The sequence below is a fragment of the Anopheles merus genome, unplaced genomic scaffold (genome assembly GCF_017562075.2).
Source record: "Anopheles merus strain MAF unplaced genomic scaffold, AmerM5.1 LNR4000182, whole genome shotgun sequence".
Classification (NCBI taxonomy): Eukaryota; Metazoa; Arthropoda; class Insecta; order Diptera; family Culicidae; genus Anopheles; species Anopheles merus.
Genome location: NW_024427762.1, coordinates 1 through 67,019, shown reverse-complemented (window position 1 = coordinate 67,019; position 67,019 = coordinate 1). Strand labels below are relative to the sequence as shown.

Sequence of the window (67,019 nt, the reverse complement as noted above, 5' to 3'; positions counted from 1 at the left end):
CCCGAGTATTTTCCTTAAGACATTCTGAGTTAATTGGAAAGATTAACACATTCATTACGCTTTAAAATTAACAACGTTTCATTAAACGAATACACTAATGGACTGTTTTTAGACGTGATAGTTCAATTACCATGCACGAAACGTAAAGCACTTCAATTTAACCGTCAATTAAAATATCATTTTCATGGGTCATTACTCTTCGCTGCGCTGGGGAGTGTTTCACTAAATTTGATAGAACGATGGGTTCCATTCCACATTCACAGCTGCTTAGCTTAGCGCCTGGAAGGCATTTCAAATGGTAATGATTTACTCATCTCGAATGAAAACAGAAGCATGCGGGTTTCGAAAGCGACGGCTTTTTATTCCATTTCTGAGCTTCGCTTGATAAATGCAACCAGTAAAGAATTATTCATTACTTTTTGGTGGTTTCCACAAGCCACCTGCTCCCACTGCCATCCTCGCTACTACCACAAGCTGCACGCTCCTCTCTTGCCCTGAATCGTGTAATCGTTCCGAGGATCCGATGAAATGGATTGGTGCTTTCTGAGCAACACAACTTTGCTCGATAGTGCTTCTCCATTACGAATGCTAACGAACCCGGCCAATACACGGGTATAAATACAACCAGTGATCGCTCTAAAGCCACGTGTTCCATGGAGTGAAAAGTAAAGCTCCAATTCTGTGCCAGTGACGAAGAGTTTACTGTTAAATTAATTGCACGGTGGAGAAAATACCTTCTGCCAGGCATCAACGCAGATAAACGAAGATTGCAGCATAGCCTGAGTGAGTCAAATGCGGCTGCTCCAAGCTGCTAACGAGCGCTGCTAATTACGATCAAAGTTTTAATTTAGTTTTAGCAAGGAATTTATTACGTTTCGTGTCATGTTTGGAACAGTCACATTCGAATTAATCTCATACCGCTCCAAGCGTTCCTCAGGATTCCTCTTCCCAGTGCAGTCGTTAGTGCAATTTACAGCACTTGATGTTCCGGATGGTTTAACCAAATGAAATATACTACCAACGTTGGATGATGAACACCCTTGTGGAAAGCAAGAACATGAACAAGTAAACTGTACAGAAGCGAAGAGAAAACAATTACATAGAGAGCGTTTTCGGCACTGCCGTGAAGTATAGAGTTTTCGTTGTTTTTGCTTAGCTTTTTTGCGCCAATATGTACTCGGCGCTTCAAAATTAAAAGAAATGGAACAGCGCAAACCATAAAGGAAGTTGTACGAAGATAATTGAATTGTAAATTACGTTACATTTTGCTGTGCGAGGCGTTCATGTTTCGTAACACTGATCATTGACTGCAGGCAGCCAGTATAACCAGAATTGTATTAATTTCGGAAAATGCTACAGTTTTGCTCATGACATCCGGTACACCGCAGTTTGACAGCGGTGTTTACGAGGCATATCCTGTTTCCAACAGCGGCGTGTAATAACTCATCTAACAACACTTGCGCCGTTCGCTGCTCTGCTGGTGTTAATGGTTTTTGCTACAAATTACGTTGTCTCTCAGCGGGAGTTTGAACAAATGTTGCTAAAAGTCTTATTTTAAAAATAACAAACAAATTGTTAAATTGTAAAAACTTCATTTTTTCGAACTCAAGCAAAACATATTGTACGATGGTGTCATTTGCATTATGTAGATTAGTTATAAATCAGGTGTAAGATTAAAATTAACCAGATAATGCTTAATCCCCGAAATGATAAGTATGTTTTAAATATATAAATCAATATATGTTTTCCTAAATCAGAAATTCACTTGAAATGCCATTGATAAGACAATTAGTCTAATCCATAAACAAAACCACACAAATGGAAGCGAAAAGTTTTCGTTATTTGCTCTCATGAAGTTTTGAACGTTCCCACAAATTACCAAGTATAGACAATTTACCTAACAACAATCGATGTTTGATTGGGAGGACTGTGGGCAAAAGTTTGGGATGTTAATCAAACCATTCTTATCCTGCAGCTGCTTTGCAAGCTTTTCAAGCTCTATTTCCTTTCCTAAATTATCCACATTGCTACGATAAGGTGAACTGAGCCTCGAAGATCGGTTTCTTCTAGCCCATCCGTCCCAAAATCGCTGTCTCCGGTGCGACCAATGCCAGTGAGCAAACGAAAGAACATCACACGAATTTCTATTGAAATTATTGAAATGACTTCATCACGTTCCCTAAGTGCATAACCACCGAACGTCGCTCTGGCAAAGTGCGAAGAAAACTTTCTGCTTAACGCCAACAACCAGACACGACACGAATTCTTCTGTGCACGATGCGACCGAGATTCATTCGATGGTTTCAAGGAGATCAAATCAGAATGCAAACGAAATACCATTCCACATTGCTTCTCTCCCTTTTGCGAGAACAGCCCCTAGACCGCAAGCAGGGAAAGTTTTGAGGGCAAAATATTTTCACATCTACCGATAAACGTTGGGACTTTTGGAGAACGATGACCGTGCCTCGCTGGGAAAAGCAAATTAGAAATTCATTCACACATTCCTTCAAACCTGATTCCTTCCAGCATTTAAAATTTACGCCGGGCAACCGTTTTAACAAGCAGTGTAGAAGAACAAACGAACAGTTCCAACGGCACGTAACTCATACACTTAGCCCCGTAGTTCGTATTGTCACAATCGATACCAAATAAGCTTTAAAAACCACATTTAGTGTGCAGCATGATAGAGATTTTATAAAAACTTGATTCGATTCTTATTTGGACCGACAGCCCTCGTCCTGCTCTAGCAAGGACTAACTATAACCCAATAGGATCTTTCAATACCGGCCAAGAAGACAAATATGGTCAAACTTACTTTACCGTTAATATATTATAAACAAACGAAAAAATACAATAACACAATTCATTAAAAGTTTCCGTAAACTGTTATGTTACGGAAAAGAAAATACCAAGGCTCACCTGTACTAAGAATTACTTTGGGTAGTTAAAAATTGCATTGATTTCTGTTGATCCTAATAATCTTCACATAACGTCACCGGAGAGTGAATTATTATCTTCAGAAAGCTACTAATTTGACACATCTGCGTGTTTCCGCCCTCAGGCATATTCGCATCGTCAAAATGAAAGTACCCAAATGGTCATAAACAACTTTTCACACACACAAGCAGCAAAGCATCGCGCCAAGTAAGCAAAGCGCTATAATGTTTACGGGCTCAATGAAAGAATGAGCCGACAGTGCTGTATATATTCATAATTTTCCATTTTACATCAAGCGCGTCTTGAGATGAAAGTTTGAGCCATAATTTTTTATCCATCTTTTTCTTTGCGCTCTCAGTATCGAACAAATTTGCCTGCAAAGCCCCAAGGTGACACTTTGCCTATCTCGGTTAGGCTCACCTTTAATATCACCAATGTCAACAGATAACGAAACAAGCTAAATTCGTACAGCTATACCGGCACATACACTCTACACTCTCTTAAAGAATTTTATCGACGTGCTCCATAAATTCATGCTAATGGTTAAAACTTTTCGTAGAGCCTAATAAATGTCTCATCGAAATGTGTTGCGAGCCAAGGCCTGCGTTAGGTTGAATTGCCCATTCCCTTTAGCCATCTGATGCTGCACACTAGATAGATTAATCTACTGGGGCAATTTTGTACCCTCCGTCCCCCCTGCTACCGATTTAGAATATTATCCAAACAGCACGATAAGCCGCGGCAATTAAATACTCATTCGCACAAAACATCAACCTTGCCCTCTGTATCTAATCTAGATTTAGCAAAATCAACATTTCCACCAGATTGAAAGAAGAAAGCTAAAACATGGCAAAAAAACAACTCCGGCACCATTTTCCTACATCTGAAACGAGGAGATTGTAGTTAACCACATAATATCGACCACATTTTACTGCTAATGCTCGTAAACATCGATTATCGTGTCCATCGAAAATCCGACCACGGACCGTGAAGAAGGAAACGGCTGACAAACGCGTGTCTTTCGATGGAATCATCATCTTGAGCACAATTCAGACAAGAACCTGGGACTAAAGCTAAAAGCAGAACAGGAGAATGAAAATGAGCACACGATACACACACACATACACACACTCACAGATAACAACAACTACAACCTCGACGAGATTGGGGAAGGATATGATGAAGCAGATTAGGTTTCGGAGTGGACCATTCTTTCTATTTGCCGTCATTTTCGTTGAATCGTCTTATCAAAATGAGGTCAACTATCGAGAGTGTAAGTAGATGGTCAAGAAGGCTGGTTGGGCGGTAACGAGGGGAACTACAGTGGCTTGGAATGAGTGACAGCCTTACGGCGATTGCCTGATTCAGGACAACATTGCGAAAAAGCTTCCGACCGTGAGAGTGAAAGATCTTCAACATAAGTATCCAATTATGGGTACATTATGTATAGTTTCATGAAACTAGCGATATTGAAGTTAATCATGCTTGGAGGGTTAAATGAATATCGTTTCGAGCGTTACGTGGCCATTGGTTAAGAAATTTCTGCGTAAAATCAGCAGATGCAGAAATGATGCGATGAAAAAAGCAATGTATCTGCCCTTTCTATTTGTGTAGAAAAAGATTGTTATGGTGTTGTTAACAGGAATTTCGCATTTTTAAATTTATTGTTATTTGTGTGGTAAATATCTATTGAAGCATTAATGCAGTGTGCCCATTTCTTCCATCGCACGTTGCTTACAGCTCACGTTATTAATACAAAAATATCGTTTGAAGTTTGTTTGTTTTTTAATTTACTATTTTTGTAATTTTTAATAAATTTATAAATACATTGTTCGTGCTTATATTCATGCACTGCTATTTATATCTACTAAAAACTTTATATTTTTTGTACATATTTAATAAAATGAATTACATATTCCGTATTCCGAACACATCCGATGCACCTAAAACGAATAGTTGCTTAACATAATAAACCGCGTTAAGTGGGCTATGTCTGCACTTTTGTTTTTTTTAGTTTTGCATAGAATGAGGATACTATTATCAGTTATCCAAAAATGCCTCCGTCCAGCAAAGTGTTTCTAGAATATCAGTCATGCTCGTATCAAAAAGACTTCAAATTGCCATCTAGAATGATATAACATTATATTTTCAAGGCTTTCAATGCATACAAAAAATGTTTGTCTTTTCTGCTGGCTCGAGTTTACTTTTTCACAAAATCTTTAACAACATACATCATCTTCATGAAATAATAAAATCTATTATGAAGAGGACATACATATGGAGTATGTATATGTTTTACAAAACTGCTTCATAATTGAATTCAAACTTTTCCTGATTTTTCATTGAATTTTTAGTTCAGATCTGGCAGAGGTTAGTGGTAAAATAAGGAACGATTTTATTTTTTCAGCAAATCCATCACGGCTGCTAAATTCACACTATTGACGCATCATCTCCGGTTTTGTAGGCTTTTGGTGAAAATACGGCGCTATCCATCGTTGGAAGTGGCATCATAAAATTTTGCACCGTGCTCGCAGGGATTTTATCTCAACAAACAATGACGCTCCAGCCTAGTCAATAGAGAGGCACTCGAATCTTTTCCAGCAAAACCGCAAAACCTCTGTGTCCGTTTGAAATGGAAGGAAAATATTTGATAATAATAACAACAACAAAGCCACCGAACCAAATTCGAAACGAATGCCTGACAATGACAATGGCGAAAAGAAAAGTTTAAAAAGAAACCGAAACGGCTTTCCACACCCAGGATATTCACCGTGAAACAATGGAAATTCGAAACAGAAACTGTTTTCTCCTGCCAACAAATAACTCCCACAATGCAGCCGTTTGTGGATGGTATTTTTCTCACATTCAACACACAAAAGCTGCGAAGAAAAATGGTTTCCTTTCCGTGCTGTGCCTTGGTGGTGATGGTGGTTTGCTCCCGCCACAGTCTCGTTCGTCTCCGCGAGCTCTCAAAGAAAACTATAGCGGCTAGCTATTGTGCGAGATAGCATAATGATGTTTCAGAAAAAGTGAAAGAGCAAAACAGCATCAGCAGTATGATATTCAAAAGTTCAAACAAAAGTTCTCCCACCCGTGCAGTGCGGGACCACTGTCGAATGAGTTCGGTGTTCTGCAAACTTAATGCACTGAAATAGTTATGCCACTGCAAGCCGGGAATTGCCATGCAGGGAATAAGTGAGCTGAGCATTCTTGCTGACGCTGAAACACACAAAACACCTCTTGAACGGGAAGCTCATAAACGGAAACAATTCTTGCGTGGTATTCCTGTTCATCAAAGAAAACTTGTGAGTTTTTGTATCCCTGGTGTGGTGCCTGCTGCATTGCCAATGACGAGATGAAAAAGGTGGGTGGCGCAATGCAATACATAACAAAAATCCCTACCTCTGAGCTGATATAATTCCCTAACAATAATAAAACACTGTGCGTTTCCATCGCGACCCGTGAGAACTGTTTTCAAAACCTTTCTTTGTACGTTTGGAAATGCGACCACACGATGTCGCCCATTTACTTTGATCGTCCTGCAACGAGTCGTGTTTCTTGAGAGGCTAGTTCGTTCCTATTCCTGTCAAGTGGACCCATTGACAAGATCTGTAGCGTCTCGTTTAGCCCGTGCCAATCTAATACGGTAACGGCGTAGCATTTGAAGAAGTTAATAATATTGCACTTGTTGCCAGCCAACGAATCCCACCCCAGTTGATAATACATTTCCCGGAAGACTCTTCAAATCTTCACGGCGGCATCAAAGACTTCCCTATCAACCGGTTTCCCAGAAGAGCCATGATTTGGCTTTCGTCTCCACCATTTCAGAGTGCTGTTTGGGAGCCAAGCTCCGGTGGTTTATTTCCACACAGCAACCAACGCAACGCAGACCCTTTTCGCGCGGTTGACAGATTTTTAGACCATATCTAGGGCCCAATTAATCACCTTTAGGTATCCATTGCCTGCCACCGCAAAACGTATTGCATGTATTGACCGTTTCCTTCAAACTGCCTCGAGCTAATTAGAAAGCGCTGGAGTGGAACCACTTTCAATCGAAAGCGAGCTATCGCCCAGCTACCATTCCGTCTACGAAAACTTCCGTCTTTTGAGTTTTGTGTGCTCAACCCATCCCTGGCTTCTTCACTTGCTGCTCGCAACGCATATTTCGTTTGCGTGTAGTCAGCGGATCGAATATGCTCACAATTTACCGAGCTGTTCAAGCTGGTGGCGAACGTTTGCGCAGCCAATATATCAGCGTCCGGTTAGGTGCGAGTGTTTGAAGGCTGAAAAGATAAAAACATCCCTAGCGTCTCTCAAACCATCAGATACCCGATGTTGACTCGCGTGCCAGCCCTTCGGTTCACTCGGTCGCACTCCAAATCTTTCGCCAAACATCCAGCTGACCTTGCAAGGACTATTGGCTTTTTTGAGGGCGAACGAACTAAAACTGTCAAAGCCCAAGACATGCGCATTTTCCAACATGGAACCATGTCAATGAGGAGCGGTAAGGCGTTCGGTTGGACTTTGTAAACATTTTACGCTGTCTGCTCACACCATCTCTGCTTGCCGCTGACCCCGCTGCCATATCTTTTTCTTCGTTGTTGACCTGAAATTTCTTTACAGATATATTTTACCCCACTGCCCTGTGCACTCCCCCTTTTGAAGGATACCACTCTCATACCTTACGTTAGCGTTTATGCTCCCAGGGGAGGCTCAGTGATTTTTTTCTTAGAACGTGACGTTATTCACCAATTTGCCCGACCCGTCAATAAACACTGGTCCCTTTTATCCTCTCTCGTCTTTCTATGTTAGGATGGCGCTTTCTATCTGCAGTTAGTAGAAAAAAGAAAGCTACACGACATACTATTTAAGAGCATTACATAAAAAGAACATTATGCTTTCTTTTCTACCTATGCATTTCGAACCATTGAAACCATCACAAGAGCATTGTGACGAACTGGTTCGAGTCCAGTAGTAGCGAACATGAGCGGATGCAATTGTTTGAAGGTATCCATGAATGCTCTCCCTTACAGCATTCGATTCTATAGAACTGAGCAATGGTTGCCTTCAAGTAGAACTGGGTTCATGTTACGTATAAAAACTGGAAGCTGGATGCAAAACGTTCATTTGTTGGAAAGCTTTTATATGAAGCTTCCAATGAGCAATCGCAAAGGCGTGTTGGACTGTGGTGGGGAGAAATGAATTATGATGAATTTCATCAGCTGATAGAATAGTAGTCCTTTTGGAAGCTTCATTCATTTCATGAACAAATTACAATTGAAAATTGGAAATTGGAATACACAGTGGACTATCTTGCAATGAGTTTAATTCATTCCAGGTTTCTAAAACTCACTAGTTATTCGAAAAATAGTTACATGGGAATGTGTCTTTCCATACAATTTGTACCAAAAATCTATTAGTTGGTTCGATGGCTCAAATGATATCCCACAAGTCACCCCATTTATAATTTATCAAATATTCGAATTTAATCGTTTTTGTAATAAGTTTTAAAAACTGTTTAGCAATTTATTACCAGAATAGAACTGTAACCAAATAAAAAAAATACAATTAAAGAAACTGTTCAAGGAACGCTAGTGGTTATGTAATAGTTTGTTCATTAACAGAGTGTGTGGAAACACTGGCAGGCACGCTTTATTAAAAACAATATTGCAAAGATAAGATAAGCCCAATGAGAAAAAAGGATTCCTTTAAGTTTTTTATCTAGTATTTTTTATCAGTATATTTTAACTCGAAAATGATATTGATGTACTTTTTTGAAAATAATCAAGCTATAACCATATCAAGTCTGTTCAATAATATAAATACATCTTTTTGAAAATATCAAACATACCGTTATGATTCAAATTACGGATAGTTTCAAACTCCGGAAACTCATCATGTTTTTTTTTTAATTTCTTCATCAGTACCTTCAGTATCTGGCCTTATCGTTTTTTTTTTATTTTAAATAATTGCCATGATGTACTAAAACCAATTAAAAATGTGGCTGACCTCTAGTAGGCTCTGATGACACGGTATATAAATATTTTCTGTCGGCCAGTTCACCGCCGGAGGCATTCTTTGCAATTTTGCTAAAAACCGACGGCAGTGTAATTTCTTGTGTAATTCCTGTTAATCTCGTTCACATGCATTGAAGTACACCTGAATCCTTTGTAGAGTCAGGTATCCACATGATAACAACTGTGCTTTAACATAATGTGCTCTCAATTTCATTCAAACACGTATTTAAAATACTGTCCGGAATTAAACGTATGACTTTATTTTATTTATCTTATTTATTTTATTGTATCTTGTTTTTAATTCCGGACAGCCCAAGTAAATTGCGATTATTTTCATAAACATACGTTTTTACACAGTGATAATAACAAGAATTAAGATTCAGTAATAATAATAAAACAACGAGATTTGAAGATAGATGTTCCGAATGCCTTGATGGCAATACGGTGAATATTGTCGAGTCGCGCAGCAGTAATTCGGTTCAATGCAGCTACGATTGCAAGTGCAAAAACAGCATCCAAACCCCGTTATCAATTAGACCGTCATCCTGTCAGTCCTGGAGGACAATGACCAACATTGGTTGTCCGGACTAGTGATGCACTCTCTGGAGCGCACCCACGACTCCGATCCGTAGTCGTCCGGAGTCGTCCGGAATCCTCCGGAGTCGTCCAGTGTTGTCCAGAGTTGCCAGGAGTCGGAGTCGTTCAAAGCCAATCGGAGACGACCGGAATCGCTGTCTACCGGGGTCAACATGAGCCGTCCGGTGCAATGTGCTTGTTATCAGCCATTTTCCTTTTTTTTGGTTTTTTATCCTTTACTTTACGCGTGCACTTAGTATACAGCCCTTGTTTCGAAAGCCGACTCTGGCTGATTCCGGCTGACCCAGGACGACTCCAAACGTCTCCGGACGACTTTGGAGAATTTTGGACGACTTAAACTTTGAGTGACTCTGGACAACTCCGGACGACTCCGGGCGACTCTGATTCCAGTCGACTCCAGACAATTCCGGAAGACTCCTGACGATTTCGGACAATTCCAGACGACACAGTACGACTCCAGACGATTCCGGACGTCTCCGACTCCGGGCGACTACTCCGAATAATGCTGGATCTACCTTCTGGAGTTGGTTCCGAAATTACCGGCGACGGATCAAAGTCACCTGCAAATTTTGGTCAACTTTACCCATTACTAGTCCGGACCATAAAATAAGTTAAAAACAAAAATGTATGTGTGAAAGTGAAGATTATTGACGAAATCCCGTGGCTGTCCAGGATATGAATCAGAAAGTCCGTAATTTGAAACATGAGATCAAAACTGTCCAGAATATGGATCAAAATATCGTTGCAGTTTCAAGGATTTTTGCAATGTTTCGAATAGAATTATATGAAATCTATATTTTTATTCTAAAATTTGGAAAGTTAGTTTCACTCAAGTGAGTTTTGCTGAAGTATGACCTATTAAATTTCAATCATTAAGAAATTATTAAATGCCAAAAAATGCCAAAGTATCCGTAAATCGAAGCAAAATGGCACTATAAAAATGCTTCGACCGAGGCAAGATTGACAGTAATCTATAGGGCAAAATAGACAGTTTCTTGTATCAAATCGTACTTTTTGAGACATTGATGTTCCATTCAGTAAAAAAATAGCGCACAGCTATAAAATATCTCATTTGATGTCGATATTGTCGATTGAAACACATAATAGCCGCGTGGCAAAATAGTACAAACCTAGAAGCAACTAAAAATATATTGTGTTTATTAATAGTCGACTAAATAAAGAGAAATAGATCTGTCTGATAATGGGTGGTCATCTTTTCAAAACAATTGAATAATTCATCAGAAGGGTCGCTACACACGGAGGACGATATACACGATGCAAAAAATTTGTTTCTAAGCTAGAGTAAAGCTAGAAATTTAGTTTAAAACAACCTTGGCATTTCTTGTAGCTGATTAGATTTTTTTGTTTATTTTAGTTACATTCAGCTTAACATTTTATCAAATTTGGTTTGTGTATGTTTTTTTTATATTCAGCACTTAAGTATATTTTAAATTCGCAGACAGATACTTGTTTAAAATTGGCCACACGAATCCATTTAATAGACGTGCTGGTTCTTACAAGCCCGTATAGGTTCGATACCTCATTGGCGTCATCTCCAATGAAGGGGGAAACTATATTTGATGGTATATTATATTATATAAATGTTGTTTTAGTTAGAAAATAGAATATTTTTCGTTTCCAGTGTACTTTTGGAGTCTATTTCTCTGCATTATTTGTTATTTATTTATTAAAATGCAACGATCTACTAGTGGCCCTCTCGAAGCGAATTCTCTTACATTCATTACATAAAGTTACGTGTCAGTCATCGATTTGTCACGTTTAGTCTTAGGTTAAAATAACTAACACGTAGAAGGTCGCACGGCACGAATACAATTTAACAACGCAGCGCGCGACATGTCTGCTTGATGACGATCAGAAATGACATTAAACTCACGGAACATAAGAATAAATGGATCAAAGGAGCCAAAGCGAGTGCGGCGTTCCTACTTGTCAAGTAGCGATCTAGCTCGGAGCGATCGCGGCGGGACATACATGTTGAGCCTCGAAGGAAGTGCCGGCGAGTCGATCCGTCGATTGTCAAAAAGTCGGGCGACAATTTCTTAAGATATTGTTATTTATGCGTTATATTTTTTAAACAACATAAATAATAGATTTAGGATCACTAAACCTATAATCTTGGAAATTAACTATTTAAGCCATAACATAAATCCTAACCAAACTATGTCAGTAAAGCGAACGATCTGATAATCGGTACAAAATACACCTGTTCTCACTTTCCTCTGAATCTTTATCCGGTTGCTATGGATCGCAATCCATGAGAATGGATTACAATTTACTACGTCTGAATCATTTTCAGCTACGTTTGGATTGCTTTCAGCTACATTTGGATTTTACGGAAATTTGCGCGAGCTACTGCAAAATCCAAACTTAGTTGAGAGCGATCCAAACGTTGCTGAAAGCGATCCAAACGTAGCTGAAAACGATTCAGACGTAGTTGATTGCAATCCATTCTCATGGATTGCGATCCATAGCAACCGGATAACGATTCAGAGGAAAGTGAGAACAGGTGTATCAAAATTAAGTTATATCAGTATTAAAGTTTATTCGAATAGTATTAATTTTTGTATTAATTTAAATAGTATTAATTAGGCATTGTGTTACGAGAAATCAAGCCTAGAATGGACCGTCCCCCGTAGCAAGGATTTTCTATCCGGCTGCGTGGTAACGAATTAAGTCTCGAAAGCCTGTATAGGCCGGCATGTCCACGTAGGTCGTTAGGCTGAATAGAAGAAGTTACGAGAAATAGAGTACATAACTCTACAAGAATGACAAACAAAACAAATCAATTGATTAAGTGCAATCTACTTTAAGCAACAAAAAAGCATCGTGTGAAAATTATCATCATTTTCAACTTTTCAAAAAAAACTATTCTGTTCAAAGCAGTAAAACAGTAAAGTAGTCCAGCATTGCCTGGTAACTATTTATCAGCAATTAACAGCCTCGGTATGAATGGAAGAAAAACAAACCACCGATCATAAATCGTACTGTTTTCTCCGAAAATATATTTCACTTTTTTACCCAGCGTTTCATACGCATTTCCCTTCTCCGCTCGCTTCTCGTTACTAAATGGCACCAACACGACGCCGAGACTCAAATCAACAAACAAGGACACACAATTTATGCCTTCTATTAGCATTAATATATCCGTGAAAGTAGTTCATTTGGACGGTAATTAAATTCACCTTCAACCGCGACTCACAACGCCCCTCGATGGCGTTTTTGCACGAAGCTACTCGCATACGCATCGAACCAAAGATACCCGTGTTGGGGTTGGTACGTTTTCAGTCCTCAAACCACGGGCTGTCTTCCCTCGTTCCTGCACACTACTGGTGGGCTGAGTTGGCCGAGCTTGCAGCACTTAGTCAACTGTCAACGAGTCGTACCGAACCCTCGTGAAGAAGCGTCCACTCGCATGCTGCAATCTATGGTCGCAGCAAAAACCTGTCCAAGTGGTGGCTGCTGGCTGTTTGCTTCACGGCCCGTTTCAAGCGTCAGTGGCAATAAATTATCTCCCTAGTACGATTCGAAACTCAACGATCGCCGTGGTATGTTTCTTGTCGTAGCTTCCGCTCAGCTTTATCCCTTGAGCCCTGCTGGAAAGGACACATTTTCCTATGGTCCGGTGGCGTTTCAGACGTCCCCGGGTTTTACCCAGCTCACCACTCGCCGAAAAGATCATCATCAGCGGAATTGAATTTACAGTTGTAGCAAGTTTTCTGTCTCCACCTCTTAGACGGCCCTTCAGCGGACCATTCGCCATACAACTGAGACTACCCGTTGCCCATCGTATTCAGTTCCAAGAGTTCCTGCAGTCTCTTAAGATTTGTGGTTTTTGTGCGCTGCAATCTTTCTCAAGAAAACCCCACACCGTTTCGCTAAAGCGCCCGTCAACCGTTAAAACACAAGCCGAAAAGAAAATGGCACTAGCAGGGAAAGCAACATTTTGGGACTGCCAAATCAACGGACAACGGGTAACGGGTGGAAAGCACGAGAAGGAAAAATTTGCGACAAGGGACATTTGCACCTCCCTGGCTATCCTTCTTCTCGTGACAATTGCCATACCGTACGCCTTACGGAGCTGCTTGCGATGATATCGGGGACATTAGCAGCAAAAGACGAAGTTCTTAAAGGATTGGGTCGGTGTTTGCTTGAAAATTCCTCCGAATGGTGTTTTTCGTGTGGAAAGAGTGGTGTCTGCGCTCTACGCCAAACTTGTCGTTGAAACGGACGACGAGAGTTACAGTTTAAATCAGTGTCATCAATTCCAGTCAAACAGAGGCTAACCCATTCGCGTTGTACCGAATGTTGGCAGTAATTTTGGCCTAAGGATTTTCCACAGCGAGTGTAGAATAATGGTAATATCACTAATTAGTGGTCGCGTTTGTTGTATCATGTATCTAAGGACTATACAAATGTAACTGGTTAATAACACCAAGGAGTCAAAAATGTTTAACAATATTTAGACGAATTTAGAAGAACACAAGTCAGAAGTAAATCAAATATGGTTAACAAAGATATTGACGTGAGGTCTAATTGAGACAACATATAGTCGTCAATAAGTTATTTATTTGTTATTTATTAATTAAAATTCAACGGACCGCGAGTGGCCCACTTGAAGCGAATTCGTTTACAATCATTATATCATGGTCCCGTTTCGGTCATCCATTTGTCACGCTCAGTCTTAAGTAAAATAATTAACACGTAAAAGGCCGCACGATGCGAATACTATTTAGCAATGCGGTGCGCGACATGTCAGGTTGATGACGATCACAAATGACATTAAACTCACGGCACATACGAATAAACGGATCAGAGGAGCTAAAGCGAGTGCGACGTTCCTGCACACCAAGTAGCGATCTAGCTCGGAGCGATCTCGGCGGGACATACATGTTGAGCTTCGAAAGAAGCGCGGGTGAATCGATCCGATTGTCAAGAAGTCCCGCGACAAACAGCTTCTGAGCGTTGCAGTTCCGTTGCTTCAAAGTCTCGATGCCAAGCAACGCACAGCGTCCCTCATAGTCCAGTTGGACACTCCAGGAGCGCAAAGCGAACCGCGTAAATTTGCGCTGGATCGACTCTAAACGAGCTAGGGGCGAGCAGCTGTAGGGCACCATACTACCGAAGCGTATTCTAGCACTCGCCGCACCAAAGCGCAGTATAGCGTCTTGATGCAGACTGGGTCAGTGATGTCTCGTGCTATTTGTTTTAGTAAGCCGATCAATTGGTTACCCTTAGTGACAACGTGCTCTAGTTGGTCGTGGAAGCTCAAATTTTCGTCAAGGAACACTCCTAGATCCGTGACACAGCTTTTGCGCCCAATGGTAGATCCATTTAACGCATAGTCATACACTAAGGGGCACCGCTTTCTCGCAAACGTAACGACAACACACTTCTCGACGCACAATTCAAGAACATTCAAAGAGCACCATGACTGGAAGGCACTTAGAGTGACTTGAAGGCGGAGTTGGTCTGACCGGTCACGGATACGCAGGAACAGCTTCGCGTCGTCTGCATACAGTAGGTGGCTGTCAGGAGGGAGCAACCGTGTTACGTCATTCAGGAAAATGACAAACAGCAGCGGTCCAAGGTTACTCCCCTGCGGCACCCCCGAAGAAACATCGATACGGCGCGACGTATGGGGTCCCATCTTCACGCAGTATGTGTGACCAGCAAGATAGGAACGCATCCAGGCCAGCAGCTGCACAGGCAGGCCAAGCGTTTCGAGCTTTGCGAGCAGCAAGGCGTGCGGAACGCTATCGAAGGCAGCCTTGATGTCCGTGTAAACTGCGTCGATCTGCGAGCCGACATCGATGGTCCTGTGGCAGAGGCTAACGAACTCAACCAGATTGATGGTGGTTGAACGCGGAGGGACAAATCCATGTTGAGCTGCGCTAATGTAGTTCGAGGCAGCTGCGAGAAGAGGTTAGTACACCAGGAGCTCGAAGACCTTAGCGCAGGCACAAAGCAATGTAATGCCACGGTAATTACATGCATTTGATTTGTCCCCCTTCTTGTGCACTGGAACAAGCCACGAAGTTTTCCAGCAGGCAGGATAGATGCCCGAATGCAGCGAGTCGCAAAAAATCGAGGCCAGGATGGGTGCGATGGTGGTGCCACAACGCTTAAGAGTGGAAGCCGGGATCCCGTAAGACCCTGGAGCAAACGAAGGTTCCTGTCAATCGCCTTCGAGACTGAATGCTCATCGATGATCGGCAAGCTTGGGGCCATAGCATCCACCGGTACGTTTGATAATGCGTTGGCTATCTGCCTCTCATCAGTTACCGCTGGAAGTATAAATAATTAGAACAAATCCATGGGTTTAAGTCCCTGGACTAAATCTCCTATACTTAGTACTGAAATAATAAGAACATAAGAGACAACATTTAGCATTATCGACTGCAATACTATGTTTAGAGCAAGACAATTAGGTTCACAATCAGTTTTTATCCCCTGTTCAATAAAATTCAAACAGAATTGAATGTATCATTGTTTTCGTTTTGTTGTAACGTAATAATTATATCGGCAATTAAATAATGGATTTTATTATTACACAATTAGCATCTTTAGTTCGATCGATGTTCGATGTTCGGATTACTAATTCAAACAAGAATAATCAATACTTGATACAACTGCACATGGATTGACTTTTCAATCACATTTCAAAAAGAGGTCTTGTAAACCTGTACGCACACCCATAAAATATAGCTACTATATTCCAAGATATATTATTTGTAGAATCACGAACAATTAAAATTATACTTTTGACATCCTTCACCCTTGTTTACAAAATATCATAAAAATTTAACCTAATAACTTAAAGGTACAAATGTACTATCAAAATCGGCATTCTCGATATTCTAAAGCACCACTCATATTGATCATCCAAATACATGAGTAAAATAACAGTAATGGAACACAGAAATTATCTATCACATTGGTTTTAAACCGAGGGGCCTGGGAGTTTCCTCCCTAGGGGAAATTTTGACTTTGTTTACATGGAAAACCACTGCTCTAATATCTTAAACATAATTTATAGACTTACTGTCAATTACTATGCTAATTTGTAAAGTATATAAATATATATCAATCCCTATATTAATTAAGTCAACCGTGCGCTCCCTCATACTTCATTCGATTGCACTATACAACATAACACATTACGCAAAAGCACGATTGAAAATAGCATCCCACATTGTTGCAAACCTGTTTGCAAAACTATTCCATCATTGAAAAACAAAACAAACCTGGTTAGAAGCCCTTATTTGGGTGATTGGTGTGATCTGCTACCAACTGTGATAACAAGGGTCATGGTGTCCTTCTGGGAGACAACATCTGCCAGCATTGCCAGCGTATGTATTGACCAATATCGCATGGAGTCGATTCCTAGATTCCTGTTGTTGCGTTCAATAATAAATTGGGTTTTCTGCCATGCGGCTGCGATTGTGCTTCTTGAATGTGGCTCGGCCAAATAAAACGCTCCCAAACAAAGCGCCACGCGTATAGCAGATGCTTTAACATGCCCCACGGTAACATGTCAGCCCGGGTCGATCACGTGTTTGGAACCATTTGTTACCGGTCATTGCTGCCTACAGATTATCGGTGATTTCCGTCTCGGAAGAACATGTTTTCGAATGTGCTACGTTTTTTTTCTTCCCTCTGCGTCGCTGTCACAGAACTAAACGACTATGCTTAATTGTCCTCAAAGTGCTTCGAAAACTATTAATCATTCCAAAACGGTCAAATATAAAGCTATTATGTCTTTGGTTTACCACCATTCTTGCTAATGGTCGAGGGAATATTGTTCTAAAACGACCCTAAAACTGGTCAGCCTTTCCAGGACAAGTCGCAAGAAACAGCCCTAAAAACTGTTTTAGCAAACAAATTGAGATTAACAGGTAAACAATATACGGTGTTTTGATGAGAGAAAGTCTTTCTATTTAAAACATATCTCTTTAAAACAGATTGATCAGCAAAGTTGATTTGTGTAGTCGTTATAATGCAGCTTGTATTGGAATTTTGCTTCAAAAATTAGTTATTTAATCGAATTCATTAATCCGAAAATGTAAGAGTTTCCTGAAATTGAAATCAAATGATATTGTTTTAGGCTTGAAAAAAAAAATGTTCACTATATAAATATGTTCTCTGTACATTTTAAGTTGCGGACAAGCATCCGTGCTGGTTCGTTACCTTCCCTTACATTTGCTCCTTCCTCTACTGTACACTTTCGCAGCAAACAAATCACGTTTCATGCAGTCCCAGTACCAGTCTTTCCCGAATGTCAAACATTAATCAACGCGGCGCAAAACTAAATTTGGGTATTTCTTTACCATTCGCAATTATGCTTCAAAGATTTGCGAGCACGCATTACCCCCGAGGGTTTAGGATTGGTTGGTCAATATTTGTTCGTTACATACATTTACCAATTCTCTTCCCTCACATTTAGCAGCGGTCAGTAGGGGAAGAATTAAATTCGCAAGAACCCAAGCATTGCCGAGGACCTGCGAGAACGATAAGTTTCGACCATGCTCTATTGCCCCGTCGAAAACGTCGGAAAATGAGAAATGGATCCATGCTTTCAAATAAATGGAACCACGGGTAAAAACATTGCAGAGATATCCGAAACCCCTAACCGCAGCTTGGGACCGGGCGGAGAAGACGCAGCACGGGGAGCATATTTATGCCATCGTAACACAAAAATTCAGATGAGAATACGACGACGATCCAAGCATAATCCAAGCAAGACGAAAGCGTGAAAACGACCCTTGCACGAAGTGGGGGAAGAAAAAATGACGCCAAATTCCCTCCGGGTCAATCTGGAATCTTGGGCCAACGGTTTAGCTTTCAGCTGTCCATTTTATGAATATCGCTCGTAAAAATGAACCAAACGCCGTAAAGAACCTTAGTAAAATAAAGCTTCCGCATCCGCCCGCAGCGAGGAGCCACACACCCGGGCCATTACAGCCCAAAAGCGAAAAAAGCTCGGCAATATCCTGTCCGAGTGTACTGTTTCCACATGGCGCCAGTATTTGGCCACGCCATGGAGCGGCAGAACTAAAGATAACGTTGATAGGTTTAATGAGGTTACATAAATTTTATCAGATTGAAGGATCGATAAACGTGACTTCCTTCGTTAGCACCTCCATTGAGTGTGGTTCTGGGGCAAGAGGGTTCACCTGGGACCCGAATCGTAATCCTTATGCGGTATCAGTAAAAGAGCGCGGACGGCCGAGATTTTTGCACACTGTAGCCAACTGTTATGCCTTGAATTAAGAAATCCCTTTTTTTACTTTGATGTCACCTCCAAAGCCTCTGAAACATAAAAGCTCTAAAATGTTTATTGTAAGGTTGTTAGATAATTCACAAAGAGCTGCTATCCATTGTTCTACTAGTATTGAGTACAAGGAGGAAATGCCTTACAAATAGGAAGGAATTAAACATTAAGATAAGGCTTGGAGCAGTATAACGGGATGAAAAAAATGCGTTTTGCTCCAGGTTCCTACAAAATATTATAAACAATGTTCTTTGACAACTTTGAATAATAGTTTTAAATATGCTACAAAGTAAATTTTTATCTCTACTTTAACCAATATCATTACACATTCACATTATGGCTTCAAAAAACTCAAGGTCAATATTTCTCGCTGTTCTTAAAAGCTTACTTACAGACGCCCAACACCATTTCCGATTAGCTACGGGTAAATTTCCTTTTTTGTTAGCTCTACCCACTGTTGTAGAATTATCACATAAAACATCGCTTTCAATTTCCCATTGCACCTACCCCCGATGGCACCGATGGCCGAAACCTCAAATCGAAGCTGAAAATAATTTCCTTCATCGGAAATAAAATAGAAAGTATGTGTCGCCTGTTGCAAATACCGTCCCGGTTGGTCCCGGCAGCCGGAAAGACATCTACCGCATCCGCATTCCCATAATGTCCCACCGCGACCGCAATATTACGAACATTTATTACAGGCAATGCGCATATCCGGAGCGAAGAGCGGAAGCAAACCTGTTCCACTTTGCTTACTTCCACGGGTAACCAATTTCATGGCTGCGGCCAGATCGGGTACCCATCATGACCAGTATGAACTGAAGCTGCAATCGAATGTGGCAATAGCATTTTATTTCCATTTTCTAATAAAGCATTCCATCCGGTGCCAGGCAAGCGCCTTTGTGCAGGCTGCAATGTTTTTCCGCTTTTAAAATGTAATATAAGGGGGGGGGGGGAGGGGTTGAACACCGGGTGTTGTATGTAAATTTTTGAGAAAAAAGAAAGTATAATATAATAGCGTTGAGCTTTCCAAGAATTTAGGTGCTTTTTCCATGTTTATTGAAAACATGCAGCTTTGCACTAATAATATAGTTGTTTTCCATCGTTCGAACAAATAGAATTTTTGATATATTATTGTATTTCATCATTCAAATAAACACAATATGCGCCTATAATCGACAAGTTCGGGTAATTGCGTAATGCACGTACAACTCGCGAATACTTACACATACACTAACATGTAAAACTTGTGTATAAATTAAGCTTTATTTACCATATGTTTTGCTTACATTGTTATTTTACACATCTTTATTATCCAACATATTTTTATCATTAAAAGTTATGGTCGCATGGCGTTGCACAAGTTGTTATGGTTTAGTAAATTGTTTTACATTAAACATTGCTTCACTTTCGCTATTTGCTACACAAATTGCTAAACTACAATCTTTTCAGCTCAATTCAAACATATAGTTAATGGAACTATACGTAGATACACTTCTTTTCATAGTGCTGCCAATAAAACTACTCAGTGTTGCCTCTAAAACATGTTTGGGCATGGACGTTCATAGAAAGCTTAGTTCGTAAAAGGTTTGCAGCTATAACGAGCATTTCGACTTAATTATTGTATCATTAATTATTGTAATGTCGCTTTCATCTTTCGGCCAATCTGACGTATTTGAACCACTTATATTAATAGACATGGACTATATGATCAATAAAGGTACAAAATTTAGAAAAAGAGAAATATTTTAAAGCACATTATGATGTGTTTTCTTTGATATTTTTTATATTTAATTAAAATAGCAATGTGACCGTTAGGGATTGTGTTTTCATGGGATGGAGTGAGCATGGTATTGACGACAATTTACGACTGATACCTATAATAACAATTTACGACTGATACCTATAATAACAATTTACGACTGATACCTATAATAAAATCCATGACGATAATGGAACTGACTTCACTTTTAAGTGTTCGGAATGCGTTCAACAATAACAATATATAAATGTTCTGTTCGTTATCTAATGTGTATTGTAAACAAATTTTGACTCGAGAGGGCTTCATAGTCCATCGATTAATAAACTAAACTAAACTAAACTAAATAAAACTAAACTGTGTGAACTCCTTGATATATCTATTCAAAATGCGGGATTTGAAAATACAGGGAAAAAGGGACCGTAAACAGCCCCGTATCTCGAATTTCTGCGTAAGTCGAATTTTACGAGCCGCGAGTTTCCAGCCAAAATATGACTAATTTTCGTGTAGTTTTGCAACACGTGATAGGTTTTAGCCAAAAAATTATTTATTTGATATTTGATATTTCTGACCGTTTATTTAAATTTTAAGCCTTCTAAAAAGAATCATAAAATTTGATCAAAAGGGAATATATTTCACATTTCACAATTGATGTGTCAAATCAGTACAATTTGCTCAAAGAACTTTTAAATTTATAAAACCGTGTATCTTTGAATCTGCGTGTAAGAGCTACCGTGTATCTCGGGGACAACCATTAATTCATGTTGCAACAGGATAATAACTCGAAATTGTTTTCGACTCGTGTCGAACGAACGAATTGCAATTGATCATCAGTTCAAGTTTTGCTACTAAGCGTTTTAATTTCTTTACGTCTTACAAATCCTCGCTGGAGTTCTACCAATAATGTCGATATCATCTTAGAAGCCAATAAACTGGCGAGACCGGTGGCAGTGTGCGCATTGATTAGCGTTGATCCTCGAATCGGACCATCGAACGATTCCGTCTGCATACTTGATGGTCGCAGTTGTCTCTGAAAGCTTATGGTAATCTTCCATTAAGAGGACTTCCATAAACTCGTATAATATTAATAATATAAGCCGTATAATATACATTTAGTGGAAGATAGGTACAGATGGACACCTTAAGGAAAATATTGAAAATTGGGACAAGATGGACACTTGTAGAAAATGTTGAAAATTGAAGAGGTTTATAGTATTTTAACATATCCTTTTGCTTTCCACGTGTGGTATGTATTGAGATAGTCACGGTCGCCATGTGGAATGTTCGATTTTGGGGCGGTTGCCATGTAATAACTTTGAACTCGCGTTGGCCAAGGTGGATTTTAAACATCGTTAAGGTATGCTGAGGTATACTGTTTCAAAGCGGACTTTCAACACTTGATCGTCCATGCGATCATAGAAACCCCGAAGGGGTTTCTCTTATTGGAAACGTTGAAGTTTAGTAGCCTTACCTTGGGAAGGGGAACATAACTAAACTCTTTAAACGAGAAGTCTATAGATTTTAGATGGACATAGTCCAACTCCTGACAGCCGGAACGAATCTGACCTGCCGTTATTGGAGTTAGTTTTATTTATACTCAAAAGAAGTTAAGGGTTTCGCACAATTGGTTTCCGGGTTGTATGTTGGAAAGATATTGTTTTTACTAAAACACAATGGTTCTTGTCATTAAGTTCCTGTTTTGGGATTAATGCTTATACTGTTCCTGCTTTGGATTATAATGCATAAACTCTTCCTGCTTATATTGTACGTTTCGGTTGGTTCTGATAAGTATGTCACAATTGTTTTTATGCGTTGTTAAGGTATGATCTGATTTTCTGAGTGTGTGAATCAATAATGAATGTATTGATAGTGATAGTGTATATTATAATAAGTTCTGTAAAGCGTATCAAGCTCGCTCCGGTGGGCTGGCCATGTTGTACGCATGGAAACGGACGACCCGACCCGTAAAGTCTTTTTAGGCCGTCCACAAGGACAGAGGAGGCGTGGTAGGCCCAAATTTAGGTGGCAAGATGGCGTGGAGGCGTCCGCCATTAAGGCCGGGATAACGGACTGACAGACGAAGGCGCGAGACCGTAAGCGGTTTAGGATACTCCTGAGGCAGACCAAGACCGCAAAGCGGTTGTAGCGCCAGATAAGTAAGTAAGTAAATATGTATTGCAGATATGCTACACACATCCTGATACGTACACAACCAACTCTTGGCCAATTGCTACGACGGCTCATTCAGCCGTGAATTTAGGAATTGTAAGCGCCGCTTCTAACACATCACAGAATACAGAATTTAAAGCATTATCACGAGACCATATCGATCCTGGAATCGATCATGAACCCATACCGATCCTGGAACTGATCATAAACCCATATCGGTCCTGGAACCTATCATGAACCTATGAACCTAGGAACTGATGCTGAATAATTGATGCTGACCGGTATGAGGTCCTGAAATCCCCATTTTATCCTGGCTAAATTTTGCAGTTCGTATCGCCTTTCTTAGATTTGCATGAGAGCTTTTCCTATGCAATTTTCATTTACATTTTAGCAACTTCCTACAGTTCTAGGATGAATAATCGTTTGCTTTTCCAGACAATACAAGTTTAATAATGACATTTTAAATAATCTTTGTTTTTCATACGCTAATAATTAGACAGTTTTTAATTTACGATAAAAAAAAATCTTTTCAGGGAGACTTTTAAATTCAATAGCAATCACTTAAAACCCTTATAATCGATCAACGGACTGCTCCCGGCTCGTCTTAGTCCTTAGATGTGTATGCGGAGTAGATGTGTACGCTCTAATTTATGAATAAATTTAGAGCTTTTTGTGCTTGTTTTGGTTTTATGAGCCTATTATAATTATAGTACTGGTGGGTAGAGGCTGTAAGAGCTCGCCAACAATTACACCGTTCATTCAATAATGCAATCATACACTCGTGTTCTGCTAAACCATTGTTTAATTATTCATGCATTCACCTTCCCCGTAGTACATGGTTCATAAAGAAGAGTTTTTTTCTCTGAAAGTATACAGTAATAATGTGATCCGTCATGAAACCTACACCGCACAGTACCGTTTCTTAGCCGCACGCGAGTACATTGCAATCATGAACATTTCACCTGCGCCGGGAATATTTCAACCCAAGCCGGTTCGTGTTTCCCAGCTACCGCGCTATCGAAACCGCCAACAAAACAGAACAACCTTCGGCAAAGCCAAGGGAATTGGTAAACTCGTGTGGGATGCTGTACGCGATACGTTCTACGACTTTGCGTCCATGTCCAAAATCCATGGCATGTACTATCTGCAGCGACAGGTTACAACCGGATTCGTGCGACTGCTTTGGATCGCCATCATAGTAGCCTTCTTCGTCTTCGGCATCGTACTGATCTACCTGCTGTGGCAGAAGTTTGTCGATTCGCCGACGCGTATGACGATTGCGTCCGAGATGAAGATTGTACAAGTTCCCTTTCCCGGCATAACCCTGTGCCATCCACAGAGTGTGGTCGACTATAAGGCGGAACGATTCGTAGAAAAGATGTGAGGAGGAGTGAAGCTGCTCGGAAAATGTGACACAGGAGGGCTAATTCTATACTTGCTGACTTAATGTTTCTCCGCACATCTAGCAAACTGCCTCTCGGTGCGACGAAAGAATCCGTGATCAAAAATTTACCTTCGCTGGGCTATTTCACCGAGCATCAGTGGACCTTTCCCAGGCCGCAAGACTTGCGGATGATTGACAACGTGCTGCAGCTGAACAACTACACCATCGAGCAGGCCATCGATGAGCTGGGCATGATTTGTGAGGATTTCATACTGGTGTGCTACTGGGCGGGCAAGCAGTTCCCCTGCTTTGCCAAACACGCATTCCTCGGGTGGATAGGTTCCACGAGCCATTACGGTGCGTGCTGCTCCTTCAACTATCACCCAAACGTGCGCGGAAACAAGGACCCGTTCGTCGTCAATACGTACGGCATGCACGGGGGCCTGAGCGTCATCGGCACCGGCTACCCGCAGGCATCGGACGGCAAATCAGGGGCACTCTACTCGGAAGGCTTTATGGTGAGCGTCACGATTGCTGCCCGTGATTCAATTACTCTAATCTAATCAACTAAATACCAACAAAAACTAGCTCATGATACACCATCCACACGATTTCGCCGTCGAGGCGTCTCCACTTACCTTGATACGCTTGGGTAAGGAGACGTTCGTTAATGTTCTACCGACGGACTCGCGCTGCTCGGAGCAGGTCCTAGCACTACCCCAAAGCCAGCGAGATTGTATCGTCGGGAGCGACTTCAGTCCGCCGATCGAAAGGTACCGCCAGCCAGCATGCACGCTCGAATGCTTGCGGAACGAGGTGCACCGAAAGTGCGGATGCCATCCGTTCCATCTGCCCCGACCGATGGTCGGTCGTAATGGACAGGGCATTAGAAACTGCACTGTCTACGATTCAATGTGTTTTGTAGAAAATTACTGTAAGTTTATGCGAACAACAAACCACCAAAATCAACTTTAAACAGCTAGGTAATACTGTTTTTCCTTTTTACTCACGACAAGATATGTTTAAAAGATTGCAATGCAATTGCTTACCGTCGTGCAGTGATGTAACGTACAAAACGGCCTCGATTGTTTCCAACTTTTCTGCCTACAACTTTTCGATTAATCCGTTTTAGTGAGTACTTGGCCGTGAAATATGCGATGCAGCGCCGCATCATTGAACGTTTGTGGTTTTTCTTTCTCTCAATTCTAGTAAAGAAACGAATCTCACTGATTTTGAGTTCATTTTCCACATCTTTATGAGCAATCAGGTCGTGGCAGCCAACAGAAGAATTGTCGTTGTGTCGTGGATTTCGCTTCTGTGTAAGTATTAAGCATTGGCAACGATTTTGGAATCCATTTCGAGCACCTTCAGACCCACACGGATGGCAAAACATCTTACAAACTAAAACAACAACAGCAGTAAAATTGAGCGTCCGAATATGGGGTCTGTATGGCTACTACGATCGGATGCAACACTCGCTGCCGTTATCTGAAGTATACCATCCCAGGTTGAGAAGCATGTTGACTGTATTTGTGTGTATTTTTTTTTTTCTTTCTGCAGCCAATCTTGGTGGAGCATTCAGCTTGTGTCTTGGCATTAGCGTTCTCTCATTGTTTGAAGTGTTGTTTTTCTCTATTTTTCGTTTGAGAAAAATGTATCACAAACTAAAGCAGCGCCAGGAGCAGCAGATCAAGCTTGTTGCTCCCTTCGCACGGTTGCAGAAATTTTGAACGCAGGGTTTTTTGTAACGGTCTTAATACAATGTATTGTTTGTTTGTTTGTTATTTTGCAAATAATGATTCAACAGTTTTTATTTATATTTAGATTGTACTGGTATTAACGTTTATTTTGTGTTGTTACAATTTTCGTTTTGGTAAGAAACTTTACCAGCAAAATTCTTGCATCGCATCAATGCCACTAATTTCACACTACACACTTTATATGATGAGGTAGAGTATTTATCATTGCATATCGATTAACAATTCTTCTTGCTTGGAAAGAAACACAAACGAACATGATTTGTAGTGATTGTTGTGTGGTGTTGTAATTTTTATTGTTGAATAATTTGTTTTACGTCTGTCAAATAACTACATGCTTTCACGTCACTAACAAACTAGTTTAAAAAAAATATAATCTTAAACTAAACGATCGATTTCCGGTACGGAAGTTTAAGCTGTGAAAATCAAAACAAGGGCCAGTGATGTGTACAACGGCTAGCTAGAATATCTTCGGCAGTTGCAAGCTCTCTGACCTTTTCCATGGACATCAGCTATCAAACACATCCCCCTAAGGGTTTTTTTTTTTAATTTGTGCTGCAAGGTGCACCAACATGTTTTTATTATCGTCCATTTGGTTCAGTTTCGATTTCCAATGTGTAGGGGTTTATTTTTTTGCAAATAATTCTTTTTTTTTTCATGCACATCGCATACTAAATCTAATGAAGTACACCAATTAAGATTTCGGTTTTAGTTTTTTTGTTTTGCTTTTGGTTTCTGGTTGCCTACAGTAATGAATAGTGTTTGGATTTAAATAAATTATCCAACTCAGGATACGCTTTTCTCACTAATACGGCTCGTTATTTTTTTCATTTCTTCGCGTACAAAACTTCTCCTAACTTATCGTTGCCGTCTTAAATCGTCGTTGCAATTATTCTCTCAAATCGCTCACTGGTATCTTCATACGATCAAGACATTATTAGAACAATGGAACAATTGCCAGCAAAACACAAAATTGTGTGCAAAATTGATCCATTATTCATGCCACTGGCAGTGGGGCGAGGATTGACACTTGATGGTAGGTATGTCGTCTACAGCAGCATTGCTTCAAAACCCTTTTCACACATTACCCTTACTGTGTTTGTTGTAAGGTGCCCGTTTTTTAGCTTTCTTCACGCAGTTTTTTTCTTCACTCTTACGTAAAATGTCGACATTCAAGATGCAATAAATAGTGATGGGGTGTGATCGGATCCGTATGCTGTTACTGAAAGAAAGATGAAAAAAAATAAAAACAAACCGTGATTAGTGCAGTGCATTGAGATCACGAACAGGCGCCTGCATCCGTTATCAGCGGGCTGATTGTCTGCCTCATTAACTTCACTCACAATCCAAAACTAAGTTGCTGTCTCGTTATTCAAGGTCAAGGTCATTCAGAGACAATCACATGGTGTTGGGTTATATACGCTTGATACTCACATAATACTTTCAATAGCCAAGCTGCTAGCAACGCGCACGCTTCTTGCCGATAGAAGGAAAACGTGCGAAAGCGTGAGATGGTGTAGGCAGATTTTCTTTGCATCCTCGTTGTAGCGATATACCCCCCTCCCGAAATAGATCACACGACAGCAAACATCTTTCGGTTGTTGTTTTGTTGTTTGTTTAATAAGACCGAATGGCTGGCGGCACGGTAGCACATTCCTCGCTGAGCGTTTCGTCAATGACCGGACGGTAGTCGATGGTGACGTTACCGGTGGCTGGATCGATCCACGTCAGCGTATGTTTACGCCAGTGCTCTTCCACCGGCTTCTTCTGCTGTCCCTCGAGCGGCTTGCTAAAGTCCTGTTGTGGCGGAAACACGAGTGAAAAAGGAACAAAGTGTAAGAAAACATTACGTCGCAGATAAAAAAAAACGCGTAAAAACAAAACAAACATCATGCGTCGGTAACACCCAATTTCTACCGGTGGTGAAATTCGTGTGTTGTGACGACATCATGTCTCATTTTCACCGATAACAAAGACCAGTAGGGAAGGTGTAATCACGTTCCAAATGAAATGCGTCTTAACGTATTAAAATATTTTAACCTTTGTGTACATACATGGATTTTACATGGTTAATAATTAATTTAAATATTTGATTATGACTTTCGGTTGACTTTTACACTTTTCGATAAGCACCATCGTTACGTTTCAATTAACCGAATATTTGCATTGTTTGGGTCTGTTTACTTACGTATTCGTCGACACGCTGTTTGTAGTCCTCACGAGCATGAGCACCGCGCGATTCCTTACGGTTTTCAGCAGCGACGATGGTCATGTTTGCGTTCAGCAACAAATTCTGCAGCTCAAGCGTTTCCACCAGATCCGAGTTCCACACCAGCGACCTGTCCGACACTTTCACGTCCTTGATGGTCTTGTAGATGTCGCCCATCTTGCGCACGCCCTCCTGGAGCGTTTTCTCCTCGCGGAAAACGGCAGCATGCGTCTGCATAGTCTTCTGCATATTCAAACGCAACGTCGATGTCGGCACCTGTCCGTCGGCGTTACGCACCCAGTCCAAGTTGGCAACCGATGCTTCGCCCGCATTCGGCTTCAGATCCTGCACCTTCTCTCCAGGACGATTCTCCTCAGCGATCGTTTTGGCGCAAGCACGACCGAACACCACGAGATCGAGCAGCGAATTGGCACCGAGACGATTGGCACCGTGCACCGAGGAACAAGCGGCCTCACCGCACGCGTACAATCCGGCACAACACGATCGGCACCATTTTCCGTGGTCAGCACCTGGCCCTTGTAGTTCGTCGGTACGCCACCCATATTGTAATGCACAGTCGGCAGTACGGGAATGGGTTCGCGGGTTACATCAACGCCGGCGAAAATCATTGCCGTCTCCGAAATGCCCGGCAGACGCTGGGCCAGCTGCTCTGGGGGCAGATGGTGCAGCTGCAGGTAGACATGATCCTTCTCCGGGCCGCAACCGCGTCCCTCGCGGATTTCGATTGTCATCGAGCGGGACACAACGTCACGCGAGGCCAAATCCTTCGCCACCGGCGCGTAGCGCTCCATGAACCGTTCACCCTGCGAGTTGATCAGATAGCCACCCTCACCGCGGCAGCCCTCCGTGATCAGGCAACCGGCACCGTAGATGCCAGTCGGGTGGAACTGCACAAACTCCAAATCTTCCGAGGGCAATCCAGCGCGCGCCACCATGGCCGTACCGTCGCCGGTGCAGGTATGCGCCGAGGTGCAGGAGAAGTACGCACGGCCGTACCCACCAGTGGCCAGCACCGTGTTCTTCGCACGGAAGCGATGAATGCTACCATCCTCCAGGTTCATCGCAATCACACCGACACACTCGCCGTTCTGCATCAACAAGTCCATGGCGAAGTATTCGATGAAGTAGTTGCAGTCGTAGCTGAGCGACTGGCCGTACAGCGTGTGCAGCAGCGAGTGGCCGGTACGATCCGCAACGCAACAGCAGCGATGCGCCTGTCCACCCTTACCGTACTTCAAGCTCTGTCCTCCGAAGGCACGCTGGTAAATCTTGCCGTCGGGCGTGCGGGAGAAGGGCATACCGTAGTTTTCCAGCTCAATGACCGCTTTCGGTGCCTCGCGCGTCATGTAGTGGATGGCATCCTGGTCTCCCAACCAGTCGGAGCCCTTCACCGTATCGTACATGTGCCACTTCCAGTCGTCCTCCTCCATATTACCCAGTGCGGCATTGATGCCACCCTGGGCGGCGACGGTGTGGGAACGGGTAGGGAACAGCTTCGTAATAACGGCAGTCTTGAATCCTTCCGCAACCAGCCCAAAAGCGGCACGCAGTCCTGCACCGCCGGCCCCAACAACGACCGCATCGTAAGTATGGTCAACGACGGGATACTCTCGCGAAATGGCATCCGGGTTCGATTTAGCATTATTCTGTCCAACGGTGAAATGCAGGTTGCGCTGTGACGTACCAGCAGTCAAGCCTCGAACCTACGCGTAAAATGATATCGAAACATAAGCACGAAATTAATAAAAATAAGCACACCAGTGTACTTGGATTATCAAAACAGCCAGCACCAGAGCAAAGATAACAAAACTCACATAACCTACAAACGAATCGAGAAACGGAATGATCTGGATTGTTTTAGTTGGCTTTGCTACCTTGGGTACAGGGGTACGGGTACACCAACTGGAGGATGCAAATTTATTTTAACAACCCCACAATAGGTACGCGTCGAGCACGTTTTCCTTCAGATTCGAATAGATCGCTAATTATTTATCTAAACTTATTACATAACGGCGGGCGCCGACCGCACAAGTTTGTAACCACCGTTATTCTCTGTTGCGAAATTTGCACAACGTTGTGTAATCCATCTCGTGCACAAGAGTAAATCGCACTTGGAACCGTCTCGCGCACGGAAAACGGCCCACATTTCCACTGTGCCCGGTGGTGTAGTTGGTAAACTTTTCACTCCATTCAAACTACTTTCACTTACCGCTGAAAGCGCGTTCTTGGCAAGCACCGTTGGAAGTCGAATCATTCCACTCATCTTGCACCAACTCACAGATGATTGAGAAGTAAATTCACACTGCCAGCGAAAGGAAAACTGCTAATTTTATCTTCCCACTCCGACGCACGACTTCGTGTGCGATTTTTTTGACACCGGGAAGGCAAAGTGGAATCGGAAAAATACGACAGAAGAACCTGTCACACTAAGGCTGCCCCGCACGGTCATATCGGAAGACAGCTGCCAATAACCAAATGAAACCAATCCTTGCAGATGAAGTAAAGTAAAATTTATTAAATGGTTTTATTTTTATTGAAAAGCTTTCCAATCATAAAAATTTCAGCAAATTTTTAAAAAAAATATTAAATTAAAAATCTTGATGTCTCTCTAGTGACACCACGATCGAACAAACCAGCTTGACAGCAAGGAAGCGTTTCCGATTGCCGTCACACGAGCGTTTGAAGCGTTTCGCCGAAAGACGATTCGACTGTTTGTTATTTTGTTTATCTTCACAGATGTTTTCTTTCTTTTAGCGCACTGAAATACCATTGAGCAGCAAAATGTTCTGTTCGAAAAATGTCAGATTCCATTCAAACAATCAAGCGCCAGCACATAATAACAATATTCGTACTTTTCTTGTAAGTTGCGAAAAGGAAAACATCAGTACAAGCGGCAGTCCCGTTCCTCAGAACCCGCCGACCAGTATTCTTCTTCCAATCTGATCGTCCTTTACTCATCGGACTTAGTGACGAAGCTCGTCACTTCGCTGTTCGTTGCGTAGTGGATCGGACTAACCTCGCAGGCGCGCCCACTCGTAGTAGTTCATTCATAAGTGTCGTTGCGGTGCATCAAGTCCGCTGTTGTTTGTGGCTGATCGAGCAGCATCCAGTCTCGTATCGGGGAGAAAAACAGTAAAAGCCTCCACTATGGCTAACGAACCTAAAGTGAATCTTGAAAAGCTGTTTGAGCTGGATCCGTACCTTAAATCGCACGAGCAAGAAATTCGGCGCAGGTAAGCTTAACCGGTTCCATTCATCTCGAGCAGCAAATGCGTACGCGCCGGTAATACAACACCCGGTGGCTCAGGAAAAGTGTAGTGTGTCGGCTAAACCGGACGCGACTGTGTAATTTGAAACTGAGCTCAGCTTTTGGCTTCAAATCCGTCATCGCCAAAGGTTGTGTTGTCCAAGAAAGCGAGAGATTTTTCTTCCTGAGCCATCATCTAATGAATGTCACGCCAAGGTCATTGCCGTTCAGGACGGGCAGAGGCAGCAGCGTCGGGCCGGCAAGTGCCTATGCGGATGCGATCTTAGAATGCGTGCATTCACGTAGATAAGGACAGCATGATACGAAGAAGTTCAACTGACGGTCATCGTCTATCAGTTGTTAAGAAGATTAGTAGCTTTGTTCAAAACAGAGCACAGAACGAGGGACGAAACACAGCCATTTGTGTGAACTTGTTTAATTAAACATCGACTGCACTTAATCAAATGACATTCTTTATCTCTTTTGGCTGCTTACTTAAGAAATACCGAATTCCGTGGATGGATCAAGCGTTTGAACGACCTAGAAGGTGGTCTGAATGAGTTCACCCAGGGCTACAAATATTTTGGTTTGCACATCGCCCAGGACAATAGTGTTGTAGCTCGCGAATGGGCTCCCGGTGCTAAGGAGGTGTATCTAACTGGAGATTTCAGTGAGTAAAATGAACTTTTTTTCGTTGAATGTTTTTCGCTTCAAAATGTAAAATATGACACTTGTAGAATTCTCCCCCTATTGTCGACCTCTACCCGGGCATTGGTTCTCGTTTAGCATTTCCCAAGATGTCTCCTCTAATCGATTCTGATCTGATAAACATGACCTGACACTATCACAGGTTATACTACATCATGTCATTTAGTCATTAGTACACAATAGTGAAACCCATTAAGTAATCTAAAAGCAAAACAAATATTATTGCATGCATGCTATTATCATTTTACCGTTAAGAATCTATGCAGAACCGTTTTGCGAATGCATTTTCCCTCAACCTTCATTTGATCTTGTGTAATATTTGTGCTTCTTATCCCACTGATGGAAAGAATATTTGGCGCATTGCTCAACAATAAAACGCATTTCATTTGCTTGAGTAATGCTAGCACTAAATATGTGCTCACTTCTACTTTCTTCTCCGCAGATAACTGGCAATGGTTGGCCACGCCGTACGAAAAACTGGCCTTCGGAAAATGGGAGCTGAAGATCCCACCGAACCCGGACGGTTCCTGCGCTATCAAACATTTGTCCGAGATCAAAGTGATCATTCGCAAGCAGGACGGTGCGCTGGTCGATCGCCTATCGCCATGGGCTAAGTATGTAGTGCCACCTCCGAAAGAGCTGGGGGTTAATTTTCAGCAACGTGTTTGGCACCCGCCGGCGCATGAAAAATATATGTTCCGCCACCGGAAGCCTAGCCGGCCTCGGGCGCTGCGTATCTACGAGTGTCACGTAGGCATCGCAACGGAGGAGTACGGCGTGGGAACGTATCGCAACTTTGCCGACAACATCATTCCGCGCATCGCCAAGCTGGGCTACAACACCATACAGTTGATGGCCATCATGGAGCACGCGTACTACGCTAGCTTTGGATATCAGGTTACGAGCTTCTTTGCTGCCTCAAGCCGGTACGGTACCCCGGACGAGTTGAAGTATATGGTGGATAAGGCACACGAGCACGGCATATTTGTGCTGCTCGACGTGGTTCATTCGCATGCGAGCAAAAATACGCAGGACGGGCTGAATCAATTCGATGGTACGAATGCTTGCTACTTCCACGACGGATCTCGCGGTGAGCATCCGACGTGGGGTAGCCGGCTTTTCAATTATTCGGAGTAAGTAGCGGTGTTTGGTGTGGCTCCTTCTTTTTCCCCTCTTTCTAATGTTACCTCAATTTCTCCGTCCGCAGATACGAAGTGCTTCGGTTCCTGCTTTCGAACCTTCGCTGGTGGCGCGATGAGTACAACTTTGATGGATATCGTTTTGACGGTGTCACCTCTATGCTGTATCACTCGCGAGGTGGAGAAGGGTTCTCCGGTGATTACAACGAATACTTTGGGCTTAACGTCGATACGGAAGCCCTCATTTATCTGGCAATCGCCAACTATTTCCTGCACGAGATGGATCCGAACGTTATTACGATTGCCGAGGACGTGAGCGGCATGCCGACCCTCTGTCGCCCAACTGAGGAGGGCGGCATTGGGTTTGACTACCGTCTCGCCATGGCCATTCCGGACAAATGGATCCAGTTGCTGAAGACGAAAAGCGACGAAGAGTGGAACATTGGCAACATTGTGCACACGCTCACGAATCGCCGATGGAAGGAAAGCACGGTAGCGTACGCGGAATCACACGATCAGGCACTGGTTGGCGATAAAACGATCGCTTTCTGGCTGATGGACAAAGAGATGTACACGCACATGTCGATCGTGTCCGATCCAAGCCTTATCATTGACCGTGGCATTGCGCTGCACAAAATGATTCGGCTCATCACGCACAGCCTGGGCGGGGAGGCTTATCTGAACTTTATGGGCAACGAGTTCGGCCATCCCGAGTGGTTAGATTTTCCGCGCGTTGGCAACAACGATTCGTATCACTATGCGCGACGGCAGTGGCATTTGGTGGACGATCAATTGCTGAAATACCGTTTCCTGAACGAATTCGACCGCGCGATGCATCACGCTGAGGAGAAGTACCACTGGCTCGACTGCCTGCCGGCGTACGTTAGCTGGAAGCACGAGGATGATAAGGTGATCGCGTTCGAGCGCAACAATCTGCTGTTTTTGTTCAACTTTCACTCCACCAAAAGCTTCACGGATTATCGCATCGGCGTGGAGCTGGCCGGTAAGTATCGCGTTGTGCTTAGCTCCGACGACGCCGAGTTTGGTGGGTTCAATCGTATCGATAAGAATGTCGAGCATCATACATTCCCAGAGGGTTGGGCCGGGCGCCGGAATCATATCCAACTGTATATGCCCTGCAGAACCGCCTGCATTCTTGCCCCACAGTAGATTGCACCGCGCGCTTAAATTGAAGAGCACTATGGGAAACGTTCATCTGGACAGTAGAAAGCGTTATCTATCTGCCGTTTGGCAGTATAGACTGATGGATTTTAGTTAGCTTTCGAGCCCTTGGTTGTTCATATCACTGATACAGTGGCTATACTATAGTCTAAAAATAGAATCAAAAGAGAGCAAAATAAAATAGGCATGCATTGAAAGTGAACATTTTTTATTCTTTCGTCAAACCGTTCCCCGCACAGATCAAAATGAAAGTGTTGGTGTTTTAAGTTTCCCGTTTTTATTCCAGTGTCTACGAAAATCTCATACATAACTTATCCTCTGTTTAAGCTTATCCTTTAAAGCACTGTTTAAGTATTGACTTTATCTTGCAAAGCGTTTTTACTTATTTTACTCTGTGTTGTTTTTGATAATCCATTACCAAAAACAAAAGGTTCGCACAGTGGGCATACCCGCGTAGAAGTATGCATCGCACAAAGCACGTTGTGTACACATTTTGGCAAACTGAAACAAACATACCGTGATCCCGTGACGTTTGCACAACAATGCTGTCCCTCAGCATAGGAAGTTGAAATCACGGTTTAAAACAGATGTACCGCATGCAAAAGATATTGGGGGGTATAATGATCAGCTTATGTCGAGACGATAAAAAAGCAAAAGAACAGATAGTCGATTTCGTCTCACGATGTTCGTTATTAAATAACTTCAAGCATTTGCTTCTGAAGCTTAAGGCCCTATCATTCGATTGAACCAGAGAGTTCACGTGTTTCATGCAACTGTACACACATGCTTTGCTCTGTGTGTGTTTTTTTTTCTTTTCATTTCGGAATATGCCATATTTGCGGGTTATTTTCGGGTTACGCTTTTGTTTAATAATACTAGCATTACTTGGCGTCCTTTCCAGTGTTGTCTAGCCCGCTGTGTTTACCGCACACTTCCATCTAATTCTAGATTCGCATGAACACGACCCTCCTGATCTCTTAAAAATCTAAAGCAAATGTCTACATACTATCAAAGATACTGGTGGTGCTGGTTGTTTTGCATGTTTTGTACATTCGCATACAAAGTCATCAGGGGATTATGTTAACAAAACTTACTTTAATTTGCAAACTTATTGTTGACTATTAGACTATAAGCTGTTACGAATGACATGCTGTCAAAATAGTGGTAAAAGCTAGATAGTTTGACGGAAAGCATCGGAAAATATACATTGACATACGCGCTTAAAACAGAAATCGTGAACATGTTTCAACATAACCATACACAAAAGGTTCAACCTTCTCCATACAATGCTGGATGAATGTGTCTAACGAAAATTAACTAAAATATAGATGCGGCATTATTTGTTTCTTACAGCAATGGCGCCTTCTGGCTAGTATTCTGGCTGCGCTAGTTTTTTGTCATAGTAGTTTGATCACAAGCCAGGAGAAGTTGCTTTTCAATTCTTTTGTAATCATTAAAAAAAAATATTCGTGACATTTTCTCTTCCGGGGTTTGTTTATGTTTCACGGATTACGCAATAATATGATTAAACCACCCAACAAATTACATTGTGCATTTGGAGATGCTTATAATGACCCAACCAGGACGAAGGGTCACAGATTTGCTGCACCTGTTTACAAGGGGCCATTATGATAATTTTATTCGTAATTCTTTTTGATCATTGTTTCAAATAGGAGGAGAATAGGAAGGTATGTGTAGCTCTGTAAGCCCCCTGGTACGCAACAATTTGTGTTATGTGTACGTGAGCTTATGTCACCGATAGCATCATAAAGTGGAAATATCTTACCATCCTTATTTTAACCCGCACTTGCAAAAACTTTCTCTGAAACATGTTCTAAAATTCGGAAAGCATCGTCTATTTCCTTTTCCGTTAGCAAACGATTAACCGTTAATCGAATACTTGGCCTTGGGCAATGCTTTTCCATGGTTTCCAAATATTCTGCCGCTATCACCGCCAAACCGTTGTCGATGCACTGAAATAGCCAGACCAGAAAGGGTTTATTGCATTATTAAAAATAAAAGCATTTTCACTTAATGTAATTGCTTTTTACCTCAGTAGATATCTCGTCCAGAAGCATCTTTTCATGCACCCAGCTTTCATGTTTGTGTTTTAGATATAAATGCTTCACTGGAGATAGTGGATCACCTCTTGATTGGAAGTGTTTCAGTTGAGAAAGTTTGCTAAAACACGCAATTAAGAAGGGTAAATATTTTCACAGACCATTGCTTACAACCACGGAACACTTTTTTTAATTTCAAATACATACTCTGAAACCATTCGACAGCGTTCTCTTAGTTCCACGAATATTCGTGGGTTGCTTTCGAATCGATCCAGCGCACTGATGGCAGCCTGTGCAAGCAAGGGTGGTAGTGAGGCAGAGAAACAATACCCTAATCCGGAGAGCCGCTGATGCTCCACGATGAACGAGGAACCGGCACAAAAGCCACCGATAGTTGCGGCTGACCATTCTAGCCCAGCCGATACCAAATCAACCTCCGTTTTCTGAAGTCATGTAACATGAGCATACGTTAATACATGGCCTTTTAGTTCATTTTACCCGACGCTTGGGGATCGGATTACCCAGGCTATACTTACATCGACATTGCAGTGCTCAATCAACCCACGTCCACTATCTCCCAACACACCGAAAGATATGCTTTCATCCAAGAAAAGGCGTAGTTTGTAACGAGCTCGTAATTCCACCAACCGAGGCAGGGGGCAAACTTCACCCGTGTTCATATAGATGGCTTCGGCTACCAGAAAACGTCGCGTCTTTTTAGCTTTTGCCGGATTACGCTTGTCTTCAATCTGTTGCTTTTGAAGCAATCGCTCCAAATCGTCCATATCGTTGTGTTTGTAGTAAAAAATCTTGCTTCGTGAAGCGTCCAATCCTTTTTGAATAGCAAAATTAACACACTCGTCACTGTAAACAAAAAAAAACGATTTAATACCCCGTTAACAAGAAAAGTAGAGCCGTAATCATTCCATTAAGTGTACATACACGAAAATCAAATCTCCCCTCTTCGAATAGGCCGGTATTGCACTAGCTATAGTGGAAAACGCGTACGAATACACTACAGCTTCCTCCACGTTCATAAATTTCGCCAACCGTTCTTCGAGCTCGAGATGCACATCGACTGTACCGTAGAATCCGCGCGGACCGCAAGAACCGACACCGTACTTTCGCAAGCTCTTTATCGCCGCTTGCTTAATGTCTTCGTCCTCTGCCAGCCCGAGATAGTTGTGTGTGGCCATGTTGATGCACTCTTTGCCATTTACATTTACCATTTTACCGACTGGTCCCTCGACAATCTTTGTTTTCAGCGCTGGATGGTCCTGTGGTACCTCTGCCACGAGTGGTTCCGGTGTCCACCGTGCAAGAATTTCCTCTTCTGACATGGGCATCTTCTTTGTCGTGCGTTTGTAAAAAACTATCCATATTACTCCCAATGCCAGCAAGGCCTCCAATGTCAATTCAAACGGGGAGGACTGAAATTGAATTGAAAAAATCATTAGACCACCGCGTAGATACATCACAATAGCAGATTTAATTAAGCATTATTACCTTCTGAAGAATGTCGTAAATTTCATTGATTATGTACGGTGTGTTAACCATTTTGTGCGTTGTTCCAATACTCGTTACTTGACCCGCAATTGGTTGTGAGACCCGTTGTTAGCTAACAACCAGCACTCCGGGTTAAATATCCACCGTAACTCAGCGATTTCAGTACGGACGCTTGGTAGAAGATGTCTGGAATGGAATATTTAAACAAAAATGCACGGATTAAAAGATATGTACAAGTATTACGGTACGAACAAAAAAATAAACTGAAGAGCATTCAAGATCAACATCAGACTATGTCAATTAGCGTCATTTAGTCAGGGATGTTGACGGTGGTGTGTGTACCAACAACAAGCAATGCAAATTTACTTTGTGTACAATGAATGCCAGAGCATCGTAAGTCTAAGGATCGGTGGATGCTATTGGACGTCCGTATTCGCTGGTAAATATGATGGCAGACTTAACATAGCCACACATTTAAGCAACACATAGCAAAGACGTAAAGATAGGAAGGGTGGCTAATCTTAATGGCTGATTAATTTCGACGTCAAGTGACGTAACATAGTAAAGAAGTTCCCCTGCTTGCACGAATGTGCAGCAACTTCCCAATCTGAATCACTATGTAACACATCATGCAATAAACCGTCCCCTTTTATCAGCGGGATAAAAGAATGCGATACGTTATCAATACAAAAAAAGAATATCAAAATTATAGCATCACAGCGCACTGCTAAACCCACACTACCGCATACAGCGAAGCTGGCAATACAATTGAATATGTCTGTTTAGAAAATAATAAATTTAAATGTTAAATCACTACCACATTATTTGAGAGAAGGTTTTCAGACTGTTACCGGTACATTAGCCTACCCAAGAGTTCGGATTTGTGCCTATGTTACTACATCGCGTGAGCCGGATAACAACGATAGGGTTCATCGTGTTGTTCATCGCAAACATGTAAATATACACAGGAAGTGGTCAGAACTCGGCAAACTCGTGACATGATGTTGTACTGTTGAATTTTCTTTTTTGCATTTTAAATACATTTTTAATTCGGTCAGTTTTATGGAGTAAGTCGGCTTTTTTGGCTCAGAAAACTCAGCTCATTATCAAACAGCAAAAAAAAATCGGTTACCCGCTCTTGGGTGATCGTAATGGCATTCGGGTTAGTTTCTATTAACCACTGTATCATACACAATTGCTAAATAGATACACAGAATGTGGTTGAATATATTTGTTAGTACTTTTACTATCGGTACCAGTTTGTCACATAAAATCTGCAACAATGTAGGTATCCCCCGTATGTTTTTTACATATCCATCACTGGATATAACACCTTCTCAAGGTGCAAGTGCTAAACAGCAACAGCTTAGACCATGCTACGGTTTCATTCGTTAGCAAATGTCCGGAGCGACATGTGGTAATTGAAAGTCATAAAATATGGACAACAACAGCAGAATACCACAATAAAACCCTCTTTCTACATTTCGGCTCTAAGCAATACTGGAATCATTGTTGAAACAATCTGCACAATAAACGAGCATTTGTTACAACGTTGGATAAATTAAATTATTTTACCTGTATGTCATGAAAAAAAATGCTCCTTTTCGTCGGTTGTTCGTCAGGCGATATTGGCGGAGTGCTTAGAAAGAACGGCGTCGCTTCATTTAGTAAGCATACCCGAAAGCATGTTTGGAGCGAAGCGCTTCATTACGGATTTGATCATATCACACTCCTTCATATGATTAAACGTTCGTTAAGATATATCTATTCCAATTAGGCCTATTTGTCGCTGTACAAATACAATCAGACATTCTCTTGAAATTCAACTCATTTATGGTCATGTATTTTACCAGAAGATTAGAAACTATAGATAGCATACGATACACAGTGACGAAAGTATGTTAACTTTCTTTGTCACTATGTAACCAACAATCGAGGTTCAATATTCAAACCAAACAAAGCAAAATATTGTTCGTTCCCTTAATTTACCATCGACGTGAATCGCTTTTAGTTAGTTGCTATTCGTGGTGCGTTCGTCGTAAATTCGGGCCACGCAAGTAGACGCGGGTTACCAAAATGAAGCGGGAGAAAGTTCGAACAGTTTGCAACAAAATCGGTATTGCATGAACGGTTCGTCAAAACAAACATATTTATATTGTCTCTCAAAATATGCTGCCGTTTTCACGCCGGTTAGAAATAAACACAACGGTATCGTTTCATTTAGAAAGCATTCTCAAAAGCGTGCTTGGACATTCATTTTTGTGTATTTCACAATGTTCGAAATGCACGATGTTTACGGTTTTGCAGAATGTTTTCACTCGTTTTTAATCGCCAGCCCACTCGAAATAAGTTAAATGCTGGAACGATATTGAAATGAAAAAAACTTCCATTCTCTACCCTTGGTTTATCTTTGAGGTCAGCCCGCCCGCCCGAAGGCTAGCCCATGGAGCTTTCTAGACGGGGTGTTGTAATATTCAGTTTGGGGCACCCGGCTGGAAGCAGAGACAGGTGTATTCGTAAAACTGTACGCCTGTTCCCTCTCGTGCAAATGTGACTCATTTCCACCAATCGGGACTCATGCAGATAAGCACGTGAAGCGTTCGTTCGCTCGTACGTTCACATAGAGCAGCCCCTCTGCGAACATGTACGGCTTCTTTCGATGAGCTGCTTTTTAGACGTATTATGGCCCATCCTGCTGTGTTTAATGCCGTCTAAATTTAAAGTTACATTGCCTTTTCTTCAACCTTTCGCAATAAACTGCTTCATGTTACACCCGCTGGTAGGCCTCTTTTTCAATAAGCATGTTTTCCCTTTTAAATTCAAGGGCACTTAATTGGCGAATGCGAACACTTCTTCACATCATCCGATCCGAGGGGGGAATGATTCACCAAATAATCCAAAACTGATAACACATCACATTACCACGCGCCACACGTTCGGTCCCGCTCTATTGCGGTCACACGTTTACCGGGTCCCCCTCCTGATTTCACTGCCGAACAACTCTACGGAACCCGAGCGAGCGAGGATGCAAGCAAATCGTTCTAGTAGATTCCTGCCCGCCCATGAATAAATCAAAAAATCGTGATATACTCTATATTCTACATTTCATCCAGTCACACACAATCAAAACTTCGATTGCGCTCACGCACCGCTCACACCATAATATTCTACTGCAGTGTTTTATCCACTTGGTCGACCAAAGTAAAAAAAAGACACGTAAACCCGCACACCCGGTTATGCTAGTGCCGATAAATATCTGGTCTTACCCAGTACTGTAGAAAACTAGCATTTACTAGCGAGACCGTGATTCTTTTCACGTTTCCGCCACAAGAGATGTTCTACGCCAGCATCTGGTGAAAATATGCACGACCTTTTTTTACCACAGCTCCGCGCCCGAAGAAGAAATTGCTAAGCGGTGTCACATCAGCGGAGTCGGGCCTGAAACTATCCAGTGAGCAGATATTTGACACGGCACGTCATTTCCTAAGGTAGCGGTCACAGCTCCAACGTGTGTTCGATGAGTTTTGAGGTAAATGAAAGCCATGAAAGCCATTTAACCTAAGTTGGCAACGGATACCGGTATTTTTTTCAACTTCGAACTGCAATAACTTTGATTCATTGTTTTATTGATCTGAAATTTCCGTAGCCTACCAACTTTAATTATGATTTTTTGGGCATAAGTTGTAATTTTAAACAGCCTGTAAGTATTATTTTGATTTTTTTTAACTTTACACGTAAGTTGGCAACCAGCATACCGGGTATTCCATACATTTTGTATGGAGAATGACGTTCCCTTCTTCCTCTTTTAGTATTGTGTTATTTCGAGTCAAATTCAAGCGATTCCAAATTCGATTGACGTTTTTTATAATAAAGAAAAAAACTTAATGAATAAATGAAATAGAAGGAATATATAGTCGATATTACTTGCTTACAGCATTAAAATATAGAAAGCATTGTTTACCTATGAAAATCGTTTATTTTTGCATCGAAACGTGTGGAATACCCGGGTATGCCGGTTGCCAACTTACGTGTGTAAATCTGGTTGCAACTCTACGGTTAAGCCATTAAGGTCTGCGGGCAGCATATCGTTATTTTCATTCATTTTTGATAAATTACGCTCATTCAAGGAAATGCTTTTGTCAAGTTCAATTTTAACTACTCAAACAAACATTTTACTGTTCTTTATTTGTTTAAAGTTAAACAATCATTTATTATCACAATTTTGTTAAGTTCAGTTTTCAGAAAACCTGAAATATTTTTAATTACTTAACTTATTTAAGGACAAGTCAATTTTATAATGTCATTAAAAATCCTGTTTTTTTTTCTTCAAATATAGCTCCTGATTAGTCGAGGTTTATTTACTAGCCGTGTTGAATAGCTAATCAACCTTGTGATTGTGCAACAAGGACAGAGTGTGTTGAAACCATTATCTGCCTCTTTTCAACCCGAACTGTCGGGATTGTTTGACAACAGCCGTGTTTTGTTCATTTATTTACCACTCGAAAACTGGAAACTACCAAACTATTGCAACAAAGATTAGAATTCCCTAAAAGTTGCCGATTTACAGCACGATGGCGGATAGTGATGTAGAATACGATGCTTCCAATGTGGAAATTGAGGAATTGGAGGTGGATGAAGTTGATGAATCAGATCTATCGGAGTTTGTCGAAGTGCAACAGCATCCGGCGATGGTGCAAACCGGTTCGTATAATGCTCCCTCCACTTCATCTGCCGGTGGGAACTCTTCCGCCCAATCGGAATCGGAAACCGACGATGAAAATACACACCAGCGAGAGGTTTTGATCAAGAAGCTTGTTGCACGGGAAATTACATTCTCCGAGTATCAGGCGCGCATGCAGCAGGATGACGACCTGGATGACGAAGATGCCGAGGTTGATCAGAGTCATAAGAAAAAGACCACTTTCTTTCAGGACTACAGCAATGCACGGCGTGATGTTTTGAGAGGTAACTTGCAAGGATCTCCAAGAACGGAGGGCAAGGTGACATTGCGTCGCCAGCGACGGTTTCTTCCAGCGGCCCTGCAAGGTTTAATGGGGCAGGCAAACCTTTGCTATGCAAGGGGTGACGTGCGCACGGCGGAAGATCTGTGTATGGAAATTATCCGACAAGTTCCGTTGGCTCACGAACCATTCATAACGCTCGCACAGATACACGAGATGGACGATCCGGAAAAGTATCTGCAGTATTCGCAAATTGCGGCCCACTTAAACCCTTCCGATGCGGAGCAGTGGGCACGTGTGGCGGAAATATTTATCGACCGCGGCGATATTGACGAAGCGCTGAAATGCTACACACGAAGCATAAGAGCCAATCCGAAAAATATCGACATGCGTCTAAAGCGAGCACGTCTAATGGAGACAAGAGACGAAAAGCAAGCGTTCAAATACTACTACAACATGCTACCCTTTATCCCTAAGGAACAGGCCGATTTCTTATCAGTATCGCCAAACGGGTGGCAGAAAAATTCCACAAGGAAACCAACGTCAGTGCTGCGCTGGATGCAATGCAGCAGGCGTACAGAACGGCCAAGGAGAAGTTTAACATGGAGGACATTAATCTGCTGGTTGAATTGTTAATAGCCAACGGTCACTACCGTCGAGCGTTAGATATTCTAGCAGTACACGCCAACGTAGAACTCCACAACTACGATATGGGAGCTGCTGAGGGAACCCAGCTGAGTCCTAATTTTTCCATTGATATACCGGATGACATAGTGCTCGATCTGCGTACGAAGCTAGCAGTCGTGCTTGTGCATCTGAAGTGTGAACAGTGTTTCGATAAAGCCATAGATGACATTCTGACACATATCGATCCGGAGAACGCTGGCGATTGCTATCTGGATGTTGCTGAAGCGCTGATGAACGAAGAACACTACCACCAGGCTCTTCGGCTGCTGGTGCCATTGATTAAGAGTAAAAAGTTCTCGCTTGCTGCAGTCTGGTTGCGGTACGCTGATTGTTCGCGATGCATAGAAAACTACGATGAGGCTATTGTCGGATATGAGAAGGTAAAGTACAACTGCATCTCTCCTTTTCAGACCTAATTGTATGTCTTGATTGTAGGTGATTTCCCTTGCGCATCATCTAGACGCCCGGTTGGCGCTGGCTGCTTTGCTTAAAAAGCAAGGCAAATACGATGAAGCACTGCAAGCACTGGAACAAGACCAGACAAAGAATATCTCGATCCCGAGGTACTGCATGAACGATGTCTGCTGCTGCACGAAGTAGGTCGCTACCAACAGTTTCTAGCGGCCGGTTTTATGCTACTGGCGCGTCATTGCTATCAGATCCGGAAGCGTCAAGATATTGCGGTCCTATCGCACGTGAAATATCATGAGTGTAAAGATCGGACTCCTGGCGAGGGTGTTCCAGATTTCGTAACCGGGAACGATTTGTCGGTTGAGACTGAGTGGGAACTTGTGCTGCGCTTACTGACCGTGGCTGACGAGCTTCGCGACTATACCTACTACATGAAGTTGGTATTTACCTTGCAGACCTCGAAGCGTTTTTACAACTATCGACCGGAACTACAGCAGCTTGCATTGACGGCGTGCATTTACAATCGCGATCCCACCTTTGGGTTAAACATTATTCGTGACCAAATTCGTCCGTTGTTCAACTTGAAAGGCGATGCATTCGCAGCAAAGATCAACCATCCACAGCTTTGGAATTTGTTCAATTTAGTCATCTTTATCAGTGGCGACGTACGGTATCATCGCTATTTGGCAAGGGTTTTCTTCCGCTCAGCGGGCATCGGTGTCTATCCGAAGGTGCTGATAGCAAACTATCATCTCAACTGCTCTACCTACAAGTATGCCTTAAATGAGTACAACAAAATATACCTCGTTACTAACGATCCACTGCACGCGATGATGATTGCGTTACGTTGACACAAATTGCGTGTCAAAAGTTCACCAACAAGAAGCAATCGTTGATCGCACAGGCAAACGTGTTTATGGAAAAGTATCTCACCGGCCGACCGGAAGAATTACGCCACGAAGCCTTTTACAACTTGGGCCGTATGTATCACCAGTTGGGATTGCTGCATCTAGCGGTCGATTACTATAAACGGGTACTGAGCTTTGACAGTGCAGTTGTAAAGGAAAATCCGCAGTATTTGGACTTAAAGGCTGAGGCAGCGTTCAATTTGAGCTTTATCTACAAGCGAAGTGGAATTATGAGCTAGCTCGTAAATATCTATATGAATACATACAAGTGTAAGCGTTACAACTATTTCTTTTGTAAATAGAAAAAATATATTAATTCCAATATTTGTATTCGTGTAGTTTGAGTTTGCTATCCGTTATCGATTGATTGATTACTTTCAACAAGCTAAATCTCCCATCGCAACGATCGCACTGCCTTATGTTTCATGCTGTGGCTATTTTTTTTAAATCTAGTTTTCGGATATTTTTGTCACATAATACCACAAAAACTGTTTTTTATTTTTTATTGAATTCGTTAAAATATTAACACTTGATTTATCTATCAGAAGTTCCAGTTTCGAAATTATTCAATATCATCCACAGAACGTTATTTTATTCATGTCACTTCATTTTGTATGATCATTTTCACGACAGTATTTGTCTTGTATAGTTATCTCACTTTGATTAGTCATTAACAACAAAGCTCTAGAAATAGTTTTTCTGTTGATTCCACATCAATTCCCACCGTACTGTAACACGCTGAAAGCATTATTAGTTTCATGAATCATGATCTATTTTAACGAATTTGTATTTGCAAAAGTAGTTTATTATATCACTTCAGCAGAAATGTGATGTGAAATTTGTAATATTCCTCACAGCTATATATTCTCAAATGTTTTGATTTCACCGTGATGTAATTGACGATCCTCCGTGCTTAGTATTGTAGGGAAGAAAAAGTATAACACGACATAAAAGAATGCAAGGAATTATCTTGGTATGTATTCGGTTTGAAGTTATTAGAAAGCTGATTTAAAATGTTTTAAATAATTTAGGAAGATAGATTTTGTTCAATTGTATGATTGTATTGTATTGATTGTATGATTGTATAGGATTTAATGTGTATTTTCACGGTACGACGGCATAAGCCATATATTCACACCATTTCTCATAACTGAGTATAGATTTGTACAGAATTGCAGTATACCATTGTAGCACGGATAATCAACAATTACGTTCACTTTAGTTGTCAGGTTTGTTTAATGCACGATTTCCAATCCATGTACTATCATTAGCAAGTGAATTATTTAATAATAAAAACAAAAATACAGAGTTTAAAACTTAATTGCATTGTTAATTATAATGTATAATATCTTGGTGAATTATGGTGAATGTTAAATTTGTTTTAAGTGTGAGTGTATTACATTTCTTCACTTAACAATGCTAAGTCATGAAGAGTGGTAGTAAATGCGGAAACAGATAATTGTATCAACATAGCGTTTCATTAGCAGTTCTACCTAATATTGGTAGAACAGTGTTCAGTCTTTGTTAATATGCGGTGCTTTAAAAAGTTCAATTACAACATATCTGTTTTATTGTTTGCATATATTTGAGTAATTTTAAATGGATTATCTAATAATTTGGTGTGGTAACATAAACAATCCTTGTCAGTGCAACTTTTAATCTGTTAGCGAGACTCGAGTAGATGGTTGATTTTAACAGAATCTCAAATAAAACTGTCGTGTATTACATATACGAAATGATATCTCAATCTATTCCAGCATAATTCGTCGTACGCCGCACGACATGCAAAACTTAGCGCTACTAATCATGAAGCGTGCGCCACATTCATGGCAAAATTTGGACATTGGATTCATGATCAGATTTTGGCCCCCCTCCGGACTATCTTTCATGAGATGGGCCTCCATTCTGTGGCCCTTGATAATAGCGGTCGTGATCGGTGGAAGGGCTGTGTGTAACGAAAGGCTATTGAACGGTTCGTTCGTTGACTGCGCCGGTTGGCTCTGACTGGTAGTTGAGCTGCGAGAATTCGGCCGTGCTTGACGTATAGGCACAGGGGGTGCGTAGTCTGGTGGTGACTGCGTAGATAGACTGCTATGAATTGTCGAAATGATGATGGGAATCCAAAAATAAGTGACATAAGAGAAAGCAGTTAGTAAGGCAATCGTTGGCGATACAATTTTTGTTGAGATTCGATGCGCATGTACATCACGTTGTATCACAAAAATAGCAAATGCAATTGGAAACGAAATCAGTTATAGCTAAAGCACAGATATCGCAAACCTTTGCACGTCTTAATTACATATTTCTCAGTAGAAATTATTTGAGAATTTTAAAAACTTTATTTTTCTATTAACTTTTGCATTGACGTTAGGTAGATGGGAATTGTTTAATTTCGTAATAGAAAAAAAAATCAATGTTTTATATTTTGATTAATTATTTAGTTTGCAATGATAAAGAGAAAATGTTGTATTGTTAGATATTTCAATAAATTCTGAGTATCGTTTCATTTGCAGCTTCACAGTTTATACTAAGATCATCAACTCATAACGTAAGTTAATAATCGACGTAAAGGTACAGCTTGTGCAACTTGCTAGCATAAAATGCTGTTAAGGTTATTATTTTCGATTACTATAAAAATGCTGTTAATATTGACATATTAATAGGAAAACCTACCTGCGATAGGCTGAATCAGCACTGGCTTGCGATCGTTCAGACGATCGTTTGTTAAGCGGGTAGTCTTCCACGCCGTACAACTCCTCGGAATCGATCGAGCATACCGAGGACGAGGAGCCGCACATGCGATTTAATTCTTGCACGCTTTTCAGCAGATCGCGCTCAAGATGATCGAACGATTCCGCTGGATAGCGCGGTTCGTGTACGTTTCCGGTTAGGTGAGATGATGCCGGAGTCGAGGCGGACGTACCAGTATTATTAGCGTGATAGGATTTGTTACTGTAGCTGTTCTTCCTACCGTTGACTGGACTCGGCGATGAGTAGTAAGGAAGCGTTCCGGGTTGTTGCATAGTCGTATTATTTCCATTAAGCAATGTATCCGCCGCTGTTGCTTTATGAATGTTTGGTAAGTTCTGCAAGCTGGATAAGGCACCGCTTCCACCGGTGTTACTACTAGGCGATGGCGGTACAGCAGGAAGCGATATGCCCGCTGCATCCTCGCTTCTCCGCCGACGGGCGATGGCTGGAGAGTTTCGAGCGTAATTCATTTGCTCGGCCAGCGGATGAACAACTTCAGCGCACTTTGCAGCATCATTGGCATTGCTAGCACTGGTGCTGTGATTATGTGAATTGTTGTTATTAGTCGAGCTGCTGTTGTAGTAAGAGTTACTGTTGTTACTATTACTGTAATGGCTAGAACTACTAAAGCTACTACTACTATTGCTACTGTTATTATTACTGGCTGTGCCACTACCATTCCGCACACACACATCCATTCTTGGCACGCCACTACTCTCGTGTTTGCGTACGTAGCGGATCGAGTTAGCAACCGAATTGCCATGTCCACTGTCGAGACTGTTGCTTCGCTTGTTATTATTAGTATGATCGGATTGACTGGAGGCTACACTCCGTCTGGTGATGGAGCTCTTGGAATGGACAAACAACGAATGTTTGTACTCCCTCGCACTGATTGGTGATTGTCGATGCAAATCTTCCAGCGATTGCATGAATTCGTCAACATCGAAATGCTCGAGTGCCGAAGATATAGTTGGACGGTCACGGTTAACAGGAGTGGACGGCGCTGTGCTGTTTGACGATGATAGTGTGTTGCTAAAATTATTCAAAGCTGACGATGGGGAAATCAACCGGTTCAGTTCGTACGTCGGTTTGAACGCGGGATTTTTGGGCACGTTATCCTCATTGTTCTTGCATGCAGACGGCGATGGGGAAGGCTTCTTGGGTTGCTCATGCACATCTGACTGCCCAGACTCTTGTCCTGTGCGGTATCCCGAATCTTCTCGATCTTGTCGACTGAGCTGTGGTCGTTTGTCACAGTTTGTACTATTCTTGCTTATCCTATGATCCACTGGGCTGGAGGAATGACTCGTTGTGGGACTACTGTTATTGCTTGTGCTATGGTCGCTGCTGCTAGGTTCGTTGTTGCTTTTGCGATAATCGAAACAAGTTTCTTTTCGCGTTCGTTCTGGTGGTTTTGGAGCCACACTGACGGAGGCCCTGGGAGGTGGCGATATTACAGCAGATCGTTCCACTTTCGGCTCGATAGTTTTTAAAGCGAGCTGGTTTTCATCCGAACAAATATTGCCAATTGTGTTGCTATCCCTACTGCTGCAACTACCACCAGCATCTTTTGTAGAAGGCATGACAAGATTTATCGGTAAATTATCACATTTGTTTATAAGCTTTGGATCGATATAGCTGTTATCAGCACGATTGTCACTGTCCATCTGTGGTTCTTTCTGTTTTTTAATACTAGACTTTCCAATAATTGCATCTAGTGATATGACCACTGGCTTAATATCAGTGGCTTCACTTGCATTGTTACTGTTGTAGGTAATGTTGATCGGTTCCAGTTTTATTGGAACTAACTTTTTGTTTGCTTTTTTGCTGTTTCATCCTCGATCGCTTGGACATTTTTCTTGTGTTTTTGCTGCTCTTCGTCGACTGTAATTGTTTCGTTAGCTTTCACTGGACTAGGAGCTACGCTCAAAAGCTCCTGTTTTTTTTGCTGATTTACCTCGGCACTGAGTGATGATGTCCGCTTACTGAGACTATTACTTTTGTCCTTCATGTCCTTTTCACTTAATGCTAGCTCGTTTTCGTACTTCAGAAACACGGCTAATGAGTCTGTTTTTGACAGCGGTATCTCCCCGCCAGCCGGATTGTTCGGATCCCTAATCTCCAGCTTGAGATTCTTTCGAACTGTGCTGGAATCACGCATTTTCGGTTTCGGCTCCGCCATCTGCAGTGCGTTAAACGTCGATTTGATCGGCAGTTCGTCATACTCAGAGGATTTCAGAAAATTCGGTGACACCGGGCCATCGTCGGTTATGCCCTTCTGTATGTTTGATTTTGCTTTCTCCACATACATTGGGCGAGATACTTTGCGCGGCATTCGTAGGGAGTACGCACGCCGGAAGTTCGAGTTGTGGTGAGTATGTTTCGTTGCGTTGCCACTCGCTGATTTGTCGTTTGCAGTACCACCGTTCGGGCTCATTTGATTGAGACGTGATGTGCTGGTAGTACTGCTTGGAGAACTGGTATGGATCAAAGAAGTGGCAGGGGAAAATAATTCCTCGAGCTGTCGTCTGGCAGACAGGAATGGATCGTAACGGTCAGGGCTGTATCCACTGGTAGTGAAACGGGTGGTATGGGGGAGAAAAAAGAATAAACAACAATCGTAGTTCGAATTTGATCCAATTGAGTGCCAAACCAGATTATGCACGATATACAGTTAATTATCTTTGGAATTGTTAATGTTTACAATTTGTTAGCAATGAAATGAGACAAATGGGATGAATAGTCTGTCAGCTGGTAAGGTCTGTCGTAAATGTCTTGTTTAATGCATTTAGTAATTTGGGTGCATAGCATTTTGAGTGCAGATGATGATAAGAAACAATAAAACATTTTGCAAATAATGTCCTGCTAGTACTCAAAACAGCGTGTCAGTAAATGCAAAATAGCAAATACAACATACGGAATTTGAAATTGTAAATGCATGTATATAAAATAAATCTAAAACATTCATTTTAGTTTAAAACAACAGAAAAAAATCGATACACAAAATAACTAAAAAGTAAAAATTACCGGTTCCTGTTTTAGGAAGATATCTTCTGTCTACCATTGAACATCGCAACCTAGGACCCAGAACTATAAAACAGTGCATCAGTATATACTAAGTGCAATAAAAAAAGATTTCATCTTTCTCCCGTCAAGTAATAACCTACTATCCTATACTAGCCTAATCCTCACAGGTGAGGGAACAATCAACCAAAATTGAATTTTAATAGCGCAAACACAACCTTTGATACCGTTACTACTTCTTGTACAAGTTACAGTGAAGGCTCGTGTAAGGATTGGATAGCCACTAGATCTAATCACAATCGATTGTTAACCCTGGCCAATGAAACGGATAAACGGCCAACGAACCTGTTGCTCGTACGTACGCGTGATGATCGGCCGATGGGCAATTCGCTCGCTATGGTTGTGTCCAATGATTTCGAACTTCTCAACTTTTCGCTCAGTTGTCCGAAATTTATGCTGTTTGTTTGCCAGCCCGTTGTTCTCTTGCGCGGAACGGTTGAGTAGATTTTTTAGTTGAGTACGGCAACCGGGTTCATTTCGGTTGTTAAGGTTGTTGTTATTGTTGTATTGTTGTTACTGATGGTGTTGTTGTTCTTGTTGTTGTTGATGATGTTGTTGTTGCTGTGATTACAATAAGTATTGTTTTTATTGTTGATACTGGTGTTATTGTTCGTAGTATCGTTAGGCAGTAGTCGTTCACTACTAAGAGTAAATGTCTTGGTTCTTTTCGTAGCCTTGTCGGCGTCTTCTCGTTTAGTATTCTTAGGGTTCTTGGTGATGCTCACACCGATGCCCAAGGAGCTATGCTGCAATGAATGTGGTGATAGATGGAACTTTCTACTGGGAATGGGATGTAAGGTGGTATCGTATAAGGGTAGAAGGGGAAAAACATGCGGCAAAAATAAAGAGATAGATAATAGTAAAGCGATGAAAAATTAAAATTAGTTTTTTTTAATTCCATGTAATTAGTATTGCGCAGACCGCTAAAACATTGTAATGTCAAAAATGAACGCTTGTACTCCTGGTGCATATATTTTCACTTCCAGACTTACTTATCGCTCGAGACGGATGAACTCATCGAATTGTGGCGTGGCATGTGTAGATCTAACTCGGCCAGACTGTTTGTTGAACCACTGCAACTCAAGCTTCCTGAATATTTTTCCCGGTTTAAGGCACGTTTTGATCTACAGTCGAAATTATTGGGGTTTTAAAACGTATTTACTTCCACCTGATCTTGTCACTTTTTGGCGCACTTACCGTATTTGCGGAGCTTTGTATTGAATTCTTGCTTGAAGTCTTTCCTTTGCTGCCGAAATGCTTTGGTTGTTGTTAACGTTTCGGTTGAGTATTGCCTTCTCACGGCACCACTCGACATGTCGATCGTATGCTTTCATGCCAAAGCATCGCTCGCAGTATGGACATGGTTCGTTCTGCTGTGACATGCTACGCTTTAAAGCCGGCTTTGGTGTACTCGCGCTAGGCATTGATGTAGACATCGTTGTGGGGCTGAACTCTTTGCGCTCAAAAGTAGGTGTTTTGCTAAGGCTTAGCTTCCTGACGGGTATGGCCTGAAATGAGTAGTTTGAATTATTACATTATTAAAATGTAGCACGACGGTTATGCGACACAAATGATAGCAGTCAGGTAGAGCATTAAAAACTGTTTCTTGATTTTTAAAACAAGGAAAACACGCGGCATATTAAAATAGCTAACAGTTATTTGCATTCATATGTCACAAAAAGTATGGTAGGTACAAGTGATAGTAAAAATAATATTAGCTTTCAATATTCCAGCACATGCAAAAGAAAACAAAAATAATGTGTATATGCAAATACTGCAAGCAATAGTGCGCAATATTGCAACATAAATGACAACATGCGTATATTTACATTGCTTTGCATACTTAACCGGGATTAATGTTTCTCTTTGGAACTTATACATTTATAGGTTGTACGTATACAAGTATAACAACACTTTTCTGTGTCGCGGAAAAAGCAGGAAAAACAATTAAAAAAACTCACCTCATTTGAGGAGCTTACCGTCTTTTGAGGGAGTCCAAAATTCTTCGGCAGGTAAGACGCAAGCTCGGTCCCTTCCCGTCGCTGGCGAGAGGAATCGAACGGTTTCCGTTTTTTCGTTTGAACTCGCTCACAAATACCGGTATGTTTGGATAACGACGCCGGTGCAAACTTTCTCAAACAGATGGGACATGGTTGCAGTTCAAGGTTCGGTGGGGTTCGTACGATGGGTCAAATGTTTCGTAAGACTTGCATTCTTCAATGTAGACAGGCTCTTCCTTTTCGGCTTCCGTGTATAGTTGTTTTTCGTTGAGATTATTATCTGGAAAAAAATGTAACAGTAGCAGATGGGAATTGTTTTACTCAAATAGAAAAAAGGTTGTAGAAATGAGTGAATAAAACCTTTCATATCCAACATACAAACATTACTTGAACATTAATAAAATAATGTAGCTACTGCATCTTTCTATAGCTCGATTATCATATCTGAGAAATCTGTTGTAGTGCATTTTAAATAGCATTATTTTTTTTCTCTCTGTATATATTTCTATTTCCATTCCAAACGCTGTGATCTATATTCGGTGCTGTTGCTAGAATTATTAATCATGCCAACCAACCCTGGCGCAAATGATTAAAACATCAGTCAACCATGTCGGGACATCGTGGTCTCGGTCGCTGCCTGCCTGTCCATCTGTTACAGTAAGTGAACACAAAGACGAAGGCTATTTGATATCGTATAACTTCAATCAAAGACAAGCTATCGCAATCGAATGCCTGTGGATTTTGCGACTCGCCTGTGGGAGACCAGACAAATGTAGATGTCTAGCACGGGACCGGTTGTTCGTAGTCGATTTCGATGTAGAGATCAAACTACTTCAGCTTCATTTTGTTGCAGAGGATTAATTACTTTAACCATTCACTGGTTGGAATGATGGTTCCACTTGTTATTTGATGCAGTGGATGATTATGATAATTATTTTTTCATCACTTTTTTATTTTTTTTTCACTTTTTTTTCCTAAAGCAATTTCAATTGAGACTAATACATAATCTGAAAGTGATGACATAATTTAATCAGCATTTCAACTTCAAAATGAGTATAAGCTAATTACTTCCATCAGTTATCAGCATTTCGGCTGGGAATATCGCTAGATTAACCTTTATATATGTCAACGATAAACCACTGATAAGAAAACATTTATTTCGATAAATGCTCTATTTAATGCAACTCCTTACTATTTATTGCATCCCAGGTGATTTTATTGCACAACCGTTACCCGTTGTAATCATTCCTGTTAATAAGGCCAACCACAAATGCATACATATGCATACATGAAATATAAAAAAAATCGCTACAGTCGCTGTAATAAAACTTTCAAAGAAGTTAAATTTATTTTACTAATTTAACTATAAAATGGTGAAAAAGGAAATCTGTGTCAAAATAGCTATGCTCTAATAGCACGCTCTGCTATAAATTAATTATTATTTTTTTTAGATCGTTTAAACTCATGCTTTCGGCAGGGATAGATAAACGAATGCTTTTAATTAAATCACTAATATAACTAAGATAAAATGGTGTTTTTTATTATACAATTTTAATTTCCATCTTATAAGGATAGAAGAAAAGCGTTTAAATATTAGACATTATATAGCATTAATTTCTCTAGCATATACTAAGTATGTCAAACAAGAAACTCAATGAAAAAATCTCAAAATCCTTTTTAATCTATTACACTTCTTCTTCTTCTTCTTTGGCACAACAACCGCTGTCGGTCATCAGGTCAAGGCCTGCCTGTACCCACTAGTGAAGTGAGCTTGGCTTTCATTGACTTTTTATTACCATAGCAGGATAGTCAGTCCTATGTATGGGAGCACGGTCTATTCGGGACTTGAACCCAAGTCGGACATGTTGTTACGTCGTACGAGTTGACGACTGTACCACCAGACCGTCCCGAAATCTATTACACTATCAGATTAGAAATGTTCATCTGGCAAGCCATTCCACCTGATCTGTTTCCTGACTGCAATAACAACGAACATAGTGCTACGCTCCATATACCAACTCATTTTCCAGACACGAGTTAACGAATTTAATCCACTGGATCACATGTTCAGAGTGGCGTTTGATTAGTATTCCAAGAAAGTCACTTGCAGCATGTTTTTGTTTACTGTTCAAAGTGTGAAACCGTTCCAACGGAATATAAATGCCTTATTTTTCCACTTTCAAAGTGGTTCAATGTAGTAATGTTGAATTAAGTCAACATCATAGTTTACTCTTTCTATGTTTATTTGTGGATATATTTGGCAAAATAATCCCAAGTAAGTGATCCATCATCGATAACATACTATCTTGTATAAGTAAAGGCAATTTAACTTGGAGAATCCTACACTCATTCCGGTTGATATCTAAATATCTTTTATCGGGGATGTATTTCTATCATTAAGCCACTAATGAACAAGATTATCTAGGACTTTTGATATAGTCAGTTTTATTAAAATGCCCATTTCTGTGTATGATAAGGCTTGAATTCATACCAGATTTTAACCTGTGATGGGAATGTTTCGCATTTAGGTCCATAGCCTGTGGTCATAGCAATGATTAAAGAAGATATTGATTCTGTTTGAAAAACTTTTAGCTCCATAACCCACATCGATTGTTAAGTGTGCACTTTTGTGTTTTGATCACCAGAAGATACACGATCAGTTTGTTAATGCTTCAAATGGTATTAATTACACTTCGCCACTTTTCCCTGTATCGCTCGGGCAAAGATCAAGTGACTCTAACAAATATTGCACACAACTTTATTTTTCTGTTCATGGGGTTGCGTTGGTGCGACTTCACGTATGTTCTGTTGGCGTTAGCGTTCACACTTTAGTTTAAAACTCACCACCACGAGGAAAACCCGCTTCAAACTGTCAAATGTAATTAAAACTTTCAAATACTAGAACACTTACCACTTCACCACGAGTGAGGAAGTATATGTTAAACTCCACTTGCCTGCTAGTATTTATGTGTCATGGATCTGACATCGTTATCCTTAACCACATTTATCGAACTCATTGCACGCTGGTCTCACAAAATTGTTTGGTTAACAGCCATAATTGTTCTAACAAAGATCTTTCACTATGAGCAAATGTCGCAACACACGACACACGTTAAACTGACACAGAGCGTCAGGTCGTTTTCATACGGTTTGTCATTCATTATTTGGTTTTAAAATGTCGTTTTTTTTATGTAACAAGTGAGTTTCAAAATATTTCAAACCGCATTTTAGGTAGTCTAGTTCAGTTTAGGTAGTAGTTTAGGAGTCCACAGTAAGGTTGATTCAAAGAGAATGTATTCACAGAAAAACACATCACAGAGAATATTTGTCCCTCACTTATAGAGCACATACACGACTACGAATTTTCAATTCCTCGCTCCTTCCGGTCAGTCATACAACACTCGCACTACCTAATCACACTATCGAATCAACTTCTTACTCATCGAATGAAATGTCATTCACTATCGAAACAGGTTACCATAATGCAACTCGCAAAGTTTCTGTCCCAAAACGTGTCCAACGTTCTTGTCTTATCGTCACGAGATCGATATTGTTATATTTTTCCATTGATGCATGGAAGGATGTGGAGCAACCACCACCAACCATCTTTGGTTCAACATTTTCATATAAAAAGCTGCTTCACCAAAGAGTAAGAGAGATATCTTTCTACTGTGCCGAGCCACCGAAATTGTGTACATACTCGTACATCAAATAAGGGCATCTACGTGATTCGTCGATACAGGAGTTTCGTGTCTGTTTTGCAGATTCCATTATATGCCAGCTGTTTGAGAGCACAATATGGTTACAACAACTCTGAAAGATTTGGCATTGATCAAGCCAACCGGTTTATTCTGTAAATTGTAATCAACTACGATTTATAACATGACAAACGTTCGTATTGCAATTTTGGTAATGAAGCAAACAAACAGTTATTAATTGTTAAAAATAAAGTATCACAAACAAAATTTAAACAATAATTTTTTTATCTAAGTCGAAGTCAAAGTACAAATGTTTATTTTTTTAATAGCTTTTAATATGTAGTTTGCTCACACAAAAATGATTTTTTTATTATTTCTTACAAGTTAAGATACAATTTTTCACATTTTTCAATAATCCAAAGGAATTACAGGGCCAAATTATAAAATATGCTCGCCTTTATATATTACGATGAAAAATACACAACTACAAAAAATATCAAATTTCTTACTTAAGTTCATTGAAAAGTTATTGAAAAGTTTTAATAAAAGTAAGCAAACAGCTGCTGAAGTTGTTGCATAGTGAATATAACGGGAGTTTTTTTGTATTAATATATGAGATCAAACTAAAACATAATGTGGCAAAATGTTGCAGCGGGCCTGAAGATCTCAGCTCGCGGGCCGCATTTAGAATGTGGGCAGGATTACGAACCCCTCTGGTATATCCAATCTACCAATTCGGTTTGCATTGTTTAGGCCGTATAATACAACCTTTGTCGATAAGAATACATTTGACTTTTCTGCCAATGCTTTGTATAAATTTTTCTGGCCTCTGGACTTCATGTTTTAGGTCATTTACATAAATCTGTTTATTGCTGCAAATCCAACGATGCCAATGTTTTCTTAAAATGCCAAACAAGGCAATTAATTCACAACAGAAAAACCAGATAAAAAACAACTTGTTTTGAAGAGCTGTTTTGTTTTCTGCATACTGAAGATATCAAATAGTTATGCAGCTTAAGGTTTACAAATTCCAATAACGAAATAACAATAATCATCCTCATCTCGCAATTCATTATACGTTGAAAAAAAAGCAAACCGGTTAATCTCAGCTTAAATGAAACGATCATTTAAGATATTCATGTTGTGGTATGAAATTGGTGAATATTGGATATGAAGAACCGGCCAGAAACCAGCGCTCAAACGAATTTTGTTTCCAAATCTGCATAATGTACACCTGTTGCTTAATCTTGAACGAAACCAGTTTGGGCTGTTTTTCTTTCCTTCCAAATGATGTTCTTTACCGGCATTCTATGGTTAAGTATCTAAACGATTGTATTGAATTTTTTTCACATTTCTCTGTTTTCGTGACGACCTTCACAAAATCAACCGTATGTGGCAAGACATTGTGTTTTCATAGTTGCTCCCATATTTAATTTGCTAGATTTTAATGTGATAAGAGATTGGGCTGCTTTTACGATATTCGTCATAAACTTAAAACCTTTAAAAAGGCTAAATCTCCATCGTCAATGTGCCATATGGCTTATTCATTAGTGTTTACCATTTCCCGTGTTTGATTCCCAGCCAGATTGTTGTTATTATTTTCATCCCTAGACACTACGCTCCATGCTCAACGCACTCCTCCGTTCAACGAAGTGAGTTTTAATCTGATCATGTTAAATTTATTTTAGTCATATTTACTTTCATCATCCCCCTTTACAAAGCTGCAGGGTGGCACAAAACAGACATTTTGGTGGTACCTCGCATTTAAACGCGCATGTACACGGGATTGATTTATCATCGTATACATTTGTCCTGACCCATTTCCTTCGATCACACCCGTCCTGGCAACTTCAACGAATACATTTGCAGTTCAACCATTCATAAGGCGATAATAAGTGAGAAAAAACAACTCTGGCATATACAAGCCATGTGCAACACGCGTCCGTCCGCAACGCAAATACTGACAGTATGTCGGTAAGATAAAAGTATGCACGAAAATGCCTATGAAAGGGATGGATTGTGGTCTCTCTCGATTGAGTTCGTGTGTTTGCTAGAGGTTTTTATTGACCATTTTTTTAACGAGTAGGTTTTACTTTGCAATTAACCGATGGAAGGGAACGAAAAAGCTCACTGAGCAAATCTACGTTAGTGTCATTCACGGTTTCAAGGTTTATGTGTTGGTATCAACATCATTCTTGAACTGTGGACTATTTTGTGAAATTAATTATTCTTTATTGCATTTTTTCACTGCAAGATAGTCCAATGAATCAGGGGTTGTTTTCGCCGGCTGATAAGAGTTATCTCTGATGTCATTTTCGCAATATTACTGATTTCTTCCATTACATGTGGAAGCTATAAAAAGAGTTGAGTAAAAGATTCTCATAGTGGCAATACAATTTGAGTTTCCAGTGTTTTACATACACATTATTATTAGTGTCTAGTTACAAAAAATCGAATTAACCCGCTGCCGGTTATCGAGTGATTGATGTATTTCAAAATCGATGGCGAGAGCTTTCTCTAAACATAATGGATAGGCACTTCCCTGCAACTACCGTGCAGTTTCCAATCCCAGCTGTTAAATATTTTTTATCTACGCTTCAATTTGCAATATCTCCTTTGGGCACTTTTATGAACATTTGCAGTATTCATATCCACACGTTCGTGTTACCCGCGAAACATACCTGATTTGCACGGTCTCAGCGATGCCCGTTTACTGGCACTTAGGATTTCGTAGTCGTTAAGATCCTTCTTCGGTGGTCCTTCGGTGTAACCATTAGAACTGGGCACTGAAGAAATCTCCTCGGGGCTGGTGACTAATTTGAGACGACTTTTCGAAGCACTTCGCTTCAGACTTAGGCTTTTAAATGCACTAGACAGCTTCGACCGACGCATCGGTATGCCGCACATTTCAACGCCGATAGAATCTCGATGATTCGTTGCACTGGCTAAATCCAGATCATTTGAATCGTGTGTATCAGGGCGCATTCGCATTCGTACGGGTTCTGGCATGTCATCAAAGCTGCTGCCATACTGTTCGTACTGGGATACCAGATTTAGCCCATTGGATGTAGATTTCGATGGGCCAGGTTTGGTGACGAGGTTTCCAATCCAGAAGAACATGAACGATTGGACAGGTTCTTTGATGATTTTGACTTGCTCTTAAATAATTTGTTCCACATATTTGCAACAATTTACTATAATGTGGAGAAACTTGCAATACACTTCGCACAGTTGCACAATAACGAGATGATTCACAGTCGCCTAAATATTATAATGCGCACTGCATATGTCAATGATGACTTTAAACAAAACAAACAAAAAATCAGTAAAACCTTCAACGAACAATTTGTATTATAGTATAACACCTTTCACTTATCGCGTATCACATTCGCGTAAAGGTCAAAATTTCACTTTCTTGTTGTTTCCTTTCCTTTCAACAGGCTAATCTTCAAAAATCGCACAAGTCATGTTGTCTATTAACTTAATTTAATACTTTCATCACTTCACGCCGATCTTGAAAGGAATCAGTATCATTCTGTGTCGCACTTCACTTATCTTTTCGTCTACAACAAAGCTCTAACGGAACAGCGCAAAATTCGTGTTAAGAACTCGACAAACAATCCCTTGCATTCCAGGTACCTATCACCAGAGTAAGTTGATAATTAAGTGTTGTTTCTATTATCAACATTGGTTTCCTATTGTGCTGCCGTTTTCTACCGTATTTTTACAATTTCTTCACCCTACCTTCGCTTAGGTTCAACGAAACCGATAGTTTCCCTTTACTTTCTGATCATTTTACCCTTCATTTTTGTTGGTGTTTTTTGGTTTCGGAAGCGGATAGAAATTCCCTCCCTCCGTTGTAACGCAGTGGCCACTGCCATCACCCATCGGACCTACAAAGGCGGGCCCAACCTAAATGGCATAGCGCATTTTCGATCAATTTCCTTATGGGTTTTTGCGGTGGTGCCTAATAGATATTTTCGTTTCCTTTCGTGTTTCCATTAGCCTATAAAAGATGTTAGAAAGCATATAGATTATTGTGTTTACTGAAGCATGAAACGAAACAGCTTAAGATAAAAGATTTGCTTTATTGGTTGAATGAAGCTATAGAACAAAATCAATTTGTTTGTGTTGTAAAGTAATCTTATTTTAGTAGTGCATGGTTTTGGCTTTTTCGACTTTTAAGTACTTCTATCTAAAGAATTACAAAATGATGTACTCTTTTCATTGAGGCGCTAATCGCGGTTAATCAACACCTTGCGCTCGTTACGCGATGATCTTCCATGTTAAGCCTTGAACGCACAGTAAAATATCCGTAGTGGATTGCTGAGATATTTCTTTGCTCGCGCAGTACCACACGACCGGTCAGTTAGGAGCCCATTTTCGGCTTGACGAATGAGAAATAATATCCTCTGCCGGTTGAAAAACGCACAGCAATCAAATGTGCATGAGAATGAACTTAAGCTAACGATCATTCATCACCGGAATGTTGTCATGAACCTTTGCTGTGGTTAGCATTGAGCATCTCCACAAACGTACGCTTCCCCATATATTCACAATCAATCACTAAACACTCTCACACGGGGATCATTATGTGCGGGGAACATTGTTGCACAAGTTTAGCTAGCTCTTTGATGAGCGACCGGCTGCAGGGAAATTTAATCTCCCGGATGCTGCCTATGTAAATGCCACGTTACACTGTACCGTTCTCACCGTGCTGGAAGCTGAACACACTTTTACCAAAGTTAAATAACTCGACGCGGAGAAATTTGATTCCTTCCGCAACCACCGTTCAACCACAGCGCCCAGGGTTTCCACCATTCATCAAGCCTTCAATTAACATGCCTCGCATTTGCAAACACATTGCCACTTTCCATCAATTGCACCTAGTCACTCCTAACACATATCGCTGAATGTAAACGACATCCAAATCATCACGAAGCTGGTTCCTGCTCTAGACAAACTATACAGTGGGAATTTTACATTGTTAGCCTACCAGAAGTAACTATATCTTAGTAACACTTCATACGAACACTACGAACATACAAACTATGTGCCCGACACCGGCTCATCAAAGCCATACGTGTTATGGGCCACAGCTGTTGCTTCCGTCACTGTGGTCGTTGTAAAAATCGGTGGTGATCTGCTGCCGTAGAAGTCGCGATGCTACTAAATTCGTCAGTTTGTGATCCAAATCATCCCACTCGTGCTCTCTTGGCTTACTCGTGTTGCGCATCGTGAACTTGCTGCCCGAGAAAAGGGCTCTTTTTCTCCTTCTATCTCTATCTCTCTCTTTTCTTCGTCTGATTTTCTCTCTCCCTCATTCACTTCTAACCTATATAGCGGCGTTTCATAAAAGGGTACCATCTCCAAACACGAAACAAATGGAGAGATTATTTTCAGTTGCTACGCAGGAATCTCACGAGCACTCTGCAAAATACTAGCTCTCTGGGTGCGTTCGGTTTTCAAGATTATCACAAGACAAGAGACGCACCTTTACAAGCAGATGAACAGATTTTCGTTGATGAACTTGTGGTAAATAAGGGAACAGTACGAAAATTATTTAAAATTTTCATACATGTCTTTGACAATAATTAAAAACTTAATAATTGCTTTAGAATAGTAAATTTTTTTCTGAAATTGTTGCATTATTTCTGTATTCGCTCTCCATACGATCCACATCATGCTACCCACACGAATGATGGCTCTTTGCAAGATGGATCCCACACTTTGCAAACATGTCTAATGATCATTACTGGCAAACGACGTCCACATAAGTTTAAGTACGATCCAGCATGGTATTGGGAACCGTTCACGGGATGACCATCTGCACAGAATATGGCTCTATGGTTGAGTGATGTAAATAAAACGCTCGTATTACACATCTACAGTGCAGCCCATGGTTGTTTGGAGTTGTGTTGTTCTTTCAACTGAAACCGTCCCGTTCGTAGGCACGATTCCATATCAAGAGACATCATCACGATGATGCGTCAGAATCGCTAAAGACGAGAATGGATTGGTTCAACTTTTTTAAGGCAAAGCGATTAATATAGCTGCACTGTACGATGGTGCGTTTTATGCATAAATATAGCAGATTAACTTTTGTTACACAATATAAGACATGTGTCAACTGAGCATAGTTCGATGTTGTACAAACAATTCAATAACGTTAAACAAATCAGATTGCACCTCGTTTCGAGAAAGCTACGAATCAACGACCCGACTATCCCGGACATAATCTTGAAGCTCCGTTCCTCTTAAGTAGCAAAACCTATGACTGAAAATGTCTTTGCACCATTCTCGTACAGCTCGTATTATTGAGGCAATCTTGGCTCAGTGTTCCCGTTGGAGATGTCGTTTTATTTTCGTAACGCGTATGCTCACATTTCTTTCACCCTCGGGCGCTACGCGCTACTTCAGCATTTTGAGGATGCAGTTCAGTGAGCTGCGCTCCCGTTTGTTTATGTTGTGTTTTGATTTTTGTGTCTCCCTTTAATTTTGCCGTTCAACCGCGTTGGTATGGTTCGATTTCTTTACGCTTCTGAAAGCATGTGGAAAATGGGCAGTACAAGAAATTCTACAACGCGCCTTTCTCACACAATGAATTACTTTCCGTAAGGCTCCCACACAGAGGCATGCACGATGTTGCATTAGCAAAGCGCAATAGGATGTAGATTGCACTCGATCCCGGCTTACGTACAGTTTTGCCGGCTTACAATATTAAGAAGGGATTCATAACAACAAATTCAGAAATAGAACCGTGCTGCCAATGCAGTAATATTCTTCTGAGGAGGCGTATTTCTTAAGCTGATTGTGGGCAAATTACAAACACCGTGCTCATTGGAAGACGACACGTTATGTATCATGGGTTATTTAAAAAAATGTTGTTCTTCTGTCATATGAAGAATGTGTTGGGTTGAAAAAATTACTTAGGCCCGATGGACTTGCACTATCACACACGAAAGGTTTGCACGCAATGGCAGTGAACGGTGTTCGGAAAGCGGAACACATATCTCAACGATTGCAAATCTTTGCGGACTCGATCTTATGGGATGCCGCAAACATGAAATACAATTGGTGGCGCCATAAGAGAAGTAAAGGTAAAGCTCCATTGCACAATTTGTGGCTCGTGTTTTGCATCACTCGTGGCAGATAGATGGTCCACTGAATCGATTCTATGCTTTGATTGTTCGTTGAGGGCCAACAAACTGGTTGCAAAATAAGATTTTTTTTATTTTAAATCAATCGCAATCGTAACTACCAATTATGTATTTTGATGTCTTGTTTTACAAACTGTAGTCACTATGCTATTTTTTTATTTGGGAGGAACGGCAATATTGCTTATTCATGTTACAATTATCTTATACACTATATGATCATTTTTTTACAATTCTTGACAATACAATCTTTATACAATATATGATCATGATTTTTGTGCCGTGTAAATGTTTCGTTCTATTGAGATTAAAAGCAGCACACAAGAATGTCAATAAGAAAATGAAAAAAGTTAAATAATCACAATGACTAATTCATGAAATTATTAACGTCACAGACAACTTGAGATAAAATCTTTCAACAACCAGCACTTGTAAATGAAATTGCTTTCTTAAGTAATGATGGAAAATAATCGTTTACTTACGTAGCACCCCTACAAAAGAGTGTATCTTACTGCCGAATACAAATCATCATGATTCTCAAAACATATGTTTTTCCGTTCGTACTAAATTAATTTGCATTGAAGCCGGCATACAACATGCTGAGCGGATGTTTGATGCAGTGCAGGTTATTCTTTACTGTTTGTTTTCTCATCTTGTCACATTTGCCGCCCGTTGGAAACTAACGGTGCTGTAATACCCGGACGCTCCATTCCCGCTGCGCCTAACAAGCCACCACCAAGCATCGTGAATTTCGACGTCTTTCCTTCTCTTGCATGGATATAAAACTGCAACGGAAGCGAGAACTAACACAAGGGCAGACGGCACTGCGACCCCATGCACGGTGCATGTAACACAATTATCGGCGTTTAGTAACAATCCTTCCTCACTCACTGGAACAAGATCGCCTAGTGGAAATGAGTTACAAAATATGCAACATTGCCGCCGTTGCTCCGTGCTCCAGATGAAACAATCTGCTTAATGAGTTGTGCAAGTTCAAGAGTTCACCGGAGAACGTCACTCGCAAGTATTTACAGACCCTAGGCCAAGCAAACAGACTCTCAGCTGGTGAAAAAAGATGCTTCTCACGAAAACAAACACCTAACCTTACCACCTTGCCTCACGCGAACGATCACCGGTTACGGCACGGTGAAAATAGCGAAAGTTTGCCAAAGCCTTGACGCTTTCGTTCGCTGCCCGAAACACATTTTCCCATCGCCTCAGCCAAACTGTAGACGCGACCGACCGGATCTGATTCGATGTGAACGATTGATAGGGGTGTTGGTAGCAGAGCATAATGATAGCGTAAGGGTGTCGCGGCCTCAGGTTGAAGGCCCCATTTTCTCCTCCATTTTCCTGCGCCCTTTCCAATTTTCCATCCGCGATGCGTGGTTTTGTGGGGGTGAGAAAAAAAAATCGTTTGTCAATTTGCAACAGTGCCCACAGTGACTATGCAAATACTAACTGGTACTTGCTGAACGCAAGAGAAAGGATGCAATGGAAACAATGTAGGAAGCGACGACTCAAACGATCCTCCGTTCACCGGAAGCCCCACGTTACGAAATGGATCTCACGCACCGCAAGTACAATCATTGACCATGCAAGAAACTCACGTGCCGCCTACCGTTCCTTTTGATGGGTTTGCATTAGCTTTGCAACGATTATTAAACAGTATGGATGAAATTGTTCGGCTGTTGAGGCTTCACGAACGGCAGTGAGGCAAAGGCATCAAACGTTGTCTATAAATATCGGAACAGAATGAGACCTAGTTCTGCTAAGCAAAAAACACAACCGTTGTGCACACAATTTTATTCTAATTCAAGTTACAAGTGATCGTAAAGGGATCGTTGATGCTATTTATAAGTCCCGAGTGCGTTTTCTACCCGCAAATGCATGAGTGCAATTCCCGGTGGCCAATCAGGTTGGCCTAGTTGTCGTTTCGACAGATTTTATGTGGTGTTTATGAGTCACGTGATGATTTCTGGGTGTGTGGTTGAGATAAATGCTAACCGCATATCAAAACTTCGTGAGAATAACTACAGTAGTTGTCAAATGGAATCAAACATCAATTTCAATTGACAAAATATATTGAAAATACATTGTTTTTTAAGTACTTTACCATGCAATATTTTGATTTCATTTTACATTACCTGACCAGCTGCCCTCAAAACGATCTGCAAAAATATAAAAATAAACATAATTATTGTATGTTGTACAAAACTGAACATCGTTTTACATAAAACATTTTATTTCAATGTACCTAAGAAGACGAAACTAAACTTCTTCAATACATAAGCTTTGGTGGAACACTTAAGAATGATTGTTACATATAAAACCTAAAATAGGTAAATGGCGATGCCGGATTTTCAGCGTTGTTTCACACAAGAACACAGATAGACATAAAATTACCTCCAACTATTTCGGTACCGTGAAAACTCTTTCGTTCGACATCAACCCTAGCGATCAGCGCATGGCACTGCTGGACTAATTGCGAGCATCAAACAGTTACCTCCATGACGGCAAGTTACCGCGGTCTAATGCCCCACACACATTCATCCCGCCGGCAAACTAGATATCGGACGTTTTCGCTATTTTTAGCTATGTCGTTGCAATCAACGCTTGACATCCAGAGCGCAACGCTTTGTAGGCTCCCAGAAAGAACTAATTGGATTTCGGGCCCGGACTCTGCAGGTCCCTGGTGACAGTCGTCGTCAAACTCCATAGAAAATGTCACTTTTGTTTATGCTTCGCTCGTTGCGCAAGAAGACACTTTCTACGTCCCATTGACGGTGCATTTTCTTCCCGGCGTAACCTTCGGCAATGGAAAGTGAAGGTGCACCCATCTCGCCAGCCTCACTTCAAACGGGATTTTATCGAACGTAACAAGAGTGCAAACCCGAAATAGAATCGTCTCCGGCAATGGGACCGCAACCATACGCGCGCAGCGAAAACGTAATCTTAGGAAATCAACCGACTGTTCGAATCACCGGGCGGATCGCGGCTCGGGACAGAGTTTTAAAGTTCCAAACCGGCGTTGACAACCAGTACCGGTGATTGAGTGGGCGGAAATGATGCACGTTTCAGCAGCATCCTTGAAGCGGCTGCGACCTAGCATGCAAACCAGTATAACACTCATTAATCGCCTACATACATTATCACATGAATGGTGTATCGAAGGCCACCAGGGCAAGACAAATTTATGGAATAATCTTACACTAGTTGGTTGGACACTGCACGCAGTTAAATAAACATACACGGTTCAGGTTTTTATCGTCGGAGGAAGACTGTTAGTGAGCACCATTGAAAGCCCTTTGATAATTTGTAAATGAAACCTGCCTATGACACGCACCCGGTTTTGCGTGAACCCTATTTAGTATACGG

General features: G+C 41.2%; 4 protein-coding genes and 2 pseudogenes across 4 annotated transcripts; 3 read left to right on the top strand and 3 right to left on the bottom strand.

The window, feature by feature from the left end:
• Positions 1-23,278: 23,278 nt before the first annotated feature.
• Positions 23,279-26,273, top strand: LOC121601792 (sodium channel protein Nach-like). Its single transcript, XM_041930589.1, has 6 exons — positions 23,279-24,151; positions 24,238-24,673; positions 24,744-25,089; positions 25,172-25,286; positions 25,365-25,474; positions 25,716-26,273. The coding sequence occupies exons 1-6, from the start codon at positions 23,607-23,609 to the stop codon at positions 25,883-25,885; spliced, it is 1,722 nt and encodes a 573-aa protein (XP_041786523.1). The 5' UTR covers positions 23,279-23,606; the 3' UTR covers positions 25,886-26,273.
• Positions 26,274-26,461: 188 nt separating this feature from the next.
• Positions 26,462-30,523, bottom strand: LOC121601791 (annotated as a pseudogene).
• Positions 30,524-30,894: 371 nt separating this feature from the next.
• Positions 30,895-34,615, top strand: LOC121601790 (1,4-alpha-glucan-branching enzyme-like). The gene is made up of 4 exons (XM_041930588.1): positions 30,895-31,375; positions 31,890-32,059; positions 32,540-33,230; positions 33,305-34,615. The coding sequence occupies exons 1-4, from the start codon at positions 31,290-31,292 to the stop codon at positions 34,404-34,406; spliced, it is 2,049 nt and encodes a 682-aa protein (XP_041786522.1). The 5' UTR covers positions 30,895-31,289; the 3' UTR covers positions 34,407-34,615.
• Positions 34,616-36,047: 1,432 nt separating this feature from the next.
• Positions 36,048-41,469, bottom strand: LOC121601793 (serine palmitoyltransferase 1-like). The gene is made up of 7 exons (XM_041930590.1): positions 41,251-41,469; positions 37,985-38,170; positions 37,421-37,908; positions 37,015-37,342; positions 36,686-36,921; positions 36,470-36,599; positions 36,048-36,391 (listed from the first exon to the last, which is right to left on the bottom strand). The coding sequence occupies exons 2-7, from the start codon at positions 38,033-38,035 to the stop codon at positions 36,215-36,217; spliced, it is 1,410 nt and encodes a 469-aa protein (XP_041786524.1). The 5' UTR covers positions 38,036-38,170; positions 41,251-41,469; the 3' UTR covers positions 36,048-36,214.
• On the top strand, positions 41,437-45,225 carry LOC121601789 (annotated as a pseudogene).
• A 1,264-nt stretch (positions 45,226-46,489) lies between these two features.
• Positions 46,490-61,623, bottom strand: LOC121601788 (putative uncharacterized protein DDB_G0277255). The gene is given in 9 exon segments (XM_041930586.1): positions 46,490-47,042; positions 47,625-49,534; positions 49,537-50,272; positions 51,779-51,910; positions 51,984-52,294; positions 52,748-52,971; positions 52,974-53,066; positions 59,166-59,783; positions 61,481-61,623. Coding segments are annotated over 8 exon segments (4,188 nt in total). The 5' UTR covers positions 59,605-59,783; positions 61,481-61,623; the 3' UTR covers positions 46,490-46,699.
• Positions 61,624-67,019: the final 5,396 nt, after the last annotated feature.

Excerpts from the sequence above, each read along its gene's own strand:
- LOC121601793 (XM_041930590.1), bottom strand. The coding sequence starts at position 38,035 with ATGGTTAACACACCGTACATAATCAATGAAATTTACGACATTCTTCAG. Across the intron at positions 37,909-37,984 it reads TTTACGACATTCTTCAGAAG|TCCTCCCCGTTTGAATTGAC; the intron begins GTAATAATGCTT and ends ATTCAATTTCAG. Across the intron at positions 37,343-37,420 it reads AGGGGAGATTTGATTTTCGT|TGACGAGTGTGTTAATTTTG; the intron begins GTATGTACACTT and ends TTTTGTTTACAG.
- LOC121601790 (XM_041930588.1), top strand. The coding sequence starts at position 31,290 with ATGGCTAACGAACCTAAAGTGAATCTTGAAAAGCTGTTTGAGCTGGAT. Across the intron at positions 31,376-31,889 it reads GAGCAAGAAATTCGGCGCAG|AAATACCGAATTCCGTGGAT; the intron begins GTAAGCTTAACC and ends TGCTTACTTAAG. Across the intron at positions 33,231-33,304 it reads CGGCTTTTCAATTATTCGGA|ATACGAAGTGCTTCGGTTCC; the intron begins GTAAGTAGCGGT and ends CTCCGTCCGCAG.
- LOC121601792 (XM_041930589.1), top strand. The coding sequence starts at position 23,607 with ATGGTTCATAAAGAAGAGTTTTTTTCTCTGAAAGTATACAGTAATAAT. Across the intron at positions 24,674-24,743 it reads TCTACTCGGAAGGCTTTATG|CTCATGATACACCATCCACA; the intron begins GTGAGCGTCACG and ends AACAAAAACTAG. Across the intron at positions 25,475-25,715 it reads GTCGTGGATTTCGCTTCTGT|CCAATCTTGGTGGAGCATTC; the intron begins GTAAGTATTAAG and ends TTCTTTCTGCAG.